Raw genomic sequence first — 70,283 nt, forward strand, 5'->3', positions numbered from 1 at the left:
AAAATCAACCTCAGCCAGAGCAGCCTTCCCTCAGTACTGCACACAGAAACAGGAATTGAGCTTCTAAACTGCTGACTTAGAAGCTAGAGGGCAACCAATGGAGTGAAGATTGCTGAGCTCAAGTGATCTTGTAACCCATGAAGAGATGATGATGAATGGAGTGGCTAAAGTAGCTCTGACAAGATTAGCTCAGGATAGAGCGAGAGACTGGCAAAATGAGCATAAACACAGTGAGAAGACAAATAGATATCAACTGTTCAAGGTGTCAAGTCCGATTATTGCTGGGGAGCCGTGGAAACAGATTAGAGCCCGAAGCTGAATGCTTGGATTAGGGACCAAATATCATTAATGAGCGATAAATCCAGGAACCCGCGAGCAAATAGACCCTTTACTCAGATCAAATTTGAACAATTTAACAAGAATGGATTAGCCAAGACATATGTCTCTCAGTCAGTGTTTAAACATAACTGGATGGAAGCTGACAGAAATGTAGCTGAAGAAGGAAGATTGGCAGAAGAATATGTGCTCTTGTTTTTTTTTAATTAACACTGGTCTATTGAGGTTGGCAGCTCTGAAAGGCATCACTGTGTCTGAAAAAATCATTAAGAAAGATCATTTGGTCAGTGTATAATACAATAATAAATGTCAATAATTTCACAGACATGTATTCAAATGGACTAAACCATATAGAACTGAGCTGTAAAGACTGGCCAAAGAAAGAATGTGGAGGATCCAATAATCCAGTTTTTTGTGAAAGTTTCACTTTTATAATTTTGGAATAAGATTTTGTTCATCGTATGTTCGCCTTCATCCTCACTCATGAAATCAAAGATCATCATAGCATCTCCTACTCTAACTTAATCTTTCCCCGGGCTTCAAAGCGGTGAATTTCTTCACCTCCTTCAGTCCTCCCTCTTTCTGCCACCTGGAGATCTCTAAAATCCAAGACTGGGAAGGCCTGTTCACCACTCCCTGAACTACCTCCTCTCCTCTCCACACTTTTTAACTTCAGTACCAGTCTTCAATCATTGCCTTTACCTCTGTTCCTTAATTTTAAAATAGAAACTGAAATTGCAGACCAGTGCTCTGAATTGGGATTGGGTTCTGGAATTATGAGACTCATGTCTCTGCTGCCTTTAGCAGTTATGATAAGGAGATGTAATAAAGACATACAAGGCATTCACTGATGCCCAATGGTTAATTTATTATCAAGCTGGCATTTCTCATCCCTGAAATTCCAAGCTTTGGTATGGAGCTGTGAATCATGGAAACTGAAAACTCATATGCCATTCTAGTATAAATAGTAGCACAGAAAGCCAATACCTTTAAAGCAACTTACAAATTTCAGGTCGGCAATAAATATTCTCTTATGTTACATGTCACGTGGAACTCCCATAAGCTGATCGTGCTTCTCTTATGGTCTGGAGTCCATCTTAATGCCCAATGTATAGACATGTATGACCTGGTCTTGTAACAATGGATTGCCCTGTTATGTGTGTTGGGTGTTGTAATCTTGCATGTGGTCCATGTGTACTTGTCTTCTCTTCCTCAAAAGTAACTGATAAGGATTCCAGCAAGGTAAGACCGCATATAGACAACAGCTTGCATTTATAAAGCACCTTTAACACCGCATAACATCCTGAGGTGCTTCACAGGAGCATTATCAAACTCAATTTGTCATTAAGCCCTGTAAGGAGATAATAGGGCAAGTGACCAATGGCTTGGTCAAAGAGGGAGGGTTGAAGGAGTGTCTTCAAAGAGGAGAAAAGTAGCGAGACAGAAAGATTTAGGGAGGGACTTCCGGAGCTTAAGTAGCTGAAGATACAGTGCCATTGATGGAGTGATGAAAATTGGAGATGTGCAAGAGGCCAGAATTGGAGGAGAGCAGAGACTTGGGAGGCCTGTAGGCTGAAGGTGGTAACAGAGCTAGGGAGTGGTCTATGATAGGTGTATGGAAGGTTAAAAACAAAAACAGAATTACCTGGAAAAACTCAGCAGGTCTGGCAGCATCGGTGGAGAAGAAAAGAGTTGACGTTTCGAGTCCTCATGACCCTTCCACAGAACTGAGCGAATATAAGGAGAGGGGTGAAACATCAGCTGGTTTAAGGTGGGGGGGTTGGGGGGGGGGAGGTGGTGGGAAGAGAAGTTGAGGAGGGTGTTGGTGTGGTTGTAGGGACAAGCAAACAGTGATAGGAGCAGATAATCAAAAGATGTCACAGACAAAAGAACAAAAGAACACAGGGGTGTTGAAGGTGGTGATATTATCTAAACGAATGTGCTAATTAAGAATGGATGGTAGGGCACTCAAGGTACAGCTCTAGTGGGGGTGTGGTGGAAAGACTAGCGGGGCATAAAAGATTTAAAAATAATGGAAATAGGTGGGAAAAGAAAAATCTATATACATTATTGGAAAAAACAAAAGGAAGGGGGAAGAAACAGAAAGGGGGTGGGGATGGAGGAGAGAGTTCATGATCTAAAATTGTTGAACTCAACATTCAGTCCGGAAGGCTGTAAAGTGCCTAGTCGGAAGATGAGGTGCTGTTCCTCCAGTTTGCGTTGGGCTTCATTATCTTTGAACACTTTCATTTATTAGTTATAAAAGTATTGGAGCTAGGAAATAAAGGCTGTTTCACTGACCATCAAAATTAATGCAGTTGGGTTTGCTCCTTTTCCTGTTGGCTGTTGGAAGACAGTGCACCTGGAAGATGGATAAATGGCAGAAGTGCAGTTAGACATCAGAAACCTTCAGAAATACAGCCAATCAGAGTTAGCAACCTTGGAGTGACTGCTCCAGAAAATAGTTGCATAAGGATGTTTGCACAGAGGATTTCTCTGGCTGTGCTAGCATTGGATGCTGCTGTCTGATGCAGGATTTTTTGTGTCTGATTAAACTGAGTTCTACTTCCAGCTAGTCCAGGTAACATTAAGACCATCTTCTCACTATCCAGGCTTCAATTGAACCAGACTAAGGTGAATATACCAAATTCTAGTGCAATATGAACACCTATCTTTCAAATCTGACCATCATTTTCCAACCTTCTCTAATTATAGGTGTGATTCCACAAGACTAGAGGACAGTTTAATTGTTTAAAAAGAAGGAAAGAGATAGAATAAGTACTTACAAGCCAGTCAATCTAACCTCAGTGAACCGAAAACTAATGGAAAAAATTCTGAGGGACAAGATAAATCTTCATTTAGAAAAACACAGATTAATCAAGGGCAATCAGCATGGATTAGTTGAGGGAAGGCTGTTTCTGACTACATTGATTTTTTTGAGGTGGTAACAAGAAAGGTGAATGAGGATGATGCATTTGATGTAGTCTGTATGCATTCTAGTAAGGCCTTGGATAAGGTCCCGCATGGCAGACTGGTTACAGAAGTAAAAGCCCATGGGATCCAAGACAAATTAGCAAGTAGGATCTAAAATTGGCTCAGAAGGAGGGAGTGAAGTGCAATGGTTGATGGGTGTTCTTGTGTCTGGAAGGCTGTTCCTGTGGGATTCCATAGGGCTCAGTATCAGGTCCTTTGCTTTTTGTGGTATGTATATCAATTATTTGGACGTGAATGCTTTTGGGGAAGGTTAACATGGTGAAGGAATACTAAATTAATGGAAGGATACTGAAAGGTGTTGAGGAATAGAGGAACCTTGGAGTACATGATCACAAATCTATGAAGGTGGCCAGGCAAAATGGCTCCATGTGGGCTGACATGGACATGATGGGCTGAGTGGTTTCCTTCCATGCTGTGAATTTCTATAATTCTATGACGCTGTTTGCCTTCCTAAATGCTTGCTGTTCCTGCATGTTAACTTTTTGTGATTTATATACAAGGACACCCAAATCCCCAACAACACCAGCAGTTACTAAACTCCCAGCTTGCAAAAGAACATGTTGCTTTCTAGTCTTCCTACCAAAGTGGATAATTTCACTCTTCCCCATATTATAGTCAATCTGCTACTTTGTTGCCCAATCACTTAAACAGCTTACATCCCCTTGCAGCCTCTTTGTGTCCTCAGTTTATTTACTCACGTAACTTTGTATCATCAGCGAACTTGGATGTATTACACTTGGTCCCTCATCTATGTCATTGATTTGGATTGTAAATAGCTGAGCCCCAAGCACTGGCCCTTGTGGCATTTCGCCAGTTACACCGTGCTATCCTTAAAATGGCCTGTTTATCCCTATATACTGATACGATGTTCAGGTATTCTACTGTTGTAATGATCCAAGCTGATTTTAATACTGGATAAATCAGATCCCAGAATGAAACCTGGCTTGACAGATCCTAACTTTGTTTTTTTTTAGAAACCATGATGGTCAGTTACTGAACATATTCACAAGAGTTTGCCAGTGCACTTTTAGAATAAAACGTTTATTAAAGAAGAAAAAATGAATTATATTACACTAGACAAAAAGGTTAGGAAGGTTTCAATATAAACACCAGAAAATGATTCAAATTTGCACTACTCCTTTTATCCCAGAAACACCATTACCAACTCGACACTCCACTATCTCAAACCACGGCTTCCTGCTTGGGCTAGCACAGTTGTAAACAGTTTTCCCCTGGCAGATTTCTGAGCATTCACTAGATGCTTTTCCCTCAGCTGGTATCTCTCCCTGAGACATCCAAAAAAATCTTGCAATCTCCCTATTACTTTAACTTCAGAACAAACACATGAGTTCCCTAAACTCCGTTCCCCAGCAGTCTTGCAGGATTCTTACTGGAAAGCTTAGAACGCCTGCCTTCACTCTTTGGTAGACACACGCTGACTGAACTGCCCTTCTGTCTTTCCCTGTGTCTCTGTGTGTTCCTGGGCCTCTGTCACTAGGCAACAGCACAGTTTTTTCTACTTTATGATATTCTTTTCTAAATTCACTAAGCTACTAACTTCTTTGTAACCTTTCCCTTCACTTCAAGGATTGTAAGGCCTCATTAAAAATGCATGTATACAAACAGGGCCCCCAGACCTCCCAGCACCCAGCTCACGAGAACAGCTAAGCCCTAAACCTTACATTTGTTGGACGGGCGTGACCAGCGGGCTCAGAAGCAGACGCAAAATGTGCTTCTGTCCACAACTGGCGTTGAGAGAAGGGAGGGTGCAGGCTTGCACTCCCCGAAGGCTGACAGCTGCTGTTGAGCTGCCTCAGGGAGCTGCAGTAAATTAGAAATAAAGTGAGCTCAATAAACTGCTGCAAACTGTGACAATACTGTAAATGCAAGCACCTGGCAGCAGATTACATAGCAGATCACCCCTCAAACATCTTCTTTTATTTCATTTAACCCCAGGCATTTCATCCCACCCTGGATGTTTTTTTTTCATTCACGGGATGTGGGCTTCGCTGGCTGGGCCAGCATTTATTGCCCATCCCTAGGTACCCTTGAGAAGGTGGTGGTGAGCTGCCTTCTTGAACTGCTGCAGTGTAGGTATACCCAGAGTGCTGTTAGGAAGGGAGTTCCAGGATTTTGACCCAGCGACAGTGAAGGAACAGAGATATATTTACAAGTCAGGATGGTGAGTGACTTGGAGGAGAATTTCCAGGTGGTGGTGTTCCCATCTATCTGCTGCCTTTGTCCTTCTAGGTGGTAGCAGTCATGGGTTTGGAAGGTGCTGTCTAAGGAGCCTTGGTCAATTCCTGCAGTGCATCTTGTAGATGGTACACACACTGCTGCTACTGTGCGTCAGTGGTGGAGGGAGTGAATGTTTGTGGATGTGGTGCCAATCAAGCGGCTGCTTTGTCCTAGATGGTGTCAAGCTTCTTGAGTGTTGTGGGAGCTGCACTCATCCAGGCAAGTGGGGAGTATTCCATCACGCTTCTGACTTGAGCCTTGCACATTGGCAGGTTTTGGGGAGTCAGGAGGTGAGTTACTCATCACAGGATTCCCAGCCTCAGTATTTTTATGGCTAGTCCAGTTCAGTTTCTGGTCAATGGTAACCCCCAGGATGTTTAAAGTGGGGGATTCAGCAATTGTAATGCCATTGAACGTCAAGGGGCGATGGTTGGATTCTCTGTTGTTGGAGATGGTCATCGCCTAGCACAAATGTTACTTGCCACTTGTCAGCCCAAGCCTGGATATTGTCCCTGTCTTGCTGCATTTGGACATGGACAGCTTCAGTATGTAGCTTGCAATAAAAACGTGAAGGCAGCCTGGCCGTTTTGCCTGTCCACCAACCGTAAAAGTGGATGAGCCGCATTATATTACTGACAAGAGTAGGTGATGGACAGTTATGGTGCAGTATTATCATTGGTCACAACACTTTCACTCCCTTTGCCTGCTATTAGTGGGGCAGTAGCAACCTCAAATTGGAAGGCTGAGAAACTCAAACTCCTATTAACTTCAGTGATGCAAGTGACTCAGCTTTGAAGGACAACCTGCCCACTGTCTTCAGGAGACAGGCCCCTGCCGACATTAAATTGGCATCTTGTGACATTCACCATTTGAGGCTGGAGGGGGTTAGGATCCATGGACAATAAGGGAGGAGAACCCCAGCTCATGGTCAGTGCTGAATTATTTTGGTAGGTGTCTGAGGGAACAGGAGTGAATCCTCAAAGAAACCTGGGCCTTTGCTGCCCTGCGACCCCCCAGTATCTACGATTGGAACCCTGGCCCACCATGGGACTTCCCACCATTTGGCAGCTTTGCTCAGTTTTTCCTTGTCAAATCTGGTGAGCCGTGCTGGGCACACCCATGTGGCACCAATAGTTCATCTGGTAAATGTCAAAATCAAGGGTTGGGGAAGCCTAAAGGTCAAAATTGAGCCCAGTGTGTGAAAACTTTTGAGGAATTGTTCCAGGGATGTGATAAGGTGCGATATAAACACAAGAGACATGTTGAAGCTTTTTGTCTTGTACTCATCAGGACACTTCACAAAAATACCAATATAAGGGGAAAACAACAATTTATACTGTATGTGAAGAGAGTGCTGGTTGGTTACCAAGTGGACTCTGATTGGTATTGCCATGGTGAATGCACCAGTGATGGTGACTGAGAGTTGACTGCCAAGCATTGTTGAAATTTAAATCAGGCATCATGACTCTGATTGGTCAAGCCATTGCCCTAAGGAATGAATCAGTGCATGGCTGTCACTTATTTTGTTTAGCTGAAACAGGCACAATGTGTGTACATGTTCCTTTTGTCTGCAAAGAACAGGGCCCTGTGTATTAATATATGTAGCTGCTGGTACACTGTGAGTCCAACCAGGCACAGACCGTCTCCAACTAGCCAAGGCTTGCAAACCTCTAAACACAGTGTCCAACATTAAGCTTGTCAGTTGGGCTCACAGTGTGGTGCATTTGCAGGTACTGGAAGCTACACACATTAATACACAGGGCCCTGTTCTTTGCAGACAGAATATGTACATACATTTTGCCTGTTTCAGCTAAATAAAATAAGTGACAGCCATTCACTGACTCATTCCTCAGGTCAATGCCTTGACCAATTATGGTCAAGCTGCCTGGTTTAAATTTCAACAATGCTTGGCTGTTAACTGTCAGTCACCATCAATGATGCATTCTCCATGCATCATGAACAAGGGCAATTAGGAATGGGCAATAAGTGCTAGTCTAACGAGTGACACTCATGTCCCATAAATGAATGAAAATGTCTCTTTTTTTCAGCAATACACAAGTTCTGTATTACCAAATGACTAAACACAAGTGGGTCATTATCTCTTCATTATAATAATTGGATTAAAATCAAACAGCATAATTTTGAGAGGAAAGACACTAAATCATTTATAATATGCAGCAGTTAACAGATGATTAGCTAAATGGAAACTTCTCGAAGTTAATTATTGTAGAATGAAATGTATATTTTGATGAGGAGTTCTGACCGAGACCTCATCCTGTTCACCCGTTTTACACATGGAACCCCTGGGGTGATAACAAACTGCGGCAAACACCCCTTCACATTCTGTTTTATTTCAAGCCTTTATCGATTGAGCTGGAGGTGACTGAACCACTGCAAGGACTGCCTTTCAGAAACTCTACAGTCGCGGGTAGAATTACTAGTGTTTTTCTATTTTAAGAAACTTTGGGGTTTAAATGTTGCATTTTAAATGAAGCAAGGGAGTTTGAGAGGGGTCAGGACGAGAATGTTTGCTAACTGGACAAAAAGTGTGTGACCAAATCATTGGTATGTAGCAGATTACCAGCATCTGAGAGAGGGAAAGAATACAGAGAAAAAGGGAGAAAAGAAAGGAGGTGTAGAGGAACAGAGAGAGGGAGAGAGAAGCAAGCAAAAGGAAATGAAACATTAAATTATTGATATGCTGATCGTATCAGTTGTACAATCCAGGTTGAAATGGAAAAGACTGATAGACAAAGATGGAGAGTACCAACATTGTCAGCTGTCCCTCAGTCTGAGGATGACATCTACTCAGGGTCACAAGGTCTGCAATGGGTCTTCACGTGAGTGAACAGGCCAATTCTCAACCCACAGATTTTTGGGCACATGGGGAAGGATGTCTCACGAATTAGTGAGTCCCGGTGTTCAAGATTCGCTTTGTTTTCTTTCCTTTTCTGCTGCTGCTCTGCCTCATCATTAAGGTGTTGGGATTCAAAGCATGATGCAGCTCGATGGGCTAGTGGTTGTCATTTTTAACAATTACTAGCAAGCTCCACCCATTCATTAATGTCAATCTTGCCACACTTCAAGGAGAGATTCAGAGTCTCTTTGATGTCTTCTTTGTCCTTCCCAGAACGTCGGTCGTTTGAGAGTTGAGAGAACAGGACCTGGTGGGACAGACAGTTTCCGACAATCTGGACACTGTCCCGTCAAGCAAAGTTATGTGACAGCCCCATAACTATTTACAATCCACCTGACAAGTGGCCATTCATCTCAAGATCAACTGCCCTCTGCTGTCAGTATTAAGTATTGCCGAGGTGGAAAACTCTTTAACCTCAGTTGCCTCAGTGTCAAAACTAAACTGACCTCCATAGATTGACATGATCTGTAGTCTGTGGATGACTGCAGTGCCATTGCCCACCCTGCACAAGGTTTGTAAGCCACTCACAATCTCTTAAATTCTGCACAGAAGGAACTTGGCCTGCCCTTGAATGTTGCCAAAACTAAACAATATGTAACAATGCAACACAGGCCAGTCAAGTGGAACCCTATGGAGAGTGTATGAGCATGATAAAGATGAGGTTGATAAAACAGGAGGCATGAAAAGCCAGGACAGGGAGAGCTCATTCTGAGCCCCACTCCCTAAACGAAGAGTTCATTGGCTGACCAGTCCTCACAGATTTATAAATTAGTACTTCTCAAACATTTTCATCCGTGCATCAGTTAGCTCCAATAAAAAACTCCATGGACCATTGACTGGGTCTAGCCCACTCACTCTCACTGAAAAATCCTGATCAGGATTAATGGAAAGAATGATGTTTCTTTTGATAAGACAATGAGGTGATGGTCTGGTTCCAAGCTGGAGAGCTTCAGCCTCACCTCTGGCTCCATGGTCAGCTGGTTTCTCTTTGTTTCCAGCTTCACAAGTGTTGAATGTCTCCCAGTTGTATGTTGTAACAGTAACTTAAATCTTGCTTCTCCGTGCAATCCGTTGTCATGGGCACTCATGTTGGACGAGCTGCTCTGGTTGTGTCACATTATCCACCAATGGTAATACTGCTAAGGATTCTGGCCTGTCCTCTCTCATGGTCTTGGCTGTGGCATTGCCGGTCAGTGACTTACCTTTCGGATCAGCCTGTGGACCAGCTGGAGGACCCTCCCGGACCACCAGTGGCTGGTGGACCACGCCTGGAGAATCACTGATCTATATAAAGCCTTCACTGTGAGCCCGCATCTCAGTGTGAGGAGTTCACTTTTACTCTGTTTATTGCCAGGTCAAACCTCTAAAATGTTATTTAATGTGGAGGATTACACGGTGAATAGGTCGTTCAGACACTTGTCCATTGTCTTTCCCTCAGCCCCACTTTCAGCCTGAGAGTGAGAACGGGGCAGGTTCAATCTAATTGGAAAAGAAGAATGTGCAGGGTTACCGGTCAAGGCGGGAATTGGCACGAGGTGAATTGCTCTTGGGGAGAGCCGGGGGGCAGACTTCATGGGCCGAATGGCACCTTTCTGTGCTGTAACAATTCTGTACCTTAGGAATCAGCACCCGATGGGTATTAAAGGTTACACTGTTCGGCCCGAGAGGAATTCAGTGACGACTGTTCCGCCTCACAGTTTATTGCCATGTTTAAGATCAGTGATGTTTTGTGCTTAAATCTACCTCCCCCAGGATGGCACCTGTATATCTGAAACAAAAACAGAATTACCTGGAAAAACTCAGCAGGTCTGGCAGCATCGGCGGAGAAGAAAAGAGTTGACGTTTCGAGTCCTCATGACCCTTCGACAGAATGTATATCTGATCTCTCTGGGGCTCTCTCTCTGCCCGGAGCTCTTTCCCTCTGTCAAAATCAATTTCTTTCTCAGCTCAGGCTTCCTCGTACATTCACAAGTACAAATAGAGAGTTTCCGTGAAAGTGTTTAATTGCTAACGATTTGCTATGTCTGATTTCATTTCATCCAACACTGACTTCACTTTCAAACCTTTGCGTTAATCCGAGTGTGGGTTCACAGGGAGAGAAACGGAGAGATTTGGATGCCGGAGGGGTGGTCTCTGGACCTCCTGCTGAAAGGCTGAAGTCCTTCCTCCCACTTTTCAGGATCCAGATAGGCTGCTCCGGGAAGATTACTCAATGAGATTGAGTCCAGCTACCTCCTTGGGAGGAGCAGAGACTGATGGTAAAGGGAGGCGGGACGGCCAAGAACTGGGAGAACTCAACTATATAAAGGAGAGCGAGTAAAGAGGACAGAGAGGCAGACAAGGAGAGAGTTAGAGAGAAAGAAAGAGAGAGAGAGCGAGGGGCACAGAGAGACAGAGAGGGGGAGGGTGGGGGGGGGGGTGGTTAGTCACAGTGATAGAGAGAGGGACAGAGAGAAAGAGAGAGAAAGGGGGGAAGAGAGAGGCAGGGTGGTACAGAGAGATAAAAGGGGGCCAGAGAGAGACAGAGAGAGAGAGAGACAGAGAGGAGCTGGCACATTCTCTAACTCTTCTAATTCAGGCCAAGTACGGGAGACCAGAGTGTGGGTTAACCCGGGATGAGGAGAGAATTCGAAGGGTTTATTCGATCAGGATAGCGGACAGATGACAGAGTGAGAGAAAGGGAGGAATATATTGAAAGAACCAGGAGGGAGAGAGAGAGGGGAAGCTGGAAGGGAGGAAGCGAGGGATCTGATGTGCCACTCTCCAGGATGGAGCCCCCGCTGTGGAGTAACTTTATCCTCCTGTTGCTGTTACTCATGGGGCTCTCCCCAGGTAAGATTTCTGACCTCCTCCTATTGCTGCCACTGTCTCACTCACTGGCACAGCCCAGAATTTAACCTAAAAGGTTATCATCCAGGAAAGAACTGACTCCCAGCAATCTCGATCTAACTACACCGCAGAACAGGAAATGTTGCCTCTCACACTCACTCACACTAATATTGTCACATTCACACGCTGACATTGTCACTCACTCTCTCACTAACATTCACTCACACACTCCCACTAATATTCTCGCACATACAATCTCACTAATATTCACTCACACACTCACACGGACAGGAAACGTTAACTCTGTTTCTCTCTCCACGGATGCTGCCAGACATGATGAATTTTTCCAGCATTTTCTGTTTTTATTTGTTTTATTGAAATAACTAATAACAACTAATATTGTTACTCAGTATCTCGCACTCTCGCTCACTCATTCTCCTACACTCACTCTCACACTCACGTCACACACTCTCACATTCAGCCTCTCTCACACTCTTTTGCACACACACATTCTCTCACCCTCTCACTCTCACACACTCTAATGCCCTTTCTTGATGTTTTTTTTTAAATCGCATTACTTCTTAATCCATTTATGTCTTTTTCACATAACGAACGATCCAGAAATCTGTGCTTCCATCTTACCTGATGCTGGTGAGTGTTGTAACAGCTGTAACTTCTGAAACTTCCCTAGTTGTGGTCAGATGGACTTGGCACTGAGAATTTCGGTGATCACTGGGAAACAGTTCATTCTGTCGAATCCTTAAAACTGAAGGAACTTTCTAAACGTAGGAGTTTGATTTTGGGACATGTATCATACATCGCATTTATTTCCTTTCCTTTGTATAATTGAGGTGAGATCAGCTTTTACAGATACTGATGACTTTTTTCATAGGAACGAGTTCTAAGTTTGACTTGAATCTTGTTAGGCGACGGGTTGATGTCGAAATATCTTCACATTCTTCTGAAGATGCAGCAGCCGATGCCGCATCAGAAGGCCCGGCGATCTGGAGGCTATTAGATGTTAAAGGTGTATTTAGACAAGGGTGGGGTTATTTCTGGATCAGGCTGTAAGGACTCGGCAAACTCACCCTCGGTCTGTCTGCAGCTAACCTGACAAGAGGCAGCCTGACAAATCAGTCACTGAGAGTTTCCAACTGCCACATTACAGAATATCCATTATATTTACGCTGACTGGTCCTACAGTGTGATTTACAGGGATATGGTCTATATAGCACTCTGGCTTTTTTTTGAAAAAAAGATCTCAATGACATTCATGAAATATAAACATTTTACACGTTTTTTATTTGCTGCAATCGATCTATTAATAATGTCCCTGTTCGGCCCCCTATCTCTTTTCTGAATAGAAATAGTTCTTGGAGTTTGAAGACTCGAACTCGCAGGCTGGACAGAAGGACCCAGCCTATAAAATGATCAAAGTCTGGTTCTGATGTGTCTCCTTATAGAATCAGCGACCAATCAAAATAGCAGGATGAGCAGCTGAAATAAAGAGAGGCTTAAAAAGATTGATTTGGAGCCTGTGTTATTTAGAACACGGTCCATTTGCAGATATTGTGTTGCTAAATACCATTAAGTATGTTATTTAAGGTTTGGGCTGAGTACTCCGCATCAATCTGGCCTCTGAGAGAAAAGGTTACGGGTTCAGGTCCCCCCACCCCTCTGAAAACTTAGGCACATCGTTCCGGTTGGCAATCTGGTACAGTACTCGCGGGAGGGCGGTACTGCCTGTCAGGGACACCGTCAGTCCTCCAAGGTAAAAGCACCATCTTGCAGAAGTGTCTAAGGCAGTGAATCTCTCTCAACTCTCAGATGTGAGATTGTGATTTGATCTTTTACTGATCTCATCCCTTCAGGCGTAAACCTCGTTGGGGGTGCCCGGGTTTCTTGGGCAGCGGCACAGCCTGGATGTTGGGTAGGACCCCACCCTGGGCTATGGCGACCCCTCCCAGCAGCTTGTTGAGCGCCTCCTCGTGGCGGATGGCGAGCTGCAGGTGGCCGGGGGTGGGGGTTGGGGGTGATGATGCGGGTCTTCTTCTTGGCCAAGTAGACGGAGGCTCCGGCCCCCACACGTTCGGCATAGTGACCCTTAGGCAGCAGCCAGTGGATAGACCGACAGGAAACTGGAGACCGGGTCTTGGGCTTGGCTCACCCCTTGTCTGCAATTTAACCGTGACCCGACATCCCTTGGTGCATATATAAACGAAAGTTTATCTTTGACATTATTTTGAATTGGGATTAGGATTTTTTTAAAAAAAATTCATGATGTTAAAATCATTCTCCAGGGCTCCCGGTGGTTGAATTGGTGAGTACACCTTGCGATGTGATACTGAATCACACAGGTAAACGCCACCCGCCCCCCCACCCCCCGAGGCCTGTGCTGAGTTTGTTGGTTTTTTTTAACCTTTATTATGGTTCAATAACCTGCTGCCACTCAATGCGATGGTAGGATGTCCATGGAACCACAACCCAGTGTAAATATTCCACAAAAAGAGCAACAACTCAAAAAATCCATGGCCCCACAGAGAGATATAGTGAGAAAATTGGACATTAAGACAGAGAAAGAAGTGTTAGGTGGTTGTAACCAATAATTTGTTCAAAGAGTTGGGTTCTAAGTAGTAACTGTCCTTGTGCATGAAACGCAAAATGTCAGCATGTAGGCCCAGCAAGTAATTAGGAAGGCAATTGGAATGTTGCCCTTTATTGCAAGGGGGATAGAATGAAAAAATAGGGAAGTGTTACTCCAGCTGTACAGGGCCTTTTAGTGAGACCACATTTGGAGTACTGTGAAGGGTATTGGTCTCCTTATTCAAGCAAGGACATAACTGCATTGGAAGCATCTCAGAGAGGGTTCACTCAGTTGGATGCTGGGATATGGGGTTTGTCTTATGAGGTAAGGTTGAGCAGGTTGTGTCTGTACTCAGTGGAGTTTAGAAGAATGAGAGGTGGTCTCATTGAAACATAAAGATCCTGAGAATGGATGCTGGGAGGATGTTTCCCCTTGTAGGGGAGTCTAGAGCCAGGGGGCACAGCTTAAAAATAGGGTGCCTCCTATTTAAGGTGGAGATGAGGAGGAATTTTTTTCTTTCAGAGGGTTGTTAGCCTTTGGAATTTTCTTCCCCGGAGAGCAATGGAGGCTGGGTCATTCGAAGCTGAGCTAGACAGATGTTTGATTAATAAGGGAGTCAAGGTTAGGGGGACAGGCCGCAAAGTGGAGATGAGGGCACAATCAGACCTGTCATGATCTTATCAAATGGTGGAGCAGCCTCGATGGACCAGATGGCCTGCTTATGTTCCTATTTTTATGATGTTGTGATCTTAAAGGACAAGAGGTGGAGGCTTTTAGTGAAAGAATTCTAGTGTTTGGAGTCCATGGTGAGATAATGCACAAGGAGCCAGATGTGGAGGGTGAGGAGCATTCTCAGGTAGCAGCATTGGACGAGGGGTTACAGGAATAGGAAGGAGAAAGGCCAGTAAGGGATTTAAGAATGCTGATTCATTGCGATCTTCTCCGAGGACAGGCCCTAACTCTAGTCTCACACATGAGATTTCTAAGCTACTTACTAGGGAAGAGTAGCTGAGGTGGTTTCCTTCATCGTAGGAACACAGGAACAGCAGGAGGCCATTTAGCTCCTCAAACCTGTTTCGCTATTCAATGAGATCATGGCTGATCTGTGACCTAACTCCACATATCTGACTTTGCCCCATATCCTTTAATACCGTTGATAACAAAAATCTATCAATGTCAAATTTAAAATTATCAACTGATCCAATCATAGTTTTCACCTTGAATGTACCTTCTCCCACGAGAGCTACAACCAAAGCTGAAGAGCTCCACTCACCCTTTACAATAGGGGGCAGGGAACACATATCCACTGGGCACAAGCCTTGCTGCTGGACCTTAGAGCAAAAGTACCAGCCCCAATAGCTGGGACTAGAATTGAGGTCTGAACCCAACCTTCTAACTCAGACTCAACGGGTACTCTATTCGGGCAACAAGCACCCTGCTGGGTGTTAGCCCAGCATTTAGATTCCAGATTATCATTTCCAATGAGCAGGACTGTCTGGAGTAGGGCTCAATTCCTTTACCAGGGATAGAAATGTCATCACTAAGCAAAGGGCCTGCTCCAAATGAAAATAAGAAGGGAAAAACATGGAGCAGGGGTACACCTTCACCTTCTCAACAGGCAAGTGCTTTAGCCTAAGAAAGCAGCCCTCATGTGGATCTGCATTGCTGGTGGTCAGTCATGGAATCATACAGCACAGAAGCAAGCCATTTGGGCATCAAGTTCATGTTGTCCATTAGTTGGACACTCTTTCCTTTTCTTGCTGTCATAACATGGTTACCTTACTGTCTGTGAAGTACATTGGGATGTTTCTGAGTAACATAAGACACCATTTCTCTCAATAGATATTTGCTCTGTTGGGGAGGGGGCGGGGGTGGGTTGGGGATGTTGCAAGAGACAGAGGAGGGGGGTGGAAAAGAAAGTTTTATTGTCCCTTCAAAGTACTTAGATTCTTAGCAAACACCTAGCCTATGACCTATGCCCTGTGAAAAGTTGAGGTCACGTTAGCGAATTCTGCTGTAATGATTGATCTTTCCTGTATCTTTTCAGTTTGTTGTAAGGTGGAATCTCGGGCCCAAGCTGAGGAGCGACTCCTGAAAACTCTCTTCACTAGTTACAACAAATTGTCCCGACCTGTCGTCAACTCTTCTGATGCAGTCCTTGTCCACTTTGGACTGTCGATTGCACAACTCGTAGATGTGGTGAGTGGCAGCAACTAGAGGCTGTGGCTAAGATCGTTTCACATTTTCAATTTTGTTAACCAAACTTTAATGCTTCGTCTAAGGCACTGCACACCCTAGAGTGATATTGTGTTAAGGTGTATGGAGGGAGTTACCACTTAAAAGTTATGTAAGGTGGGAACAATGCTGCTTCATTCCAAAGTGAGATATGTAACATCGGACGGAAATTTTTGCTCGATGGGCGGGAGCACGCCCGATCTGCTCAAGTTTGTAATGACGTGCATTGACGTCAGTTGAACATGCTGACGTCAACGTGCTGCTGTGCGATAGTTCAGTCTGTGGGTGCGCGCCAGAGCCGGCGGCCCACCCGCCGACAATTCAAAGTCCTGTTAAGACAATCGAGTTATCGCTTAAATTAAATTTTTCGCTGGCAAATGATTTGCCGAGAAGCCCAAGCGGCCTTTGCGTTTTTTTGGAAACCTCATCCACGGGCAGAATGAGGTTTCCAAAAGCAAATAAAAATAAAATAAAAACTTTAATTTTTCATTAATAACATGTCCCTGACAGAGTCACGTGAGGGGACATGTTTCATCATGTAATTTTTTCATATCTCTTCATCTCCCTGAAGCAGCTCTGTACCTCAGGGAGATTATGAAGTGCTCACCCGCGTGCATGCGTAACGTTTGTGCTCAGCCCACTTGCCCTCCTCTCCCCCGTCAACCACCCCCCCCCCCCACCCACCCCACAACCCTGCACAGGCAGCGCTCTGCACTCAGCGCTGCCACTCACATCTCACGCTTGGTGGGCCTTAATTGGCCCGCCAGTGTGAAATCGTAGTCTGGTGCTGAACGTGGATGGCAGTCATCTTCCCACCCACCCCCACTGAGCACCCCCACCAAGGGCAAAATTCTGCCCATAAAGTCAATGACAACAAAGACCATTCAAGACACTTCATCCTGAGCCAACATCAACTGTAAGCCAACATGTACATGTCAATTTAAAGCTTCCCATAATTTTCCATTATGTTTGATCTCAAACAGCTTCCCTTGTGGCTGTTTCAAAGGACAGACTCCTTGCCTGTGACTCACTGTCTCATACTGGATCCTGAGGGATCTTAACAGGGTGGATGCTGAGAGGATGTTTCCCCTTGTGGGAGAAACTAGAACGAGGGGACACCATTTAAAAATAAGAAGTCTCCCATTTAAGACAGGGATGAGGAGAAATATTTTCTCTCTTAGAAAATAGTCTGTGGAATTCTCTTCCCCAGAGAGCAGTAGAGGCTGGGCCATTGAATCAAGGGAGTCAAAGGATACGAGGGGGTAGACAGCAAAGTGGAGTTGAGGCCGTAATCAGATCAGCCATGATCTTATCAAATGGCAGAGCAGGCTCGAGGGGCCCAACGGCCGACTCCTGCTCCTTATTCGTATGTTCATATGTTCATATGTATGTACTCTGTGAGTACCCAGGGTTACCACCTATGTCTGTGTTTTACTGGGCTGAACTTTTAATTCAGTCTATTGCACTAAACGTAAATATTGGAGCTTCTCATCTCATTATATTTCTCATCATGGTTTATTGTTAATCTGCCTTAACGTTCATTTTGTTGGTGCTGGATGGTGCAGTGTGTTAGGCTCTGGCCTCTCAGCTCTAGGATTCTTGTTCCAATGCTGACTACAACCTTCTGACTCAGAGGCAAGAGTGTAAAAAAAGATAAAATGCCCCAACAGATTTCATATTTTGCTTAAGGAATGTTGAAGAAATTCCCTCAGTGACGGTATCGGAGAGCTTTTTGAAAAAGCTTCTGCAAACTCTTCTTTCTCGACCTGTCTGCAGCCTTTGACATGGTCGACTGCACTATCCTCCTCTGGCGCCTCTCCACTGTCGTCCAGCCGGGTGGGACTGCTCTCATGCGGTTCCATTCTTATCCATCTAAGCATAGCCAGAGAATCACTTTGCAATGGATTCTCTGCTCGTACCCGTACTGTTATCTCTTGTGTCCCCAAGGATCTGTCCTTGCCCCCCCTTCTATTTCTCATTTACATTCTGGCTTCAGCAACATCATTGATGCCACCCAGCTCTACCTCACCACCACCTCTCTCAACTCCTCCACTGTTGCTAAATTATCTGGCTGCTTATCCGACATCCAGTACTGGATGAGCAAAAATATTCCCCAGTGAAATATTGGGAAGACTGGAGTCATTGTTTTTGGTCCCTGCTCCAAACTCCGTTCTATCACTCTCCTTGGCAAGCATTCTGAAATTAAGTCAGTCTGTTTGCAACCGTGGTGTCATATTTGATCCCAAGATGAGCTTCTGAGTTCATATTCACATCATCACTAAAACTGCCTCCTTCCACCCCTGTACCATCGCTTGACTTTGCCCCATCTCAGCTCATCTGCTGCTGAAACCCACATCCTTGCATTTGTTGCCTCCAAACTCGACTGTTCCAGCACAATCCTGGCTGCTCTCCCACATTCTGCCCTCTGTAAACCTGAGGTCATCCAAGACTCTGCTGCCCAGGTCTGTATTTAGAGCAAGTCCTGTTCCCCATCAGCCCTGTGTTCACTGACTGACGGTTCAGTCAAGTAATGACTTTTTTGAAATTCTCATTCTTGTTTGCAAATCTCCTCCGAGGCCTTATCTTCCCTACCTCTACAATCTACTCCAGCCCCAGAACCCTCCAAGATATCTGCATTCCTCTCATTCTGACCTCTGGCACATTCCCAATTATAATTGCTCTACCGTTGGTGGCCGTGCCTTCAGTTGTCTAGACTCCAAAATCTGGAATTCCCTCCCTACGCCTCTCTGCCTTCTATACATCACTTTCCTCCTTAAAGTTGCCTTTTTAAGCAAGCTTTTGGTCACCTGACATTATATCTCTTTACTGTGACTCGGTGTCATGCTTTGTTTTATAGTGCTCCTGTGAACGCGCTTTGGGATGTTTCTTTATGTTAAATGTATTGTATAAATATAAGTTGCTTTTGTTGTACTTAGTTCTGATTTAATATTCACTGCTGTTTTTAAAATGTGACCTATCTTCCCTTCCACACAGGATGAAAAGAATCAAATGATGACGACTAATGTCTGGATTAAGCAGGTCTGTTCGAGTTTTGATCAAATACGATCTTCAATTATTTTTCTTTCACTAGTTTCTGTGAAATGCCTCTTCTTTTTTTCTCCTCTTGATTTTCAGGAATGGCATGATTTTAAGCTTCGCTGGAACCCTTTGGAATACGGGAATGTGACATCGATCAGAGTTCCATCGGAGCTCCTCTGGAGGCCTGATATTGTTCTATACAACAAGTGAATTTATTGGCCTTGTTTGCTGTCAATTATTGGGCTATGTAAATCCCTAAAAGTAGTGATGCAGGTTAATAAGGTCATAGCACAAAACATAGAGAACACTGGAGTTCATGGCTAAAAGAACAGAACTGAAAGACAAGGAGCTTTATTTAGCTTGTATCAAACCTTGGTTAGACCACACTTGGAGTTCTGTACACATTTCCAGTCTCATTATTATAAGAAAAGGCGTAGAGGCACTGGATAAGGTGCAAAGAAGATTTCCAAAGAAGATACTAGAACTGAGAGGACTTATTGCACAGTCTGAAGATCTTTTCTCGAGAAAAGAGAAGGTTAAGAGTGACCTGATCAAGACCTTTAAGAATATATGAAAGGGTTTGATTGGGTTGATGTAGAGAAGATGTTTCAATCTATGGGTGAGACCATAACTTAGGTCAATAAATATAAGATAATCACTAAAAAGCCTAATAGGGAATTAAGAAAAATGGTCTTTACCCAGAGAGTGTTTAGACTGTGAACTCACTGTACAGGATTAGTTGAGGTAGAAAGAATAGATACATTTAAGGGGAAATTAGGTAATATCATGGCAATTGTGCGGTTGAGGTGGGGGGGGGGGGGGGCGCGCAGTGGTGTAAGGAACAGGAGAAGATGCTGATAGGGTGAGATGAAGAGGGGGTGGGAGGAGGCCCGTGTGGAGCATAAACACCAGCAGAGACCAGTTGGGCAAAATGGCCTGTTTCTATTCTGTAGATTCTGTGTAATTCTATGTATCTGGGTACCTGGCTACAATTCTCATATCCAAATATTCATCTCAACATGGAACCTCTAACTGGCCTGGTGATTTCCTAAATGACCACCAAACCTTTAAACCTTTCCTAGCATCTGATCCAGAGAACTGCCATCTCCCTGGACTGGCTGACTTGCAGCACATCTATCCTGACCCGGAAACATTAACATTACAGAAATAAATCTGCTCACATGTGATTTAATACAAATCAGTTCTTTAACTCAGCAAGCTGTCGTGATCTACCTGAAAGGGTGGAGGAACCACTTCAATAGGGAATTGGAAAAAGAAAAAGGAAAAAAAAATAGAGTCAAGGGGAAGGAGCAAGGGGATTGGGACTAATTGTATAGCTTTCAGGAATGCAGCAGTCACAATGGGCTCAATAGTCTCTTTCTGGATGTGTAATTCTATGACTATAATTAGCTAAAAATACAATTTTGCTTAAGGACAAAAAACAATTCGACAATTTCCTGGAATGGTAGCAGGGCTTTGAGGGTCAAATTAAGAGGACAGGCTGCAATAACTTGGCTTGTGTTCCTTTGAGTAATTGAATGGTGGGACATGCTCAAGGAGCTGAATGGCCTCCACCTGGCCCTAATGTCACTACGTTCCTAAAATGTGGAATATGCGAACAGAGCAAGCATATGAACTGGGATGCTGCTTGTTTGGAGGATAAACACCAACTGGGACTGGTTGAGTCAAATGGCCAATATTTTATGTGATCTGTGTAGCTGTTTGACTGGGCTAATTTTCACCCTGCCCAAACATTTCCCTTATGTTCTGTTGCTTGCTTTGTGAAGCATCTGGGGGGATTGTTACAGGAAAGGTGCTGTATACATTCAGAATGCTGCAACCTTCTGAAATATCTGTACTTCTTCCTCTCCTTGTAGTGCTGATGGAGACTTTGCCATCACCCACTTGACGAAGGCTCACCTGTTCTACAGCGGCAGGATCAAATGGACTCCTCCAGCCATCTACAAGAGTTCCTGTAGTATCGATGTGACCTTCTTTCCCTTTGACCAGCAGAACTGTACCATGAAATTTGGATCATGGACCTTTGACAAGGCCAAGATAGACCTGATGAGAATGGATAAACATGTTGACCAACAGGATTACTGGGAAAGTGGAGAATGGGTCATTATCAGCGCAGTTGGGAATTACAACATTAAAAAGTATGAATGTTGTAAAGAAGTCTACTCAGACATTACCTATTCCTTCCTGATAAGACGACTCCCTCTGTTCTACACTATTAACCTCATAATTCCCTGTTTGCTTATATCATGTTTAACAGTGTTGGTCTTTTACCTCCCCTCAGACTGCGGTGAAAAGATTACACTTTGCATCTCTGTGTTGCTTTCACTGACTGTCTTCCTCCTTCTTATAACAGAGATCATTCCTTCCACATCTCTTGTCATCCCCCTGATTGGGGAATATCTTCTCTTCACTATGATATTTGTCACTCTGTCCATTGTTATCACAGTCTTTGTGTTGAATGTTCACCATCGTTCCCCCCACACACACATCATGCCAGCCTGGGTACGCAAGTTCTTCCTGGATGTCATTCCCCGTATTCTCTTCATGCAAAGACCTGCTGCTGTGAAAAAAAATGGTAATAAACTGATTGTATCAATGCATGAAGCATTGAGCTCTTCAACCTACCCTGCTGAAGCTGAGGACGAGCAAAACCATTTTGCCCAAGGATCAGACAAGCAATCAAATACTGACACATCATTGGTGACTCAATGTTATCTTCAGGAAGACCAGGGAAAGCCCAAAGCACTTTGCAGATCACTGTCTAGCCAATACAGCATTTTACAGGAGGACCAGACACAAGCTAGCTGTCCATACTCTTCACCCACCAACCTTCCTCACTGTCACACCAAGGAACAGCCCAGCTCTTGCTCCAAAGGGAGGTCGTTGAGTCTTCAATATTCTGATGGACAGGAGGACCCACACCAGACCAATGCCCAATGTGGGTCCTGCAGTATCCAATACAGCCACCTGCATGAGGATCCACCCCATTCCAATCGGCATTCCATGTCCACGGTCATTCAACAACGCCATAAGAATGGAGATCCCACCCAGCCGGCTTCATCTCCTTGCAAAAGCAAACATGGAAACAAAGTGAAGAGAGCAGCCTCAGGCACAAAGCGAGATTCTAAGGTAGTGAATCCCAGACAGCAGCAGAATGTAACACTAACCCCAGCCATGAAGTTGGCAATTGAAGGTGTCCAATACATTGCTAACCACTTACGTGCAGAGGATGCTGATTTCTTAGTAAGTAGTATCGCTATTGAATTTAGATGTTGACTTAGATTCAAACATGTTTCTTCTCATCTAGTTTCTATTCTAACTTTGTTGTAAACAAAGTAATGCAGCAAGGTAGAAATATATAGAATAACGTGTAAATGGCAAATTAATTTCATTAATAGTGTGAGATAACTCATTCAGTAGGGGGAATAAGGAGGTCATATACACTTCAGAACATAAGAGTCTAAATGTGCTCTGAATATGGTGGATTAGCATAGGGATTTTGGGGTACGCTTTCAAAAATTGTTAAAAGTAAAGGGCCATAAATATAAGATAATCACTGATAAAACCAATAGGGAATTCAAGAGAAACTTCTTTACACAGAGAGCAGTTAGAACGTGGAACTCACTACCACAGAGAATGGTTGAGGTGCATAGCATGAATGCACCTCAGGCTAGATAAACACATGATGAAGAAAGGAACACAAGGATATGTTGATGGGGTGGGAGGAAATTCATGTGGAGGATAAACTCATCTGTTGCGCCACTCCAGAGAACTGAACACATGATCCAGGCTGACACTCAGTGGAGTACTGATGGAGCGTTGCACTGTCTTACAGCTGGGGCTTAAAGCTAGACCCTGTCTGCCCTCTCAGGTGGGTGTAAATTATCCAATGGCCACTATTTGAAGAAGAGCAGAGAAGTTCTCTTTGTTGTCCTGGCCAATATTTATCGCTCAGCCTACATCAATAATAAACAAATCTATTGGTCTACACCTATCTCATGAGACAATGGGCTGTGCTCAGGGTGTGTGTCACTTCTGGATTGAACATTGCCTGTTGTGGCTGTAGAGGCTGATTTGTGAGTGGCTGTCCCTTCCACAGCTGACACAGATGAATAGCGTTGGCCCGAGGTCAACTGATGTTTTTTTCTTTCCAGTGTGCTCTCTTTCCCACCCTCTGGTCATTTCTCTTGTCCTCTGCCTTTTCCACACCCTTCCTGATCGCTTGGCACTTTGGTCAGCGCTCAGGACTTCACATGCATTGACTCCAGTCTCGGGAAGTCTCACTGGCAAACATCCTTCTTATGCTAAAAGGTAGCTTGCCATAGGGCATGTCCTTGGGAATGTGGTTGTCATCTATTTAGCTCACATGATTCAGTCAACAGAGCACCGCTGACTCAAAAAAGCAAACATGATGGGGAGCCCTGCATGCTGGTGTACTTCCACATTTAGCATTCTGTCTTATCCGGAGATGCCCAATATCCATCATGAATAAACAGATAATCTGGTCATTATCACATTTCTGTTTGTGGGATCTTGCTGCATTTCCTACATTACAACAGTGGTTATTTCATTGGCTTTAAAGCACTTTAGGATACCCTGACATCATGAAAGGTGTGATGTAAATGCAAGTTCTTTTCTTTTCTATCAATTAGACAGCTTTGTTGGGAAAGGGTTCATTCCTAATGTGACCCATTTTTGTCCCTATAATCCTGGCTGAGTTTCATAAGAACATAGGAGTTAGGAACAGGAGTAGGTCACTCGGCCCCTCTGCCATTCATTGGTGTTCCCTGAGTTCCCTCCTGATTTGTATCATAACACTCATAAATGGGGTTTCTGCTGCATTCCTGCTAGTTATGGCAGCAGAACAGGAGGAGGCATGAGGGAAATCACCTGTTTTATTTCAATATATTGCTCGATTGAATAAAAAGACACTGTATTCTTTGATTTAACTCAGATTAACAGGTGATTTCATGTCCCATAAATGAAAATGCTCTCAAAGCAAAGCTCATGTCAACTTGTCATCTCTCCTTTGTCAGTCCAAGCGTGTCAGGGAGAATGAACTTGGTTACAAAACGTTCCGTTACATGCAAGCTCATGAAGGTTGGCATTTTAGTTCTGAAGGACATCATTTACGCTAAGCCTATTCAAGTGGAACTAGAGCAAGTATGCTGTCTGATAAATTGACTCTTAATCTGTTCCTGAGGGATCTGCAAAGCAATTATGGAAAATGTCATTTTAAAAGGGACAGCATTTAAGCCAATTCCTCAGATGTTAATCCTGTTGGGAATTTTTAATTGTCTAGCTCGTGTTTTGTTCCCCTTGTTAGTGCCAATATATATGCGGGGATGTTTATCGAGGAGTTTGGAAAATGAGAGAATGGCTGATTTGATTAAGCTTAGACATAATCAGGCTTTAATGTCTTACTCTGGGGCCGAAGGAAGCTTGCACAATCAAAGATTACCATGTCCTTTGAGAAAGCCAAAGCTGAGCTGATAAACTTGGAGCTGGATCAAGTTTCAGACTTGCAAACTTGCCGTTTTCCATTACCCTGCTAAATCTCAGCAGTTTCAGTGATTGATCTTAAGTTTCCAGGTTGATCATTTGAGGTTACCTTGGACCAAACAAGCCTGAAAGTCCAAAGTGAGGTTATGTCCTGTGCATCCTATTCGTAACCCGCTTGCTCCAACAGTGAATGACATTAAAGAAAGGAAGACTTGCAATAGCATCTTTCACAGCCTCAAAGATTCCACAGCCAGTGGAGTGTAGGCACCATAGTAATGTAGGAAACATGGTAGCAAAGTGATGAATGAGCTAATAGTTTAGTGATAAAAATACAGATGTAAGGCTACAGACCTGAAACATTGTCTGGAACTCTCCAGCCTTTCACGCTGGTGGGATCTTTTGGTCCAGCTGATGTGAACGGAGATTTCAATGGCTCACCAGCCCCGCTGTGGGGGTGGAGGAGATGCTGGAAAATTCCAGCTATTAACTCTGCTCCTCTATCCACCAATGCTGCCTGACCTGCTGGGTATTTCCAGTGTTTCCTGTTTTATTTTGGATTTCCAGAAATGGCAGTGTTTGGCTTTTTACGTGACATTGATTGAGGGATAAATATTGGCCAGAATATCAAGGAGAACTCCCCTGCTCTTTTTCAAAATGGTGCTACTGGATCTTTTACCATCCACCTGAGAAACCAGGGCGCAGCTGCTCTACTATCCCATTGAAAAGACTCCCTCAGTATAACATTGAGACAGTCAGCCTGATTTTGTGTGCTCAAGTCTCTAGAGCAAGGCTTGCAACCACAACCCTTTGACTCAGAGGCGAGAGTACCAACTGAGAAGTTTAGGTTCGTAGTCTATCAAAGCCTACTAGTTGAAGAAGGAAGAGGAACTTGAAGGAGGTGAGGAGTTCCTCTTAAAGTCTGAGGGAAAGAATGGGTTTGAGTGGGAGTCACTGTAATGAGACCTGATGTTATGTCTGGATAACACTCCAATTCATATTTACGAGGGAAATTCTTGTTCCCTTTTTGCAACAAACAACATCAGTTAGTTAGTTGAGACTCGAAGTGGGACAGAAGAGGTGTGGGGTAGGTGGATATGGTTGAGGGAGATGGTATACTGAACAGATGAAAGATACATTGAATATCTTACAGCAGTTGGATTGTATATTTAGGGCACATTGAGCAAATAATAATGTATCAGAGAGAGACAATTGTCACTAGCAGGCAAAAATCAACTGACCTCACTATGTCCTCCAGTAAGGACTGAACCATTTCCTAAACCAAATATGGTGAGCTATCAGAATACCTGGTGCAGCAGAGAGCATATGCATTACCCAATCTCCAGAAATAGTAAGCTGACCCAAACAGTATCTTTGCACAGTTATATTTTATATCGGATCATATTTGTCACCTAGCCTCTACTTAAACAAATCCTTAGACAATGACCTTTTGATGTCAGTTTTTGGATGCTCGGTTCAGTACTGATTGGCTTTGTCAAAGAAGTTCAGATAGCTTGTTGCTTTGTTGTAACTGTAATGTGAGCAGGCTGATAACCAGAATACTGTGCTACTAGCCAGTTATCCCTGTGTTCGCTTCCTGCAGTTTGACTTAGACATGTGCAATGTCTGTACTTCTCAAAGTTAAAAGCAGAGTTTGAGAATCATATCATGAAGTACTACAAAGTTTTGCATAGTATTTCCAGCACAGAAACACGCTATTCAGCCCAAGGGGTCCATGATGGTGTTTGTACTGAACATGAGTCTCTTCCCATCCTTCTTCACCCCAACCATTCCTTGTGGTATTGAGTTTCATATTCTCATCATTCACGGGGTAAAAAAGTTCCTTCTAAGTTCCTTGTTGGATTTATTTGAGGGCAATGCATTCAATGTAATATCAAAGTTGTTTCAGTCAGAAAAGAGATTTGAAAGAGCTAAAATAACCACCAGACAACTGGAATTTACAACTGATGAGCAGTAATTGATGCTGAAAATATAATGCATGGTTATGAAATGAAGGATGTAACTCTGAGTAGAGAGAACGATCCTAGCTGCACCAACCCTGCATTAGTTTTAGCATTAGTTATTACACTGTCACAGTTGCCTTTGGCGTGATTGGTGAATTAATTGAATTGATTATCCCTGGTAGTGATAAATCACAGAATGGTTACAGCATGGAAGGAGGCTTTTCAGCCTGTCATGTCTGAGCTGGCTCTTACAAGGAGCAGTTCACCTAATACCCTCCCCCGCCTTCTCCACATAACCCTGCACATTCTTCCTTTTCAGATAATCATCTAATTCCCTCTTGTATGCCTCGACTGAACCTGTCTCCCCCACTCCCTCAGGCAGTGCATTCCAGATCCTAACCACTCACTGCACAAAACAATTTCTCCTCATGTCTCCATTGCTTCTTTTGCCAATTACCTTAAACCTGTGCCCTCTCATTCTCAATCCTTGCACTAGTGGGAACAGTTTCTCCTGATCTACTCTGTCCAGACCTCTCATGATTTTGAATACCTCGATCAAATCTCTTCTCAACCTTCTCTAAGGAAAGCAGCTCCAGTTTGTCCAGTCTATCTACATAACTGAAGTCCCTCATCCCTGGAACCATTCTCATGAATCTTTTCTGCACTCTCGCTAATGCCTTCACATCCTTCCTAAAGTGTGGCGCCCAGATCTAGACTCAACACTTAATTGAGGCTGAACCAGTATTTAATACATGTTTAACAGGAATTCCTTGTCCTTGTGCTCTATGCAACCTATTAATAAAGTCTAGGACACTGTATGTTTTATTAATTGCTCTCTCAACCTGTTCTGGCACCTTCAATGATTTATGCACATATTTGTGGTAGGGTGTTGGATACGGTTCGGTAGGTCTGAAGAACTTTTCATAGTCATACATGAGTTAACTGTAAGTCTTAATTGATTCTTGGAACTATTTTCAAATGTACAGTAAGTGGCACAAGCAAGGAGCTATCTCCATGCTTGCTGGTACACACAGCTTTGTCCAACATTTGACTGGCCCTGGGTGCGGGTCCTATGCTCTCTTACATCACTGTGTGGGCAGTACTGTACTCAGTCCCACACCAAGGTCTATATCATTAATATATATCAGGAAGAGTAGGTCTTCTACCGAGGGCCCCTGGGGAACTCACTATAAACCTTCCTCCAGCCTAAAGAACATCCATTAGCCACTACTCCCTGTTTACTGTCACTCAGCCAATTTTGTATCCATGTTGCTACTATCCCTTTTATTCCATGAGCTTTAATTTTGCTCATAAGTCTGTTGTATGGCACTTTATCAAATGCCTTTTGGAAATCTTATGCACAACAGATCAACAGCGTTAATTTTATCAGTTGTCTCAGTTGCCTCATCATAAAACTTATGCAAGTTAGTTAAACACAATTTTCCCTGAACAAATCCATGTTGGCTTTCCTTAATTAACCCACATTTGCCCAAGTAATAGTTAAGTTTGTACCAAATTATCATTTTTAGAAGCTTCCCTACACCTGAGGTGAAATTGACTGGCCTGTACTTGCTGGGCTTCTCCTTACACCCTTTTTTTGAACAAGGGTTTAACATCTGAAATCCTCCAGTCCTCTGCTGTGGAAAATTCTCCTGAACACACTCTCGGATTGAATTTTTCAAGGAGGTGACTAGTTGTGTAGCTGAGGATAGTGCAGTTGATGTAGTCTACATGGACTTCAGTAAGGCTTTTGACAAGGTCTCGCGTGGGAGACTGGTCAAGAAGGTAAGAGCCCATGGGATCCAGGGCAATTTGGCAAATTGGTTCCAAACTTGGCTTAGTGGCAGGAGACAGAGGGTGATGGTCAAAGGTTGTTTTTGTGACAGGAAGCCTGTGTCCAGTGGCGCACCTCAGGGCTCGGTGCTGGGTCCTTTGCTGTTTGTAGTGTACATTAATGATCTAGACATGAATGTAGGAGGTACGTTCAGTAAGTTTGCAGATGACGCTAAAATTGATGGTGTGGTAAATAGCGAGGAGGAAAGCCTTAGACTACAGGATGATAACGACGGGCTGGTCAGATGGGCAGAATAGTGGCAAATGGATTTTATTCCTGAAAAGTGTGTGGTGATGCATTTTGGGAGGACTAACAGGGCAAGATATTACATGTAGATAAGCTGCTTAAGAAGGCATATCGGATGCTTGCCTTTATTAACCGAGGTATTGAATACAAGAGCAGGAAGGTTATGATCGGGCTGTATAAAGTATTAGTTATGCCACATCTAGAGTACTGTGTGCAATTCTGGTCATTACACTATAGGAAGGATGTGATTGCACTGGAGAGGGTACAGAGGAGATTCACCAAGTTGTTGCCTGGGTTGGAGCATTTCAGCTTTGAAGAGAGACTAGATAGGCTGGGGTTGTTTTCCTTAGAGCAGAGAAGGCTGAGAGGGGACCTGATTGAGGTGTGTAAAATTATGAGGGGCATAGATAGGGTAGGTAGGAAGAAACTTTTCCCGTTAGTGAAGGGGTCAATAACCAGGGTATGCCCCCTTTAAGCTTTAGAGGGGATTTGAGGAAAAATGTTTTCACCCTGAGAGTAGGGGTATCTGGAACTCACTGCCTGAAAGGTTGGTAGAGGTGGGAACCCTCACAACATTTAAGAAGTATTTAGATGATCACTTGAAATGCCGTAGCATACAAGGCTATGGGCCAAGTGCTGGAAAATGGGATTAGAGTAGATAGGGGCTTGATGGCCGGCGTGGACAGGATAGGCTGAAGGGCCTCTTTCCATGCTGTAAAACTCTATGACTCTATGATTCTATGACTCTAACTCTTGCCTCTCTCTGCTCTTTACACTACCACTATCCCTGTCTATATTTGCATAATTAAAGTTCCTCATTACAACTATTCTATAATTCTTGCACCTGTCTGTAATTTCCTAGCAAATTTGTTCCTCTGCAACTTTCCTATTATTTGGTGCCCTATGGACTACACCGAGCAATGTAATTGCACCATTTTTGCTCCTTAGCTCTAGCCAAATAGATTCTGTCCTTGACCCCTCTGGGACATCCTCTCTCTCCAGCACTGCTATGCTCTCCTTACTTCTCAGTACTGCAACCCTTCCTCCTTTCCTTCCTATCCTTTCTTTCCTATATCCAGGAATATTTAACACCTGGTCCTGCACTTCTTTGAGCCAGGTCTCTTTCATAGCCACCACATCATTTACCATATGGCTCCCTGCACCCACAGCTCACCAATCTTGTTTACCACTTTCACTTACATACATAGTACGTTCCCCTTTATTTTGAACTCACCTAATACCTTATTATTTCCCATTCTAGTGTGATCTGTCTCTCCTAACATCTGTGAACCTTGTTATCCCCTATGATGTGACCTCCTGGTTCCCATATCCATACGAAGTTAGTTTAAACCTTCTCCAATAGCAATTAGTTGTGTAGATTATCCCCTGGTAGAGCGACTAATGAATTAGTTGAATAGATTGTTTCTTTATACAGTGATTGGTGGATCAGTTCGAACTTATTCACTTGTTCCCTCTGTCCCTTATCCAATTTTCATGTTATTTTCTTCACCAATGGTGTTCAGGCCAAATCTAATGGTCCCATAGCCACAACTGTGTTCAGAGAATTTGTGATTAAGGAGGGTCTTTCCTGGTTTAATGAGCCTCAGTTCCGAAGGAGGAGTTTCTGATTGATAATGTTCTCTGATTTGCAGGTAAAGGAAGACTGGAAGTATGTCGCCATGGTGATTGACCGCATCTTTTTGTGGATATTTATTATCATTTGCTTACTGGGAACTCTGGGACTCTTTCTGCCTCCTTGGATGGCAGGAATGCTGTGAGATCCAAGGACAACAACAAACCCAGCATAAGAAAGACTGGATCCATGAGACTGATGGGATGGTTACTTTGAATCTGCTTCTTGACCCCTAGATCATTCCCCAGTTATCAGAGACTATTTTAACCAGGTTAGAAACAATACAAATTGTCTGGGCAGGAGGAATATTATTTTACTCTTTTAAAAGAATAGGCTACGTAGCTGTGGTATAAGTTGATAATGCAACATTTAAAACGTGTACAAGGGTGAGAGCAGGACTGAGAGTATAACTATCAGGGGGAACTGAAATAGGCTGGGGGGGCTCTTTCCTTTAGAAAGGAGAAGGCTGAGGGGTGACTTGTTAGAGATCTTTAAAATTATGAAAGGATTCGATGGGGTAGACGAAGAGAAGATGTTCTCACATGTGGGCGAGGCCAGAACTAGGAGCCATGAATATAAAATAGTCTTCAATAAAACCAGTAGGGAATTAAAAAGAATTTCCTTCACTCAGAGAGTGGTTAGAATGTAGAGCTCACTACCACAGGTAGTGGTTGAGGTGAATGGTATAGATATATTTAAGGGGAAGCTGGATAAATACATGAGGGAAAAAGGAATAGAGGAATATGTTGACAGGGTGAGATGAAGAGGGGTGGAGGGAGGCTCCTGTGCACAATAAACACCAGCACAGACCAGTTGGGCTGAATGGCCTGTAAAGGTGCTATAAATTCTATGCCAAGCACCGACAACAATTAACAAATTTCCCCTTTTCAAACCAAATGATATAAATAATGTTCCACGATGTCAGATCATCTCCAAAAAAGCAGAATGTTTGCTTGCCTTTCAAACCCATGACCTCTACCCTCCCAGAACACTAAGGGCAGCAGGTGCATGGGAATATTACCATCTGCAAGTTTCCCCAGTCACATACTGTCCTGGCTTGGAACCATCCCACTGTTTCTTCAATGATACTGGAGCAAGGTCTCATCGACCTAGAACAGCACTGTGGGAATACCAGACTGCAGTGGTTCATGAAGAAAGCTCACCAGCATCTTCCCAAGGGCAACTAGTACAGGACAACAAATGTCAGCTTTGCCTGTATCTAGAGAATTAGTAGAATTTTAAAAATTCTGCCAAAATATTTGGGGATATGTTGGTTAAAGGGTGAAAACAGGCACTGATTGGCTGCTGTGCCAATAAGACATGCCTGTTTGAAAGTCTGGATTAAACACACAATTTTGGTCCTAATTCCTAATTAACATAATTTGAATCTGCCTGGGTCGGGGTGGGGGGGGGTGCGGGGCAAGGGCATCTCAACCTCTTGCCCCTTTCTCCTGCAGCAGCCGGTGCTGCTCTGGCAGTCCTCATCTCCTCCTCCCATTCTTCAGAGCGAGGGTTTGTAAAGGTTAATGTGAGGGACTTTGTAAATAGCACCTCCCATAATGATGATGTAGGAGAGCACAGGACGAGGAGTTGAGAGGGAGAGTGTTCATATCTTCAGCTGTATAACATCTAGTCATGGGTAGCTGTACATAGTTTAGTTATGTATAATAAACCAGTTATTCTTTGAATTTACCAATATCTCAGTAACCATTCCTTAGCTAGACCGACCAACATACGCAATGGAGGACCCCCAGTAAGATGCCAGTGATCTGGCCGGCACTTCCTTTCTCCTTGCAACTCTTGTACAGTAGAATAGCAACGCTCTCGCTGTCCAACGAGAATTTGCAAAGTCAAATGTTGCTCGAGTGTTGGTAAAATCTTGACAAAGTGGCCCAGAAAGGCCTCTGGTGTGTTTCAGAAGGTGGTCCTCACTGCTCCAGCCACAATGAACATAAAATAGTGAGTATCCCTTTAAGTAGTACTCAGAATCTCCCCAATACCATGTTTAATTGTAAATAGCTGGTCACTGTTAGGAGAGGGTGTCAGTTCAACTGCTGGCAACCAAAATGTGTGCAGCCTTGTTATGGGACACTGGTGGGTAATTAAAGTGGCGATCAGCTGGTTACGCTCCTCTAGGCTGCCATTCCCTGCATTGATTGAACGCCTTTACCAAGATGGTATCTTACTCTAATTTTTTAGTTTAAGACCCCAGAGCCTGAACATACTCCCGAATATCACCCACTTGGCTTTTGACACAAGCCGTGTGCAGCAAAGCCACTTTCTCCCCATGTGTTTTGCTCTGTTTTGTCATCATGTTCCAGTGATCAAATCATTAAACGTATGTTTCTCAACTTCAAACAAATGGTGATTAATTGAAAGCTGTTGTCTTGTGCAGTCAAGTTAGTATATAACAGAGGAAGTGCTGTAATTTCGGAGGGTCAGTACTGAGGGAGTGTGGCAGTGTCAGAGGGTCAGTACTGAGGGAGTGCTGCACTGTCAGAGGGTCAGTACTGAGGGAGTGCTGCACTGTCAGAGGGTCAGTACTGAGGGAGAGCTACATTGTTGGGGGATCAGTACTGAGAGAGTGCTGCACTGTCGGAGGGCCATTACTGAGGGAGTGCTGCACTGTCGGAGGGCCATTACTGAGGGAGTGTTGCACTGTCGGAGGGCCATTACTGAGGGAGTGTTGCACTGTCGGAGGGTCAGTACTGAGGGAATGCTGCACTATCTGAGAGTCAATACTGAGGGAGTGCTGCACTGTCGGAGGGTCAGTACTGAGGGAATGCTGCACTATCTGAGAGTCAATACTGAGGGAGTGCTGCACTATCGGAGGGTCAGTACTGAGGGAGTGCTGCACCGTTGGAGGGTCAGTACTGAGGGAGTGTTGCACTGTTGGAGGGTCAGTCCAGAGGGAATGCTGCACTGACAGAGTGTCGGTACTATGGGAGTGCTGCACTGTTGGAGGGTCAGTATTGAGGGCGCGCTTCACTGTCTCAGAGCGTCACTACCAAGGCAGTGCTGCACTGTCGGAGGGTCAGTCCTGAGGGAGTGCTGCATTGTCGGGGTGGGGGGGGAGGCTCAGCACTGAGGGAGCACTGCACTGTCAGAGGGTCAGTACTGAGGGACTGCTGCACTGTCAGAGGGTCAGTACTGAGAGATTGCTGCACTGTCTGGGGGTCAGCACTAAGGGAGCACTGCACTGTCGGAGGGTCAGTACTGAGCGAGTGCTGCACTGTCTCAGAGGCTCAGTACTGAGGGAGTGTTGCATTGTTGGCCACTACCCTTTATGTGCATGAAGTAGCTTCCTTACATCAACTGCTGAATGACCAAGTTCTAACTTCAAGGTTCTGCCCCTTTTTTCTGGACTTGTCCCATCAGGGGAAATAGTTTCTCCAGTCTACACTATCAAATCCTCAAGAGCATTTCAAAGAGATATCACTGTACTCAGCATCTGTCTGTCTGAGAGCTGTCCTCTAGATGCCTAATGATATTGTAAGCTACTCTCTGGCAGACTGGAGTGTAGACAATCTGTGTGGTACATCACTGTCCAGGTCTACAGTGCCATCTCCATTATTCTGCCTTGTGCAATGATCCAAATGAATAGATTAACTATTGTCATCTATTTAATATCTTGAATTGAGGAAAACATCCTCAAAACTTCCTTAACTTCAGCAAAGCTTTAATCAGTCAAAATATGACACCAAGCCACATTTGGAAAAGTTAGGACCATTTACTAAAAACCTGACCAAAGAAATAGGTTTTATGGAGCATTTTTAAGAGATAGAGAGAGGTGGAGAGGTTTAGGGAGGGAATTCCAGATCTTAGGGCCCAAGCAGCTGAAAGCATGCCCTCCTTCAGTAGAATAATTTGCCCAGTCCAGAAGACAGGAAGGAAAATACATATCGATGTCAACATAGCTACTTTATAAAATTGTTATTTTATTTTAGAATTGGACAAAGAAAGGCTTTACCCTGACATGCCTGACTAGCCATGACTCATACCAGAGGAATCTCTAGTCTTCGGAAACCAGCAGGGACCTCATTACCTTTAAAAATATGCTAATGACCCTTGTGACAGCAGACAGTCAAATTCTAAAGAAATTAACCAACATCCTTTACATTTCTAAGGCAGAGCTGTGGACAGCAGGGATGGTATGTTTGCAAGGACAAAAGGGACCCTGACTCCTCTTTTAAACCCCTCAAGATTCCAGACCTGGAAAAATACATCCTTTGTCCAATAACCAGGAGAAGTGGGAGGCATGTCAAATGACCTCCCCCAAGCAGCTAGATTTCTGTAACATTGCTATGTGGAACTGATCCCAGGCAGTCTACCCTTTTATCACCTAACAGGTAGCAGCAGAAAGAGCTCTGTCCAGGTAAATTGCCTGGCCCTCTTCTAGACTGAACTACTGGAACATTGGAACTCCTGTATCGGTGCCTATTAGACTAATTTATCTCTATGTGCCCTCTTCCATTGGGGAAGTCGTCACTTCTGGAAAGACGGATCACCCTGCAACAGTATCAGCCGGCTAACCTCTGAAGGAATACACCAATGCATTTTTAATTCTGGACTCTGGACTCACATGAAGCCAGAGCTCTTATTTTTATCATGGTCTTGCCCTGTACCCCTTTTCCCTTATCCCTCTTTTATTGTATGAGTGCAAAAGGGGCAGATGTTGCGAAATCCCTTCCCGCATTTTGTGTGTGTGTAAAATAAACCGACTCTCTTATTTTACCTTATCTCGAGTTGGCTGTGGAGTCATTAATAGAGGATTGGATCACTCCAAACCAAAGGGTTGGAGAAACTACACCACCACTTATAAAGGGGGAATCAGAAATCAAAAGCACCTTCCTCTTTACGGACGGGTAGTGAGAGGAGAAATCAGGACTGTTTAAATTAAACTCGCTCCTGCCTGTAACACATTAAAATAAGGCATGCTCAAAAGGTCAGAGCCAGAGGAGTGCCTAGTGGGGTTGGAGGAGGCTACAGAGATAAACAGGAAAGAGGATGAGAATTTTAACTTTGAGGTGTTGCCAGACCTGCAGCTGAAGTAGGTCAGTGAGCACAGGCATGTCGGTGATTGGAACTTGTGCGAGGAAGGGTAAGGGCAGCAGAGCTGTGTAAATTTATGGAGGGTGGAATGTACAAGTCTGACCAGGAGAACATTGGAATGATTAATTAAAGGTAGTAAAATGCTGGACAAGCCTTGGACTGAGGCGGGGTGAAGAAGGATAATGTTTATGAAATGAGATCAGAGATGAATCTCAGGACCAAATATGAGGTGAAAATCTGGCTCAAGCAGTTCACATTGTGGGGTACCTTTCACTTTACTCATGTTAGAATCACTAGATGAGGTTCTCTTCTGCCTTGTGCCTCTGACTGGCAACACCCAACTCTCTTTCAGTGGTCATCACTGATCCTTCATTATCCCCACTGCTTCTAAAAACTCACTAACACCCTCTAACCAAAGTGGTGAATCTGTGCTACACTCCCTACAGGGCCAATGTAGCCTCCCTCCCGTGTGGTACTCAGAACTGAGCAAAGTTCTTTCAGATGGGGTTCGACCAGAGCTCTGCACAACTATAACATTACTTCCCACACTTTGTATTCCAGATCCCTTGACGTAAAGACCAACACTTCATTAGTCTTTTGAATTATTTTTTTTCTGCCCGTCCACTGGGGTCTTTTGATTTCTGAACTTAAACCCCTCGATCTCTCTATTCATCCACAGTCCCTTGCTGCTCATCATTTATAAAATGCCCTGATCTATTTTTCTTAGGATCCAAAGTGGATCCCACATTTTCTCACACTGAGTTCCATCTTTCATAGTTTTGTCCACCCACTTAATCCATCAATGCCTTTTGTAACTTTCTGCTCCCACATTAGTAACTGTGCCATCTAATTTAATGTCACCAGGAAACTTAGATATATGACTTTTTAATCTTTCATGGAACCATTTAAATCTGACAGGGCAGAGAAGGCCATTTGGCCCATTGTGCCTATGCTGGCCCTTTGAAAGAGCTATCTAATTAATCTCACCCTGCTACTCATTCCCATTAACTCTGTCATTTTTTTCCCTTCTAATATTTCAGGCAAGTGCATTCCAGATTAGAACACCTCACTGTGTAAAAAAACTGTTCCCTTTTGTTATTTCTGGTTCTTTTTACCAATTATCTTAAATCTGTGTCCTTTCGTTAATGACCCTCCTGCTACTGGAAACAATTTCTCCCTATTTACCTTATTGATATCCTTCTGAATTTTAAAACCCCCAATCTTTGATCTAAGAACAATCCCAGCTTCTCCAGTCTATCGGCATGACTGACTGATTATCCCTCGTACCGTTCTAAAATAATCTCTAACTCATTGAGACGTTATTGTATGTTTTTTGGCAAGCCTATGTTCAATTTAAACCCGAATGTTTAAAGGAGCGGAGGAACTGGATTCCAAACACCGAATTGCAAAAGGAATTTACTTGCCCTAGAACATTAATGTTAATCATTAAAGTGGTGGGAGACTGCCCCCTGGAGGATCTGCAATTATTGATATTTAAGGTGGCCGCAAAAGATGTTTCCCTTGTTTGGGACCTTTGAGGAAGGAAAATGAAAGAATGGTATTTATATTGCATTTTTCACAACCTCAGGATGTCCCAAAGAGTTCCACACCCATTGAAGTGCTTTTTGAAGTGTAGCCACTGTTGTAATGTAAGAAACGTGGCAGTGAATTTGTGCACAGCAAGCTCCCACAAACAGCAGCACAATAATGGCTAAATAACGTGCTTTAGTTGATGCTGGTTGAGGTATAAATATTGGATAAGGCACTAGTAAGCACTCCCTGCTCTCCTTCGAAATAGTTTTATGAGATCTTTTCATCCACATGAGAAGGCAGATAGGACCTCCATTCAACATCTCATCCAAAAGGCAATATCCCTGACAGTGCAGCACTCCCTCAGTATTGCACTGAGAGGGTCAGCCGAGGTGATGAGGTCAAGACTCTGGAGTGGGACTAGAACCCACAACCTCCTGACTCAGAGGTGAGAACCTGAGGGAGAGCATATTGTTTCGAATGGAAACTCCTCAGTGAGCAATAATGTAGGAGTTGACCATAATTTTCCTCTCTGGTAATGTGGCCTAGTAAAGTAAACACCTACCCATGAGGGCCAATCCCAGTACCCTAGTTAAAAATTGTGGGTTCAAATCGTCGTTCTGGCATTTGAGCACGTAATCTGGGCCAACATTCCCAGGGCAGTACTGGGGGAGTGCTGCACTGTCAGAGGTGCCATCTTTCAGATGATACATTGAACCGAGGCCCGATCTGCTTTCTCAGTCGGGCACGCAAGGTCCCATTTCAAATCATAATTTCAAAGAGGAGCCGGGGTAGGGGGGTGGTGGTGGTGGTGGTGGTGGTGGTTGGGGGGGGGTTATCCTTGGTGTCCTGGCGAATTTTGGGCACTGTATTTTAGGAGGAACATGAGGACTTTGGCGAAAGTACAGAAGAGATGGACTAGAATGATCTTGGGATAAGAAATCACATTATGTGGATAGCCTCAGGAAGCTGGAGTTGTTCTCCTTAGAATGGAAAAAGTGGAGAAGGGATTTGATTGAGATGTTTAAAAGCATGACAGGTTTAGTTGGAGCAGGGAATGAGAAACTGTTTCCAGTAATTACCAGAGGGATCAGGCGATTAATAAAGGAACAAGAGGCGACATGTGCAATAATATTTTACACAATGTGTAGTTAGGATTAGGAATGCGCAGCCTGAAAGGGTGGTGGAGGCAGTTTGAGATTCTATAGACTCAGGAACAGTTCCTACAGATTGGAGGGTAGCTAATGTAACCCCATCATTTAAAAAGGGAGGTAGAGAGAAAACAGGGAATTATAGACCAGTCAGCCTGACGTCGGTAGTGGGGAAAAGTCTATAGTCCATTATAAAAGATTTAACAGCTGAGCACATGGAAAACAGTGGCAGAAGTGGATAGAGTCAGCATGGATTAATGAAAGGGGAATCATGCTTGACAAATCTACTGGAATTTTTTGAGGATGTAACTAGTAGAGTTGATGAGGGGGAGCCAGTGGTTGTGGTTTATTTGGACTTTCAGAACGCTTTCAACAAAGTGCCATGTAAGAGATTAGCGTGTAAAATTAAAGTGCAGGGATTGGGGGTAGTATATTGAGATAGATAGAAAACTGGTTGGCAGACAAGAAACAAAGAGTAGGAATAAACGGGTCTTTTTCCGAATGGCAGGCAGTGACCATTGGGGTACCGCAGGGATCGGTGCTGGGACCCCAACTATTCACAATATATATTAATGATTTAGATGAGGAAACTAAATGTAATATCTCCAAATTTGCAGATGACACAAAGCTGGGTGGGAGGGTGAGCTGTGAGGAGGATGCAGAGATGTTTCAGTGTGATTTGGACCAGCTGAGTGAGTGGGCAAATGCATGGCAGATGCAGTATAATGTGGATAAATGTGAGGTTATCCACTTTGGTAGCAAAAACAGGAAGGCAGATTATATCTGAATGGCTATAAATTGAGAGACGGGAATGTGCAATGAGACCTGGGTGTCCTTGTACCCTAGTCATTGAAGCTAAGCTTGTAGGTGCAGCAGGCAGTAAAGAAGGCAAATGGTATATTGGCCTTCATAGTGAGAGGACTCGAGTACAGGAACAGGGATGTCTTGCTGCAATTGTACAGGGTCTTGGTGAGACTGCACCTGGAATATTGTGTGCAGTTTTGGTCTCCTTATCTGAGGAAGGATATTCTAGCTACAGAGGGAGTGCAGTGAAGGTTTACCCGACTGATTCCTGGGATGGCGGGATTGACATATGACGAGAGGTTAGGATTATATTCGCTGGAGTTCAGAAGAATGAGGGGAGATCTCATAGAAACCTATAAAATTCTAATAGGACTAGACAGGGTAAATGCAGGAAAGATGTTCCCAATGGTTGGGGAGTCCAGAACTAGGGGTCACAGTCTGAGGATATGGGGTAGACCATTTAGGACTGAGATGAGGAGAATTTCCTTCACCCAGAGAGTGGTGAGTCTGTGGAATTCGCTACCACAGAAAGTAGTTGAGGCCAGAACATTGTGTATTTTCAAAAAGGAGTTAGATAAAGCTCTTGGGGCGAAAGGAATCAAAGGATACGGGGAGAAAGCGGGAGCAGACTATTGAGTTGGATGATCGGCCATGATCATAATGAATGGCAGAGCAGGCTCGAAGGGCCGAATGGCCTACTCCTGCTCCTGTTTTCTATGTTTCTATGTTTCCATGAATGGTATCTTTCCAGGAGGAATTGCATAAAAACATGAGAAAGAGAGAAAATGCAGGGTCGGGAGGAACGTGGGGGAATGGGACCAACTAGATTGTTCCTCGAAAGAGCAAGTCAAGACTTGATGAGCTGAATGACCTCTTTCTGTGCCACATTAACATATGGTCATTAACACATCATTGTTTGTGGGATCTTGCTATGAACAAATTGGCTGTTGTGTTTCCTGCATCCCAACAGTGACTAAATTTCAAAAATGTACTGCAATGGTTGTAAATTGCTTTAGGATGTCCTGAGGAAGTGAAAGGTGCTATAGAAATGCAAGGGTTTCTTCTTTCTTTCTTAAACTTATCGGCACTCGGTGCTCATGGAGAAAAAATGGTTTTTGTATTTTCCAGTTCTTTCTACGTTTTGTTCCTCTTGGTTTTCTTCATTTCACATATCTTAAAGCATCTTCATCAGGGAGTCCCAACTGGAAACATGATGGAACATCTTCAGTAAATGAACACACAGATCAACAAGCACAAAATTAAGCCCTTATTTTTCCACTTGTTGCATTAATTCTCTAAGGTTGCCCTCAAGAAGCAATAGGCCATTGTATAAGACTTCACTGTAGGAATATAAGTACAGGTGGAGGCCATATAGCCCCTGAAGCTGTCTGAGGCTGAACCAGTCTATTTGCAAACTTGGTGTGATATCTGAACCCGAGATGAATTTCCAATCACGTATCCATGTTGTCACTAAGATTGTCTATTTCCCCCATGTGGCATTTCCCAACTTTGCCCCTACAAATGTTCATCTACCATTGGAAGCATCATCCATGTATTCCTTACCTCTAGGCTTGACATTTTGAATGCACTCCTGGCCGCTCTCCAACATTTTATCTTCTGTAAACTTGAGGTCATCCAAAACTTGGCTGTCTATGCAGCCCAACCCATGTTACTGGTCTAGTACAAAGAACAAAGAACAAAGAAGAACAGCACAGGAACAGGTCCTTCGGTTCTCCAAGTCTGCACCGATCATATTGCACGTCAACTAAAACATTTTGCACTTCCGGGGTCCGTATCCCTCTATTCCCATCCTATTCATGTATTTGTCAAGCTGTCTCTTAAACACCACTATTGTACCTGCTTCTACCACCTCCTCTGGCAGCAAATTCCAGACCCTCACTACCCTCTGCGTAAAAAACTTGCCCTGCACATCTCCTGTATAGTTTTCTCCTCTCACCTTAAATCTATGTCCCCTAGTAATTGACTCTTTCACGCTGGGAAAAAGCTTCTGACTATCTACTCTGTCCATGCCACTCATAATTTTGTAAACTTCCATCAAGTCGCCCCTCAATCTCCTTCACTCTAGTGAGAACAATCTGAGTTTCTCCAACCTCTGCTCATATCTAATAACCTCCAGACCAGGCAGCATCCTAGTAAACCTCCTCTGCACCCTCTCTAATGCCTCCATATCCTTCTGGTAATGTGGTGACCAGAATTGCACGCAATATTCCAAGTGTGGCCTAACCAAGGTTCTATACAGCTGCAGCATGACTTCCCAGCTTTTATACTCAATACCCCTGCCGATGAAGGCAAGCATGCCATATGCCTTCCTGACTACCTTATCCAACTGCGTTGCCACTTTCAGTGACCTGTGGACCAGTAATCTGGAGGTCCAGTCTAATGCTCTGGGGACATGGGTTCAAATCCCATCACTACAGCTGGTGGAATTTAAATTCAATTAATAAACCTGGAATTGAAAGCTAGTCTCAGTGATTGTGACCGTGAAAACTATCACCAATTGTTATGGAAACCCATCTGGTTCACTAATGTCCTTTAGGGAAGGAAATCTGCTGTCCTTACCTGGTCTGGTCTACATGTGACTCCAGACCCAGAGTAATGTGGTTGACTCTTAACTGCCCTCAGTTCAAGACCAATTAGGGATGGGCAACAAATGTTGGCCTTGCCTTCGATGCCACGTCCCATGAAAGAATGACTCAAACCAATCCCTATTCCCCTGTTGCTCCTCTGCTCACTGACCTACACCGGCTCCCAGCTAAGCAACCCCTCAATTTTAAGTTTCTAATCCTTGTTTTCAAATCCTTCCATGGCCTCCCCCCTCCCTAGCTCTGTAATCTCCTCCAGCCCCACAACTCTCTGAGATATTTTTGCTCCTCCAATTCTAGCCTCTTGAGTATCCCTGGGTTTACTTACTCCACAATTGATGTCTGTGCCTTCAGTTGCCTAGGACTTAAGCTCTGGAATTCCCTCCGTACACCTGCCCATCTCTCTACCTCTCTTTCTCTATATTTAAGATGTTCCTTAGATCCTACACCTTTGACCAAGCTTATGGTCATCTCTGAAACCAGTGGTGATTGGAAACCCTTGTGAGAAAGACAGAGAGCATGATTTTCTGGCCCCGCCCACCATCAGGTTTATCCAGTCCCACCGAAAGCCAAAGGGCCTTTAGCTGGGCTGGGCTGCCACTAGGTTTCAGGTGTTACCATTCCAGCTGATGTTGATACTAGACCACGGCCGGTCCTGCCACGATGAGGCCAGAAAGTCCTGGCCAGAGTTTCAGTGGCTCACGGTCTGGGTGGGTTGTTGAGAAATCCATGGAATCTGCTTTGGTAGCATCTGTCATTTATTTTTGAGTGTAGAATGCCTGACTGCAGTTTGCCAGTTGGTTGACATGTATCACATGCTTACCCTGAATATTAGAGTATAAGGTAGATATGGTAAATTATTTTACCTTTCCAAATTTCTATGTGTCTGTAAAAATGTAGCTGGGATGAGGGAATTGTGAATATTTGAATCTTTTTTTGTGTTTCTATTGAGATTTTTCCAACCCCTTTGTCTGGTATAATATCGTTCATTTTTCTTGCTTAATTAAATGTTTCATTCTTTGTGTTAAATGCTCATCAGCAGACTCTTGTGAATTTGTTCAGTAACTTTCCGCCGTGGTTTCTAAAAGAAAATATAAAAGTTGGGATCTATCAAGCCAGGTTTCACTCTGGAATCTGAATTGTCCCAGTATTAACACCAGCTGGGACTGTAACACCTGAAACCCAGCTCCTGAGGAGGGGGGAGACATTCTTAAAGGATTTAAGGTTTCAGTTTGAATACCTTTCAATCGCTTTTATTTGAGGGGTAAAATCAGAAGGTGCTGGGAACACTCAACGGGTAAGGTAGCGGTGAGGGGAGAGGAACAGGGTTAACGGGTAGGATTTTACATTCCCTGGGGCAGTGGGTTGCAGCTGGGGGGGGGTGGGGGTGTTGGGTGGGGCCCATAAAATTCCTTGGATGGCTTCCCACCCACCCGAGTTCTCTACAATCTTAGAGAGGGGTGGGTGGGGCCTAGGCTGGCCTGCCCGATCTTGCCCCACTTCAGGCCCTTAAGGTGCTAATGAATCTAAGGGTCTTTAAGGGTCGTTTCCTGTCTGACCTCAATTTTCAGGCTGGTGGTGGGAGTTCAGGGGCTGGGGAGGGTGTCTGGAAAGTGCCCCTGCGCAGGCCCAGGATGGGAAAGGGGGGGTGGTGGGTGCGGTAACACCTCCGTCAGCAGCCCCTTTTTTAACATTGGATGCTCCCCCAATCCTCAACCAACCCCCCGCAACTCATTTAAAAGGTACCTGGATCTGCATCTGAAGTGCTGTAACCTGCAAGGCTACAGACCAGGTGCTGGAAATTGGGGTTAACATGTGCGGCTAGTTTCTTTTTACGGTTTTTGGCCAGCACAGGCACGATGGGCTGAATGGCCCCTTTCTGCACCGTAACTCTTCTGTGACTCCAGACACTCTTAACAAGGTCTGAACACTGTGGGTGCTCCCTCCCCACTGGCCTCTCCACCAACGCACTCGCTCCCCCTCTGCACCCCCCCCCACCACCACCACCCCTCCAGACCTCACGTCCCCTTCCCGTCCTGAGACCACCGACGCTTACCTGGTCCTTGACTCCCAGAACTGAGGCGCTGGGGGCTGCTTGCAGTTCCAGTTCTGTCCACTGCAGCTTGTGGTGCTGCTGGGGCTAGAGAGCTGCTGGCCAACCTGATTGGTCGGCAGCTCTCTGAGGCGGGACTTCTTGCAGAGAAAGGGGCGCAAGTCCCACCTCCGGTCAATTAATGCTCGTTGAAGCGTTAAATGGCTACAGGGCAGCTAGTATCAGCTAGGACATGATCTCGAATGGCAGGAAGGCAAATCTCGCCATCCTCAAAACCCTGGTCAATGTTTCAGGTCACAGGCCTTTCCTCAGAATTTTCTGTTTTAATGGATAAGGGATAAATATTGGCCAGGATACTAGAGAGATCTCCTCTGAAATAGTGTTGTGGGATCTTTTACACACACAGCTGAGAGCACAACAGGCCTTAGTTTAATGTCCAATTTGAAACACAGCACTTCTGTCAGTGCAGCAATCCCTCAGTACTGCTGGAGAAGTGCCAAAATAGGTTTTGTACTTGGAGTGGGACTCAAATCTACAGCCTCGACGCTCAAGACACCTAAAGGCATTGACTGTTGTAGCGCGTTGGATACCGTTCGGTAGGTCTTATTGAAGTCTTTGTAGTCTTAAGTAGGTTAATTGCACGCGTTTATTATCTACAAGAATTGTGTACATATATACAGTAAAGGGTACAAGCTAAGGGGCTGCCTCCATGCTTGCTTCTACACACGGCTCTGTCCAACACTAGGCTGGCTCCATGGGAGGGCAATGTGTTCTTTAACATCACTGTGTGTGCGGTACTCTACTCAGATCCACTTCAACCCTAAATGTGCCACACCCTTATACTATTGACTTCAGGTGGGAAGGGGCTGTATGTCCTTAGGTAATATATGCGTGTGAATTCAAATAGCAAACACTGGCATCTAGTTCACCTAATGTGAGTGTTCAGGCAGCTCTGCATCAATATTATTAAATATTGCTGCAGATGGTTACTGAATGGCAATCAAAAGCGCAACCCTGGGTGATTTACACTCCTGCCCTCCTTATTCCCAGGACATTGTAACATTCTTTTGCCAAGCAGACTGAGAACATCTAAACTATTCCTCGTTATTTTCGGATCATTTACTGGAAGAGCTGCAGTCCTGCTGATGTCCTGCTGGTGACACTGTTGGTCCACTGGAAGTCAATGATCTCATCATTGCCACCTAGAGTGCTGCCTTGTCACTGCAACCCTGATCTGACCTAACGAAACAGGATCAATCTAATTAAAAGAATCCTTTCATAAACTTAAGAGACAAATAAATTTTTTAAAAACTGGGGGATGGTTTAAACAAATCGGTGAGTATCCACAATTTGGGGAAAAACAAAACAGATATCCTGGAAACAAGCCATTTATTTATTCATAAAATATTGAAAATCTTACCTTTGAATGCACAGTCTATCTCCATGACATCTGGCATTTTGTGCCTACTTACTTTTATATTCTTCCATCAATACAAATAAACTACTAGATAAGAATGGACTGCTTCATTAAATAGAATTACAAAGAATTTGCAGCTCAGGAACAGGCCATTCGGCCTATCTGGTTTATGCTGGTGTTTATGCTCCACATGGGCCTCGTTCCAGTCAATTTCATTTAACCCTATCAACATATTCTTCAATTCCTTTCTCCCTTATGTCTATATCCAGCTTTCCATTAAATATATCTGTACGATTCACCGCAACCCCCACCTGAGAAGTGAGTTCCACATCCTAACCACACTCTGGGTAAAGGGGTTTCTCCTGAGTTCCCAATTGGATTTATTAGTGACTGTATTAACTTCATATCCCCGAGGTTTCTTCTCCCATATAATCAGAAAGTCCTTCTCTGCGTCCACCCTATCAAATCCCTTTATCATTTTAAAGACCTCTTTTAGGTCACTTTTTTATATTCATTTACAGGATATGGGCATTGCTGGCTGGGCCAGCATTTATTGCCCATCCCTAATTGTCCCTTCAGAAGGTGCTGGTGAGTTGCCTTCTAGACCTCTGCAGTCCATGTGGTGTAGGTTAACCTACAGTGCTGTTAGGGAGGAAGTTCCTGGAAGGTCCTGCCTGGGGAGCCTTGGGTGAGTTGCTGCAGTGCATCTTGAAGATGGTACACCCTTTTGCCATTGTACATCGGTGGTGGAGGGAATGAATGTTTGTGGATGGAGTGCCAATCAAGCGGGCATCTTTTTTGTTGATGGTGCCAATCTTCTTGAGAGTTGTTGGAGCATCACTCATCCAGGATGTTGATAATGGGGGGTTCAGTGATGGAAATGCCATTGAATGTCAAGGAGCAATGGTTAGATTCTCTCTTGTTGGTGATGGTCATTGCCTGGCACTTGTGTGGCATGAATGTTACTTGCCACTTGTCAGCCCAAGCCTGGATATTGTCCAGGTCTTGCTGCATTTGGACATGGACTGCTTCATTGTCTGAGGAGGCGTGAATGGTGCTGGACATTGTGCAATCATCAGTGAACATCCACACTTCTGACCTTATGATGGAAGGAAGGTCATTGATGAAGCAGCTGAAGATGGTTGGGCCAAGGACACTACCCTGAGGAACTCCTGCAGTGATGTCCTGGAGCTAAGATGACTGACCCCCAAAAACCACAACCAAATCCCTTTGCGCTAGGTATGACCCCAATCAGTGGAGAGCTTTCCCACTGAACAATATCCAGGCTTGGACTGACAAGTGGCAAGTAACATTCGTGCCACACAAGCGCCAGGCAATGATCATCCCCAACAAGAGAAATTCTAATCATCATCCTTTAACATTCAATGATAGTACCATCTCTGAATTCTAAACCCCGCTATCAACATTCTCAGGGTAATATTGACCAGAAACTGGTCTGGACTAGCCATATAAATACTGTGGCCTCACCTCCTGACTCCCCAAAGCCTGTCCACCAACTATAAGACACAAGTCAGGAGTGTGATGGAATACTCCCCACTTGCCTGGATGAGTGCAGCTCCCACAACACTCAGGAAGCTTGACACTGTCCAGGACAAAGCAGCCCACTTGATTGGCACCACATCCACAAATATTCACTCCCTCCACCACTGATGCACAGCAGCAGCAGTGTGTGTACCATCTACAAGGTGCGCTGTAGGAATTCACCAAGGCTCCTTCGACAGCACCTTCCAAACTCATGACCACTACCATCTAGAAGGACAAGGGCAGCAGATAGATGAGAATACCACCACCTGGAAGTTCCCCTCCAAGTCACTCACCATCCTGACTTGGAAACATATCGCCGTTCCTTCACTGTCGCTGGGTCAAAATCCTGGAACTCCCTCCCTAACAGCACTGTGGGTGTACCTACACCACATGGACTGCAGCGGTTCAAGAAGGCATCTCACCACCACCTTCTCAAGGGCAACTAGGGATGGGCAATAAATGTTGGCCCAGCTAGTGAAACCCACATCTCGTGAATGAATTAAAACAATGGTTGGGTTAATTGTTGCATTCGGATTCAAATGTTTAACAGGAGTATTTTTCAAAAATTCATTCTGGGATTGTGAGTGTTGCTGGTAAAGCTGCATTTATTGTCCATTGTCGAGACGCCGGGGATGGGACTTTCTGAAGTGCTGCATATTTGATACAAACTGAACGTTCACATCACATGGTAGTTAAAGGCCACTTGTGTACGTAATATATTGGAAGCACCTTATAAAGACAGACAGGCAGCATGGTAGCCAGATCACGTTTAATACCGTCATTGCACACTTGGGGTGCTCATAACATGTTTAAAAGGGGAAAACAATGACGGTATTAAACGTGATTAAAAAAAGGGTTTATTAAACAAATGATTTACATTTTTGCTGACTTCAAAAACAGATAAACTGTAATCATTGAGAAAATGGCAAAATAACAAATCTTTTCATTTAAGCATTATCTATAAACCCAGATTAATAACAGGTGTATGAAGAACGCCCGGTCATCGTATCAGCTTTGGTGCAGAGTCGAGTTTGGGTGCAGTGTCTGGTTTGGGTGTAGTGTCTAGTTTCAGTGCAGTGTCTGGTTTTGGTGCAGTGCCTTGTTTCAGTGCAGTGCTGGGTTTCGGTGAAGACTCTGGTTCTGGTGCAGTGTTGGGTTTGGGTGCAGTACCTGGTTTTGGTGCAGTGTTGGATTTTGGGGCAGCGCCGGGTTTTGGTGCAATATTGGGTTTCCTTGCAATGTCAGGTTTTGGAGCAGTGTCAGCTTTTGGTGCAATGTCTGGTTTTGATGCAGTGCCTGGTTTGGGTGTAGTGTCCAGTTTCAGTGCAGTATCTGGTTTCGGTGCAGTGCCTTGTTTCAGTGCAGTGTTGGGTTTTGGTGCAGTTCTGTTGCAGTATCTGGTTTTGGTGCAGTGTTCGGATTGAGTGCAGTGTCTGCTTTCAGTGCAGTGTCTGGTTTTGGTTCAGTGTCTGGTTTTGGTGCAGTGTCGGTGCAGTGTCCAGTTTTCATGCAGTGTCGGGTTTGGTACAACGTCTGGTTTCAGTGCAATGTCTGGTTTTGGTGCAGTGTCTGATTTTGCAACAGAGTCTGGTTTTGGTGCAGTGTCTGGATTTGGTTCAGTGTCTGGTTTTGGTGCAGTGTCTGGTTTTGGTGCAGTTCCTGGTTTGGGTGTAGTGTCCAGATTCAGTGCAGTATCTGGTTTCGGTGCAGTGCCTTGCTTTGGTGCAATGTCAGGTTTTGTTGCAGTATCTGGTTTTGGTGCAGTGTCTGGTTTTGGTGCAGTTTTGGTGTAGTTTCCAGTTTTCATGCAGTGACGGATTTGTGTGCAGTGACTGGCTTTGGTACAATGTCTGGTTTTGGTGCAGTGTCGGGTTTGGGTGCAGTGTTTGGTTTGGTGCAGTGTCTGGTTTCAGTGCAGTGTCTGATTTTGGTGCGGAGTTTGGTTTTGGTGCAGTGTCTGGTTTCGGTTCCGTTTCGGGTTTTGGTGCAGAGTCTGGTTTTGGTGCAGTTTCTGGTTCCAGTGCTGTGTCTGGTTTTGGTGCAATGGCAAATTTTGGTGCAGTGTCAGATTTTTGTGCAGTGTCTGGTTTTGGTTCAGTGTCTGGTTTTGGTGCAGTTCCGTTGTAGTGTCTGGTTTTGGTGCAGTGTTGGGTTTGGGTGTAGTGTCTGCTTTTAGTGCAGTGTCTAGTTTCAGTGCAGTGTCGGGTTTGGGTGCAGTGTCTGGTTTTGGTGCAGTGTCGGGTTTCTTTGCTGCATGTGGTTTCGGTGCAGTGTCTAGTTTTGGTGTAGTGTCTGGTTTCAGTGCAGTGCTGGGTTTCGTTGCAGTTTGTGTTTTGGAGCAGTGTCTGGTTTAGGTGCAGTTTCTGGTTATGGTGCAGTGTCGGGTTTTGGTCCTGTGTTGGGTTTGGGTGCAGTGCCCGGCTTTTTTGCAAAGTCGGGTTTTGGTGCAGTGTCGGGTTTTGTTGCTGTGTTGGTTTACGATCAGTGTCTGGCTTTGTTGCAATGTTTGGTTTTGGTACAGTGTCGGGTTTGTGTGCAGTGTCGTGCTTGGGTGCAGTGTCAGGTTTGGGTGCAATGTGTGGTTTTAGTGCACTGTCTGGTTTTGGCACAGTGCTGGGTTTCTGTGCAGTGTTGTGTTTTGGAGCAGTGTCTGGTTTTGGTGCAGTTTCTGGCTATGGTGCAGTGTCGTGTTTTGGTGCAGTGTCGGGTTTGTGTGCAGTGTTATGTTTGGGTGCAGTGTCAGGTTTGGGTGCAATGTCTGGTTTTAGTGCACTGTCTGGTTTCGGTGCAGTGTCTGGTTTTGGTGCAGTGTCTGGTTTTGGTCTGTTGTCTTGTTTTGGTGCAATGAAAAATTTTGGTGCAGTGTTGGATTTCGGTGCAGTGCCTGGTTTCGGTGCAGGTCCGTTGTAGTATCTGGTTTTGGTGCACTGTTGGTTTTGGGTGTAGTGTCTGCTTTCAGTGGTTTATCTAGTTTCAGTGCAGTGTCGGGTTTGGTGCAGTGTTGGTGCGGTGTCTGGTTTCAGTGCAGTGTCGGGTTTGGGTGCAGTGTCTGGTTTTGGTGCAGTGTCGGGTTTTGGTACAGTGTTGGGTTTTGCAGCAGTGTCTGGTTTTGCTGCAGTGTCTGGTTTCTTTGCAGCATGTGGTTTCGTTGCAGCATCTAGTTTTGGTGTAGTGTCTGGTTTGGTGCAGTGCTGGGTTTGGGTGCAGTGTTGTGTTTTGGAGCAGTGTCTGGTTTTGGTGCAGTTTCTGGTTATGGTGCAGTGTCGGGTTTTGGTCCTGTGTTGGGTTTGGGTGCAGTGCCAGGCTTTTTTGCAAAGTCGGGATTTGGTGCAGTGTCGGGTTTTGTTGCTGTGTTGGTTTCCGATCAGTGTCTGGCTTTGTTGCAATGTTTGGTTTTGGTGCAGTGTCAGGTTTGGGTGCAGTGTCTGGTTTTAGTGCATTGTCTGGTTTCGGTGCAGTGCTGGGTTTCGTTGCAGTGTTGTGTTTTGGAGCAGTGTCTGGTTTTGGTGCAGTTTCTGGTTATGGTGCAGTGTCGGGTTTTGGTCCTGTGTTGGGTTTGTGTGCAGTGTCTGGCTTTTCTGCAAAGTCGGGTTTTGGTGCAGTGTCGGGTTTTGTTGCTGTGTTGGTTTCCATTCAGTGTCTGGCTTTGTTGCAATGTTTGGTTTTGGTGCAGTGTCAGGTTTTGGTCTGTTGTCTTGTTTTGGTGCAATGAAAAATTTTGGTGCAGTGTCGGATTTTGGTGTAGTGCCTGGTTTCGGTTCAGTGTCTGGTTTTGATGCAGTTCCATTGTAGTATCTGGTTTTGGTGCACTGTTGGTTTTGGGTGTAGTGTCTGCTTTCAGTGCAGTGTCTGGTTTCAGTGCAGTGTCGGGTTTGGTGCAGTGTTGGTGCGGTATCTGGTTTCAGTGACGTGTCTGGTTTTGGTGTTTTGTCTGGTTTTGGTGCAATGACAAATTTTGTTGCTGTGTCTGATTTTGATGCAGTGCCTGGTTTCAGATCAGTGTCTGGTTTTGGTGCAGTTCCGTAGCAGTATCTGGTTTTGGTGCAGTGTTGGGTTTGGGTGCAGTGTCTGCTTTCAGTGCAGTGTCTAGTTTGGGTGCAGTGTCGGCTTTCTATGCAGCATGTAGTTTTGTTGCAGCATCTGGTTTGGGTGCAGTGTATGGTTTCGGTGTAGTGTCTGGTTTTGGTGCAGTGTCGGGTTGCGGTGCAATGTCTGTTTTTTGCTGCAGAGTCCTGTTTTGGTGCAGTGTTGGGTTTGGTGCAGTGACTGGTTTTGGTGCAGCGTATGAGTTTGGTGCAGTGTCTGGTTTTGCTGAAGTGTCGAGTTTCGGTGCTGCGCCTGGTTTTGGTGCAGTATCTGGTTTCCTTGCAATGTCTGGTTTTGGAGCAGTGTCGTGTTTGGGTGCAATGTCTGGTTTTGGTGCAGTTCCTGGTTTGGGCGTAGTGTCCAAATTCAGTGCAGTATCTGGTTTCGGTGCAGTGCCTTGCTTTGGTGCAATGTCAGGTTTTGTTGCAGTATCTGGTTTTGGTGCAGTGTCTGGTTTTGGTGCAGTTTCGGTGTAGTTTCCAGTTTTCATGCAGTGACGGATTTGTGTGCAGTGACTGGCTTTGGTACAATGTCTGGTTTTGGTGCAGTGTCGGGTTTGGGTGCAGTGTCTGGTTTGTGGGCAATACCTGGTTTTGGTGCAATGTCTGATTTTGGTGCAGAGTCTGCTTTTGCTGCAGTGTCTGGTTTGGTGCAGTGTCTGGTTTCAGTGCAGTGTCTGATTTTGGTGCGGAGTCTGGTTTTGGTGCAGTGTCTGGTTTCGGTTCCGTTTCGGGTTTTGGTGCAATGGCAAATTTTGGTGCAGTGTCTGATTTTGGTGCAGTGCCTGGTTTTGGTTCAGTGTCTGGTTTTGGTGCAGTTCCGTTGTAGTGTCTGGTTTTGGTGCAGTTTTGGGTTTGGGTGTAGTCTCTGCTTTTAGTGCAGTGTCTAGTTTCAGTGCAATGTCGGGTTTGGGTGCAGTGTCTGGTTTTGGTGCAGTGTCGGGTTTTGGTACAATGTTGGGTTTTGCAGCAGTGTCTGGTTTTGCTGCAGTGTCTGGTTTCTTTGAAGCATGTTGTTTCGGTGCAGCATCTAGTTTTGATGTAGTGTCTGGTTTTGGTGCAGTGCTGGGTTTGGGTGCAGTGTTGTGTTTTGGAGCAGTGTCAGGCTTTGGTGCAGTTTCTGGTTATGGTGCAGTGTCTTGTTTTGGTGTAGTGTCGGATTTGTGTGCAGTGTCGTGTTTGGGTGCATTGTCAGGTTTGGGTGCAATGTCTGGTTTTAGTGCACTGTCTGGTTTCGGTGCAGTGTCTGGTTTTGGTGCTGTGTCTGGTTTTGGTCTGTGGTCTTGTTTTGGTGCAATGAAAAATTTTGGTGCAGTGTTGGGTTTCGGTGCAGTGCCTGGTTTCGGTGCAGGTCCGTTGTAGTATCTGGTTTTGGTGCACTGTTGGTTTTGGGTGTAGTGTCTGCTTTCAGTTGTTTATCTAGTTTCAGTGCAGTGTCGGGTTTGGTGCAGTGTTGGTGCGGTGTCTGGTTTCAGTGCAGTGTCGGGTTTGGGTGCAGTGTCTGGTTTTGGTGCAGTGTCGGGTTTTGGTACAGTGTTGGGTTTTGCAGCAGTGTCTGGTTTTGCTGCAGTGTCTGGTTTCTTTGCAGCATGTGGTTTCAGAGCAGCACCTAGTTTTGATGTAGTGTCTGGTTTCGGTGCAGTGCTGGGTTTGGGTGCAGTGTTGTGTTTTGGAGCAGTGTCTGGTTTTGGTGCAGTTTCTGGTTATGGTGCAGTGTCGGGTTTTGGTCCTGTGTTGGGTTTGTGTGCAGTGTCTGGCTTTTCTGCAAAGTCGGGTTTTGGTGCAGTGTCGGGTTTTGTTGCTGTGTTGGTTTCCGTTCAGTGTCTGGCTTTGTTGCAATATTTGGTTTTGGTGTAGTGTCAGGTATGGGTGCAGTGTCATGTTTGGGTGCAGTGTCAGCTTTGGGCGCAGTGTCTGGTTTTGGTGCTGTTTCTGGTTTTGGTCTGTTGTCTTGTTTTGGTGCAATGAAAAATTTTGGTGCAGTGTCGGATTTTGGTGCAGTGCCTGGCTTTGATGCAGTTACATTGTAGTATCTGGTTTTGGTGCACTGTTGGTTTTGGGTGTAGTGTCTGCTTTCAGTGCAGTGTCTGGCTTCAGTGCAGTGTTGGTTTTGGTGCAGTGTTGGTGCGGTATCTGGTTTCAGTGACGTGTCTGGTTTTGGTGTTTTGTCTGGTTTTGGTGCAATGACAAATTTTGGCGCTGTGTCTGATTTTGTTGCAGTGCCTGGTTTCAGATCAGTGTCTGGCTTTGGTGCAGTTCCGTAGCAGTATCTGGTTTTGGTGCAGTGTTGGGTTTGGGTGCAGTTTCTGCTTTCAGTGCAGTGTCTAGGTTTGGTGCAGTGTCGGGTTTCTATGCAGCATGTAGTTTTGTTGCAGTTTCTGGTTTGGGTGCAGTGTATGGTTTCGGTGTAGTGTCTGGTTTTGTTGCAGTGTCGGGTTGCGGTGCAATGTCTGGTTTTTGGTGCAGAGTCCTGTTTTGATGCAGTGTTGGGTTTGGTGCAGTGACTGGTTTTGGTGCAGCGTAGGAGTTTGGTGCAGTGTCTGGTTTTGCTGCAGTGTCTGGTTTGGTGCAGTATCTGGTTTCAGTACAGTGTCTGATTTTGGTGCGGAGTCTGGTTTCGGTGCAGTGTCTGGTTTCTGTTCCGTTTCGGGTTTTGGTGCAGAGTCTGGTTTTGGTGCAGTGTCTGGTTCCAGTGCTGTGTCTGGTTTTGGTGCAATGGCAAATTTTGGTGCAGTGTCTGATCTTGGTGCAGTGCCTGGTTTTGGTTCAGTTCTGGTTTTGGTGCAGTTCCGTTGTAGTGTCTGGTTTTGGTGCAGTGTTGGGTTTGGGTGTAGTGTCTGCTTTTAGTGCAGTGTTTAGTTTCAGTGCAGTGTCGGGTTTGGGTGCAGTGTCTGGTTTTGCTGCAGTGTCTGGGTTTTTTGAAGCATGTGGTTTCGGTGCAGCATCTAGTTTTGATGTAGTGTCTGGTTTCAGTGCAGTGCTGGGTTTGGGTGCAGTGTTGTGTTTTGGAGCAGTGTCTGGTTTTAGTGCACTGTCTGGTTTTGGTGCAGTGTCCGGTTTTGGTGCTGTGTCTGGTTTTGGTCTGTTGTCTTGTTTTGGTGCAATGAAAAATTTTGGTACAGTGTCGGATTTTGGTGTAGTGCCTGGTTTCGGTTCAGTGTCTGGTTTCGGTGCAGTTCCGTTGTAGTATCTGGTTTTGGTGCACTGTTGGTTTTGGGTGTAGTGTCTGCTTTCAGTGCAGTATCTGGTTTCAGTGGAGGGTCGGGTTTGGTGCAGTGTTGGGTTTGGTGCAGTGACTGGTTTTGGTGCAGCGTAGGAGTTTGGTGCAGTGTCTGGTTTTGCTGAAGTGTCGAGTTTCGGTGCTGCGCCTGGTTTTGGTGCAGTATCTGGTTTCCTTGCAATGTCTGGTTTTGGAGCAGTGTCGGGTTTGGGTGCAATGTTGGGTTTTGGTGCAGTTCCTGGTTTGGGCGTAGTGTCCAGATTCAGTGCAGTATCTGGTTTCGGTGCAGTGCCTTGCTTTGGTGCAATGTCAGGTTTTGTTGCAGTATCTGGTTTTGGTGCAGTGTCTGGTTTTGGTGTAGTTTCGGTGTAGTTTCCAGTATTCATGCAGTGACGGATTTGTGTGCAGTGACTGGCTTTGGTACAATGTCTGGTTTTGGTGCAGTGTCGGGTTTGGATGCAGTGTCTGGTTTGTGGGCAATACCTGTTTTGGTGCAATGTCTGATTTTGGTGCAGAGTCTGCATTTGCTGCAGTGTCTGGTTTGGTGCAGTGTCTGGTTTCAGTGCAGTGTCTGATTTTGGTGCGGAGTCTGGTTTTGGTGCAGTGTCTGGTTTCGGTTCTGTTTCGGGTTTTGGTGCAATGGCAAATTTTGGTGCAGTGTCTGATTTTGGTGCAGTGCCTGGTTTTGGTTCAGTGTCTGGTTTTGGTGCAGTTCCGTTGTAGTGTCTGGTTTTGGTGCAGTGTTGGGTTTGGGTGTAGTCTCTGCTTTTAGTGCAGTGTCTAGTTTCAGTGCAGTGTCGGGTTTGGGTGCAGTGTCTGTTTTTGGTGCAGTGTCGGGTTTTGGTACAGTGTTGGGTTTTGCAGCAGTGTCTGTTTTTGCTGCAGTGTCTGGTTTCTTTGCAGCATGTGGTTTTGGTGCAGCATCTAGTTTTGATGTAGTGTCTGGTTTTGGTGCAGTGCTGGGTTTGGGTGCAGTGTTGTGTTTTGGAGCAGTGTCTGGTTTTGGTGCAGTTTCTGGTTATGGTGCAGTGTCGGGTTTTGGTGTAGTGTCGGGTTTTGGTGCAATGTCTGGTTTTAGTGCACTGTCTTGTTTCGGTGCAGTGTCTGGTTTTGGTGCTGTGTCTGGTTTTGGTCTGTTGTCTTGTTTTGGTGCAATGAAAAATTTTGGTGCAATGTTTGATTTCGGTGCAGTGCCTGGTTTCGGTGCAGTTCCGTTGTAGTATCTGGTTTTGGTGCACTGTTGGTTTTGGGTGTAGTGTCTGCTTTCAGTGCAGTATCTAGTTTCAGTGCAGTGTCGGGTTTGGTGCAGTGTTGTTGTGGTGTCTGGTTTCAGTGCAGTGTCGGGTTTGGGTGCAGTGTCTGGTTTTGGTGCAGTGTCGGGTTTTGGTACAGTGTTGGGTTTTGCAGCAGTGTCTGGTTTTGCTGCAGTGTCTGGTTTCTTTGCAGCATGTGGTTTCGTTGCAGCATCTAGTTTTGGTGTAGTGTCTGGTTTCGGTGCAGTGCTGGGTTTGGGTGCAGTGTTGTGTTTTGGAGCAGTGTCTGGTTTTGGTGCAGTTTCTGGTTATGGTGCAGTGTCGTGTTTTGGTCCTGTGTTGGGTTTGTGTGCAGTGTCTGGCTTTTCTGCAAAGTCGGGTTTTGGTGCAGTGTCGGGTTTTGTTGCTGTGTTGGTTTCCGTTCAGTGTCTGGCTTTGTTGCAATATTTGGTTTTGGTGTAGTGTCAGGTATGGGTGCAGTGTCATGTTTGGGTGCAGTGTCAGCTTTGGGTGCAGTGTCTGGTTTTGGTGCTGTTTCTGGTTTTGGTCTGTTGTCTTGTTTTGGTGCAATGGAAAATTTTGGTGCAGTGTCGGATTTTGGTGCAGTGCCTGGCTTTGATGCATTTACGTTGTAGTATCTGGTTTTGGTGCACTGTTGGTTTTGGGTGTAGTGTCTGCTTTCAGTGCAGTGTCTGGCTTCAGTGCAGTGTTGGTTTTGGTGCAGTGTTGGTGCGGTATCTGGTTTCAGTGACGTGTCTGGTTTTGGTGTTTTGTCTGGTTTTGGTGCAACGACAAATTTTGGCGCTGTGTCTGATTTTGTTGCAGTGCCTGGTTTCAGATCAGTGTCTGGTTTTGGTGCATTTCCATAGCAGTATCAGGTTTTGGTGCAGTGTTGGGTTTGGGTGCAGTGTCTGCTTAGAGTGCAGTGTCTAGTTTGGGTGCAGTTTCGGCTTTCTATGCAGCATATAGTTTTGCTGCAGCATCTTGTTTGGGTGCAGTGTATGGTTTCGGTGTAGTGCCTGGTTTTGGTGCAGTATCGGGTTGCGGTGCAATGTCTGGTTTTTGGTGCAGAGTCCTGTTTTGATGCAGTGTTGGGTTTGGTGCAGTGACTGGTTTTGGTGCAGCGTAGGAGTTTGGTGCAGTGTCTGGTTTTGCTGAAGTGTCTGGTTTGGTGCAGTGTCTGGTTTCAGTACAGTGTCTGATTTTGGTGCGGAGTCTGGTTTCGGTGCAGTGTCTGTTTTCTGTTCCGTTTTGGGTTTTGGTGCAGAGTCTGGTTTTGGTGCAGTGTCTGGTTCCAGTGCTGTGTCTGGTTTTGGCGCAATGGCAAATTTTGGTGCAGTGTCTGATCTTGGTGCAGTGCCTGGTTTTGGTTCAGTTCTGGTTTTGGTGCAGTTCCGTTGTAGTGTCTGGTTTTGGTGCAGTGTTGGGTTTGGGTGTAGTGTCTGCTTTTAGTGCAGTGTTTAGTTTCAGTGCAGTGTCGGGTTTGGGTGCAGTGTCTGGTTTTGGTGCAGTGTCGGGTTTTGGTACAGTGTTGGGTTTTGCAGCAGTGTCTGGTTTTGCTGCAGTGACTGGGTTTTTTGAAGCATGTGGTTTCGGTGCAGCATCTAGTTTTGATGTAGTGTCTGGTTTGGTGCAGTGTTGAGTTTTGCAGCAGTGTCTGGTTTTGCTGCAGTGTCTGGTTTCTTTGCAGCATGTGGTTTCGGTGCAGCATCTAGTTTTGATGTAGTGTCTGGTTTGGTGCAGTGCTGGGTTTGGGTGCAGTGTTGTGTTTTGGAGCAGTGTCTGGTTTTGGTGCAGTTTCTGGTTATGGTGCAGTGTCGGGTTTTGGTCCTGTGTTGGGTTTGGGTGCAGTGCCTGGCTTTTCTGCAAAGTCGGGTTTTTGTGCAGTGTCGGGTTTTGTTGCTGTGTTGGTTTCCGATCAATGTCTGGCTTTGTTGCAATGTTTGGTTTTGGTGTAGTATCGGGTTTGTGTGCAGTGTCGTGTTTGGGTGCAGTGTCAGGTTTGGGTGCAATGTCTGGTTTTAGTGCACTGTCTGGTTTTGGTGCAGTGCAGGGTTTCTGTGCAGTGTTGTGCTTTGGAGCAGTGTCTGGTTTTGGTGCAGTTTCTGGTTATGGTGCAGTGTCGTGTTTTGGTGTAGTGTCGGGTTTGTGTGCAGTGTTGTGTTTGGGTGCACTGTCAGGTTTCGGTGCAATGTCTGGTTTTAGTGCACTGTCTGGTTTTGGTGCAGTGTCCGGTTTTGGTGCTGTGTCTGGTTTTGGTCTGTTGTCTTGTTTTGGTGCAATGAAAAATTTTGGTGCAGTGTCGGATTTTGGTGTAGTGCCTGGTTTCGGTTCAGTGTCTGGTTTTGATGCAGTTCCATTGTAGTATCTGGTTTTGGTGCACTGTTGGTTTTGGGTGTAGTGTCTGCTTTCAGTGCAGTGTCTGGTTTCAGTGCAGTGTCGGGTTTGGTGCAGTGTTGGTGCGGTATCTGGTTTCAGTGACGTGTCTGGTTTTGGTGTTTTGTCTGGTTTTGGTGCAATGTCAAATTTTGGCGCTGTGTCTGATTTTGATGCAGTGCCTGGTTTCAGATCAGTGTCTGGTTTTGGTGCAGTTCCGTAGCAGTATCTGGTTTTGGTGCAGTGTTGGGTTTGGCTGCAGTGTCTGCTTAGAGTGCAGTGTCTAGTTTGGGTGCAGTGTCGGCTTTCTATGCAGCATGTAGTTTTGTTGCAGCATCTGGTTTGGGTGCAGTGTATGGTTTGGGTGTAGTGTCTGGTTTTGGTGCAGTGTCGGGTTGCGGTGCAATGTCTGGTTTTTGGTGCAGAGTCCTGTTTTGGTGCTGTGTTGGGTTTGGTGCAGTAACTGGTTTTGGTGCAGCGTAGGAGTTTGGTGCAGTGTCTGGTTTTGCTGAAGTGTTGAGTTTCGGTGCTGCACCTGGTTTGGTGCAGTATCTGGTTTCCTTGCAATGTCTGGTTTTGGAGCAGTGTCGGGTTTGGGTGCAATGTCTGGTTTTAGTGCAGTTCCTGGTTTGGGTGTAGTGTCCAGATTCAGTGCAGTATCTGGTTTCGGTGCAGTGCCTTGCTTTGGTGCAATGTCAGGTTTTGTTGCAGTATCTGGTTTTGGTGCAGTGTCTGGTTTTGGTGCAGTTTCGGTGTAGTTTCCAGTTTTCATGCAGTGACGGATTTGTGTGCAGTGACTGGCTTTGGTAAAATGTCTGGTTTTGGTGCAGTGTCGGGTTTGGGTGCAGTGTCTGGTTTGTGGGCAATACCTGGTTTTGGTGCAATGTCTGATTTTGGTGCAGAGTCTGCATTTGCTGCAGTGTCTGGTTTGGTGCAGTGTCTGGTTTCAGTGCAGTGTCTGATTTTGGTGCGGAGTCTGGTTTTGGTGCAGTGTCTGGTTTCGGTTCTGTTTCGGGTTTTGGTGCAATGGCAAATTTTGGTGCAGTGTCTGATTTTGGTGCAGTGCCTGGTTTTGGTTCAGTGTCTGGTTTTGGTGCAGTTCCGTTGTAGTGTCTGGTTTTGGTGCAGTGTTGGGTTTGGGTGTAGTCTCTGCTTTTAGTGCAGTGTCTAGTTTCAGTGCAGTGTCTGCTTTCAGTGCAGTGTCTAGTTTGGGTGCAGTGTCGGCTTTCTATGCAGCATGCAGTTTTGGTGCAGCATCTGGTTTGGGTGCAGTGTATGGTTTCGGTGTAGTGTCTGGTTGCAGTGCAGTGTCGGGTTTGGGTGCAGTGTCTGGTTCTGGTGCAGCGTCGGGTTTCGGTACAGTGTTGGGTTTTGCAGCAGTGTCTGGTTTTGCTGCAGTGTCTGGTTTCTTTGCAGCATGTCGTTTCAGTGCAGCATCTTGTTTTGGTGTAGTGTCTGGTTTCAGTGCAGTGTTGTGTTTTGGAGCAGTGTCTGGTTTTGGTGCAGTTTCTGGCTATGGCGCAGTGTCGGGTTTCTATGCAGCATGTAGTTTTGTTGCAGCCTCTGGTTTGGGTGCAGTGTATGGTTTCGGTGTAGTGTCTGGTTTTGGTGCAGTGTCGGGTTGCAGTGCAATGTCTGGGTTTTGGTGCAGAGTCATGTTTTGGTGCAGTGTTGGGTTTGGTGCAGTGACTGGTTTTGCTGAAACGTTGAGTTTCAGTGCTGTGCCTGGTTTTGGTGCAGTATCTGGTTTCCTTGCAATGTCTGGTTTTGGATCAGTGTCGGGTTTGGGTGCAATGTCTGGTTTTGGTGCAGTTCCTGGTTTGGGTGTCGTGTCCAGATCCAGTGCAGTATCTGGTTTCGGTGCAGTGCCTTGCTTTGGTGCAATGTCAGGTTTTGTTGCAGTATCTGGTTTTGGTGCAGTGTCGTGTTTTGGTGTAGTGTCGGGTTTGTGTGCAATGTCGTGTTTGGGTGCAGTGTCAGGTTTGGGTGCAATGTCTGGTTTTAGTGCACTGTCTGGTTTCGGTGCAGTGTCTGGTTTTGGTGCTGTGTCTGGTTTTGGTCTGTTGTCTTGTTTTGGTGCAATGAAAAATCTTGGTGCAGTGTTGGATTTCGGTGCAGTGCCTGGTTTCGGTGCAGTTGCGTTGTAGTATCTGGTTTTGGTGCACTGTTGGTTTTGGGTGTAGTGTCTGCTTTCAGTGCAGTATCTAGATTCAGTGCAGTGTCGGGTTTGGTGCTGTGTTGGTGCGGTGTCTGGTTTCAGTGCAGTGTCGGGTTTGGGTGCAGTGTCTGGTTCTGGTGCAGTGTCGGGTTTTGGTACAGTGTTGGGTTTTGCAGCAGTGTCTGGTTTTGCTGCAGTGTCTGGTTTCTTTGCAGCATCTGGTTTCGGTGCAGTGTCTGTTTTCTGTTCCGTTTTGGGTTTTGGTGCAGAGTCTGGTTTTGGTGCAGTGTCTGGTTCCAGTGCTGTGTCTGGTTTTGGCGCAATGGCAAATTTTGGTGCAGTGTCTGATCTTGGTGCAGTGCCTGGTTTTGGTTCAGTTCTGGTTTTGGTGCAGTTCCGTTGTAGTGTCTGGTTTTGGTGCAGTGTTGGGTTTGGGTGTAGTGTCTGCTTTTAGTGCAGTGTTTAGTTTCAGTGCAGTGTCGGGTTTGGGTGCAGTGTCTGGTTTTGGTGCAGTGTCGGGTTTTGGTACAGTGTTGGGTTTTGCAGCAGTGTCTGGTTTTGCTGCAGTGACTGGGTTTTTTGAAGCATGTGGTTTCGGTGCAGCATCTAGTTTTGATGTAGTGTCTGGTTTGGTGCAGTGTTGAGTTTTGCAGCAGTGTCTGGTTTTGCTGCAGTGTCTGGTTTCTTTGCAGCATGTGGTTTCGGTGCAGCATCTAGTTTTGATGTAGTGTCTGGTTTGGTGCAGTGCTGGGTTTGGGGTGCAGTGTTGTGTTTTGGAGCAGTGTCTGGTTTTGGTGCAGTTTCTGGTTATGGTGCAGTGTCGGGTTTTGGTCCTGTGTTGGGTTTGGGTGCAGTGCCTGGCTTTTCTGCAAAGTCGGGTTTTTGTGCAGTGTCGGGTTTTGTTGCTGTGTTGGTTTCCGATCAATGTCTGGCTTTGTTGCAATGTTTGGTTTTGGTGTAGTATCGGGTTTGTGTGCAGTGTCGTGTTTGGGTGCAGTGTCAGGTTTGGGTGCAATGTCTGGTTTTAGTGCACTGTCTGGTTTTGGTGCAGTGCAGGGTTTCTGTGCAGTGTTGTGCTTTGGAGCAGTGTCTGGTTTTGGTGCAGTTTCTGGTTATGGTGCAGTGTCGTGTTTTGGTGTAGTGTCGGGTTTGTGTGCAGTGTTGTGTTTGGGTGCACTGTCAGGTTTCGGTGCAATGTCTGGTTTTAGTGCACTGTCTGGTTTTGGTGCAGTGTCCGGTTTTGGTGCTGTGTCTGGTTTTGGTCTGTTGTCTTGTTTTGGTGCAATGAAAAATTTTGGTGCAGTGTCGGATTTTGGTGTAGTGCCTGGTTTCGGTTCAGTGTCTGGTTTTGATGCAGTTCCATTGTAGTATCTGGTTTTGGTGCACTGTTGGTTTTGGGTGTAGTGTCTGCTTTCAGTGCAGTGTCTGGTTTCAGTGCAGTGTCGGGTTTGGTGCAGTGTTGGTGCGGTATCTGGTTTCAGTGACGTGTCTGGTTTTGGTGTTTTGTCTGGTTTTGGTGCAATGTCAAATTTTGGCGCTGTGTCTGATTTTGATGCAGTGCCTGGTTTCAGATCAGTGTCTGGTTTTGGTGCAGTTCCGTAGCAGTATCTGGTTTTGGTGCAGTGTTGGGTTTGGCTGCAGTGTCTGCTTAGAGTGCAGTGTCTAGTTTGGGTGCAGTGTCGGCTTTCTATGCAGCATGTAGTTTTGTTGCAGCATCTGGTTTGGGTGCAGTGTATGGTTTGGGTGTAGTGTCTGGTTTTGGTGCAGTGTCGGGTTGCGGTGCAATGTCTGGTTTTTGGTGCAGAGTCCTGTTTTGGTGCTGTGTTGGGTTTGGTGCAGTAACTGGTTTTGGTGCAGCGTAGGAGTTTGGTGCAGTGTCTGGTTTTGCTGAAGTGTTGAGTTTCGGTGCTGCACCTGGTTTGGTGCAGTATCTGGTTTCCTTGCAATGTCTGGTTTTGGAGCAGTGTCGGGTTTGGGTGCAATGTCTGGTTTTAGTGCAGTTCCTGGTTTGGGTGTAGTGTCCAGATTCAGTGCAGTATCTGGTTTCGGTGCAGTGCCTTGCTTTGGTGCAATGTCAGGTTTTGTTGCAGTATCTGGTTTTGGTGCAGTGTCTGGTTTTGGTGCAGTTTCGGTGTAGTTTCCAGTTTTCATGCAGTGACGGATTTGTGTGCAGTGACTGGCTTTGGTAAAATGTCTGGTTTTGGTGCAGTGTCGGGTTTGGGTGCAGTGTCTGGTTTGTGGGCAATACCTGGTTTTGGTGCAATGTCTGATTTTGGTGCAGAGTCTGCATTTGCTGCAGTGTCTGGTTTGGTGCAGTGTCTGGTTTCAGTGCAGTGTCTGATTTTGGTGCGGAGTCTGGTTTTGGTGCAGTGTCTGGTTTCGGTTCTGTTTCGGGTTTTGGTGCAATGGCAAATTTTGGTGCAGTGTCTGATTTTGGTGCAGTGCCTGGTTTTGGTTCAGTGTCTGGTTTTGGTGCAGTTCCGTTGTAGTGTCTGGTTTTGGTGCAGTGTTGGGTTTGGGTGTAGTCTCTGCTTTTAGTGCAGTGTCTAGTTTCAGTGCAGTGTCTGCTTTCAGTGCAGTGTCTAGTTTGGGTGCAGTGTCGGCTTTCTATGCAGCATGCAGTTTTGGTGCAGCATCTGGTTTGGGTGCAGTGTATGGTTTCGGTGTAGTGTCTGGTTTCAGTGCAGTGTCGGGTTTGGGTGCAGTGTCTGGTTCTGGTGCAGCGTCGGGTTTCGGTACAGTGTTGGGTTTTGCAGCAGTGTCTGGTTTTGCTGCAGTGTCTGGTTTCTTTGCAGCATGTCGTTTCAGTGCAGCATCTTGTTTTGGTGTAGTGTCTGGTTTCAGTGCAGTGTTGTGTTTTGGAGCAGTGTCTGGTTTTGGTGCAGTTTCTGGCTATGGCGCAGTGTCGGGTTTCTATGCAGCATGTAGTTTTGTTGCAGCCTCTGGTTTGGGTGCAGTGTATGGTTTCGGTGTAGTGTCTGGTTTTGGTGCAGTGTCGGGTTGCAGTGCAATGTCTGGGTTTTGGTGCAGAGTCATGTTTTGGTGCAGTGTTGGGTTTGGTGCAGTGACTGGTTTTGCTGAAACGTTGAGTTTCAGTGCTGCGCCTGGTTTTGGTGCAGTATCTGGTTTCCTTGCAATGTCTGGTTTTGGATCAGTGTCGTGTTTGGGTGCAATGTCTGGTTTTGGTGCAGTTCCTGGTTTGGGTGTCGTGTCCAGATCCAGTGCAGTATCTGGTTTCGGTGCAGTGCCTTGCTTTGGTGCAATGTCAGGTTTTGTTGCAGTATCTGGTTTTGGTGCAGTGTCGTGTTTTGGTGTAGTGTCGGGTTTGTGTGCAATGTCGTGTTTGGGTGCAGTGTCAGGTTTGGGTGCAATGTCTGGTTTTAGTGCACTGTCTGGTTTCGGTGCAGTGTCTGGTTTTGGTGCTGTGTCTGGTTTTGGTCTGTTGTCTTGTTTTGGTGCAATGAAAAATCTTGGTGCAGTGTTGGATTTCGGTGCAGTGCCTGGTTTCGGTGCAGTTGCGTTGTAGTATCTGGTTTTGGTGCACTGTTGGTTTTGGGTGTAGTGTCTGCTTTCAGTGCAGTATCTAGATTCAGTGCAGTGTCGGGTTTGGTGCTGTGTTGGTGCGGTGTCTGGTTTCAGTGCAGTGTCGGGTTTGGGTGCAGTGTCTGGTTCTGGTGCAGTGTCGGGTTTTGGTACAGTGTTGGGTTTTGCAGCAGTGTCTGGTTTTGCTGCAGTGTCTGGTTTCTTTGCAGCATGTGGTTTCGGTGCAGCATCTAGTTTTGGTGTAGTGTCTGGTTTCGGTGAAGTGCTGGGTTTGGGTGCAGTGTTGTGTTTTGGAGCAGTGTCTGGTTTTGGTGCAGTTTCTGGTTATGGTGCAGTGTCGGGTTTTGGTCCTGTGTTGGGTTTGGGTGCAGTGCCTGGCTTTTCTGCAAAGTTGGGTTTTTGTGCAGTGTCGGGTTTTGTTGCTGTGTTGGTTTCCGTTCAGTGTCTGGCTTTGTTGCAATGTTTGGTTTTGGTGTAGTGTCAGGTATGGGTGCAGTGTCATGTTTGGGTGCAGTGTCAGGTTTGGGTGCAATGTCTGGTTTTAGTGCACTGTCTGGTTTCGTTGCAGTGTCTGGTTTTGGTGCTGTGCCTGGTTTTGGTCTGTTGTCTTGTTTTGGAGCCATGAAAAATTTTGGTGCAGTGTCGGATTTTGGTGCAGTGCCTGGCTTTGATGCAGTTCCGTTGTAGTATCTGGTTTTGGTGCACTGTTGGTTTTGGGTGTAGTGTCTGCTTTCAGTGTAGTGTCTAGTTTCAGTGCAGTGTCGGGTTTTGTGCAGTGTTGGTCCGGTATCTGGTTTCAGTGCCGTGTCTAGTTTTGGTGTTTTGTCTGATTTTGGTGCAATGACAAATTTTGGCGCTGTGTCTGATTTTGTTGCAGTGCCTGGTTTCAGATCAGTGTCTGGTTTTGGTGCAGTTCCGTAGCAGTATCTGGTTTTGGTGCAGTGTTGGGTTTGGCTGCAGTGTCTGCTTAGAGTGCAGTGTCTAGTTTGGGTGCAGTGTCGGCTTTCTATGCAGCATGTAGTTTTGTTGCAGCATCTGGTTTGGGTGCAGTGTATGGTTTGGGTGTAGTGTCTGGTTTTGGAGCAGTGTCGGGTTGCGGTGCAATGTCTGTTTTTTGCTGCAGAGTCCTGTTTTGGTGCTGTGTTGGGTTTGGTGCAGTGACTGGTTTGGGTGCAGTGTATGGTTTCGGTGTTTTGTCTGGTTTTGGTGCAGTGTCGGGTTGCGGTGCAATGTCTGGTGTTTGGTGCAGAGTCCTGTTTTGGTGCAGTGTTGGGTTTGGTGCAGTGACTGGTTTTGGTGCAGCGTATGACTTTGGTGCAGTGTCTGGTTTTGCTGAAGTGTCGAGTTTCGGTGCTGCGCCTGGTTTTGGTGCAGTATCTGGTTTCCTTGCAATGTCTGGTTTTGGAGCAGTGTCGGGTTTGGGTGCAATGTCTGGTTTTGGTGCAGTTCCTGGTTTGGGCGTAGTGTCCAGATTCAGTGCAGTATCTGGTTTCGGTGCAGTGCCTTGCTTTGGTGCAATGTCAGGTTTTGTTGCAGTATCTGGTTTTGGTGCAGTGTCTGGTTTTGGTGCAGTTTCGGTGTAGTTTCCAGTTTTCATGCAGTGACGGATTTGTGTGCAGTGACTGGCTTTGGTAAAATGTCTGGTTTTGGTGCAGTGTCGGGTTTGGGTGCAGTGTCTGGTTTGTGGGCAATACCTGGTTTTGGTGCAATGTCTGATTTTGGTGCAGAGTCTGCATTTGCTGCAGTGTCTGGTTTGGTGCAGTGTCTGGTTTCAGTGCAGTGTCTGATTTTGGTGCGGAGTCTGGTTTTGGTGCAGTGTCTGGTTTCGGTTCTGTTTCGGGATTTGGTGCAATGGCAAATTTTGGTGCAGTGTCTGATTTTGGTGCTGTGCCTGGTTTTGGTTCAGTGTCTGGTTTTGGTGCAGTTCCGTTGTAGTGTCTGGTTTTGGTGCAGTGTTGGGTTTGGGTGTAGTCTCTGCTTTTAGTGCAGTGTCTAGTTTCAGTGCAGTGTCGGGTTTGGGTGCAGTGTCTGGTTTTGGTGCAGTGTCGGGTTTTGGTACAGTGTTGGGTTTTGCAGCAGTGTCTGGTTTTGCTGCAGTGTCTGGTTTCTTTGCAGCATGTGGTTTTGGTGCAGCATCTAGTTTTGATGTAGTGTCTGGTTTTGGTGCAGTGCTGGGTTTGGGTGCAGTGTTGTGTTTTGGAGCAGTGTCTGGTTTTGGTGCAGTTTCTGGTTATGGTGCTGTGTCTGGTTTTGGTCTGTTGTCTTGTTTTGGTGCAATGAAAAATTTTGGTGCAGTGTCGGATTTTGGTGCAGTGCCTGGCTTTGATGCAGTTCCGTTGTAGTATCTGGTTTTGGTGCATTGTTGGTTTTGGGTTTAGTGTCTGCTTTCAGTGCAGTGTCTAGTTTCAGTGCAGTGTCAGGTTTGGTGCAGTGTTGGTGCGGTATCTGCTTTCAGTGACGTGTCTAGTTTTGGTGTTTTGTCTGGTTTTGGTGCAATGTCAAATTTTGGCACTGTGTCTTATTTTGATGCAGTGCCTGGTTTCAGATCAGTGTCTGGTTTTGGTGCAGTTCCGTAGCAGTATCTGGTTTTGGTGCAGTGTTGGGTTTGGGTGCAGTGTCTGCTTTCAGTGCAGTGTCTAGTTTGGGTGCAGTGTCGGCTTTCTATGCAGCATGCAGTTTGGGGGCAGCATCTGGTTTGGGTGCAGTGTATGGTTTCGGTGTAGTGTCTGGTTTCAGTGCAGTGTCGGGTTTGGGTGCAGTGTCTGGTTCTGGTGCAGCGTCGGGTTTCGGTACAGTGTTGGGTTTTGCAGCAGTGTCTGGTTTTGCTGCAGTGTCTGGTTTCTTTGCAGCATGTCGTTTCAGTGCAGCATCTTGTTTTGGTGTAGTGTCTGGTTTCAGTGCAGTGTTGTGTTTTGGAGCAGTGTCTGGTTTTGGTGCAGTTTCTGGTTATGGCGCAGTGTCGGGTTTCTATGCAGCATGTAGTTTTGTTGCAGCCTCTGGTTTGGGTGCAGTGTATGGTTTCGGTGTAGTGTCTGGTTTTGGTGCAGTGTCGGGTTGCAGTGCAATGTCTGGGTTTTGGTGCAGAGTCATGTTTTGGTGCAGTGTTGGGTTTGGTGCAGTGACTGGTTTTGCTGAAACGTTGAGTTTCAGTGCTGCGCCTGGTTTTGGTGCAGTATCTGGTTTCCTTGCAATGTCTGGTTTTGGATCAGTGTCGGGTTTGGGTGCAATGTCTGGTTTTGGTGCAGTTCCTGGTTTGGGTGTCGTGTCCAGATCCAGTGCAGTATCTGGTTTCGGTGCAGTGCCTTGCTTTGGTGCAATGTCAGGTTTTGTTGCAGTATCTGGTTTTGGTGCAGTGTCGTGTTTTGGTGTAGTGTCGGGTTTGTGTGCAATGTCGTGTTTGGGTGCAGTGTCAGGTCTGGGTGCAATGTCTGGTTTTAGTGCACTGTCTGGTTTCGGTGCAGTGTCTGGTTTTGGTGCTGTGTCTGGTTTTGGTCTGTTGTCTTGTTTTGGTGCAATGAAAAATCTTGGTGCAGTGTTGGATTTCGGTGCAGTGCCTGGTTTCGGTGCAGTTGCGTTGTAGTATCTGGTTTTGGTGCACTGTTGGTTTTGGGTGTAGTGTCTGCTTTCAGTGCAGTATCTAGATTCAGTGCAGTGTCGGGTTTGGTGCTGTGTTGGTGCGGTGTCTGGTTTCAGTGCAGTGTCGGGTTTGGGTGCAGTGTCTGGTTCTGGTGCAGTGTCGGGTTTTGGTACAGTGTTGGGTTTTGCAGCAGTGTCTGGTTTTGCTGCAGTGTCTGGTTTCTTTGCAGCATGTGGTTTCGGTGCAGCATCTAGTTTTGGTGTAGTGTCTGGTTTCGGTGAAGTGCTGGGTTTGGGTGCAGTGTTGTGTTTTGGAGCAGTGTCTGGTTTTGGTGCAGTTTCTGGTTATGGTGCAGTGTCGGGTTTTGGTCCTGTGTTGGGTTTGGGTGCAGTGCCTGGCTTTTCTGCAAAGTCGGGTTTTTGTGCAGTGTCGGGTTTTGTTGCTGTGTTGGTTTCCGTTCAGTGTCTGGCTTTGTTGCAATGTTTGGTTTTGGTGTAGTGTCAGGTATGGGTGCAGTGTCATGTTTGGGTGCAGTGTCAGGTTTGGGTGCAATGTCTGGTTTTAGTGCACTGTCTGGTTTCGTTGCAGTGTCTGGTTTTGGTGCTGTGCCTGGTTTTGGTCTGTTGTCTTGTTTTGGAGCCATGAAAAATTTTGGTGCAGTGTCGGATTTTGGTGCAGTGCCTGGCTTTGATGCAGTTCCGTTGTAGTATCTGGTTTTGGTGCACTGTTGGTTTTGGGTGTAGTGTCTGCTTTCAGTGTAGTGTCTAGTTTCAGTGCAGTGTCGGGTTTTGTGCAGTGTTGGTCCGGTATCTGGTTTCAGTGCCGTGTCTAGCTTTGGTGTTTTGTCTGATTTTGGTGCAATGACAAATTTTGGCGCTGTGTCTGATTTTGTTGCAGTGCCTGGTTTCAGATCAGTGTCTGGTTTTGGTGCAGTTCCGTAGCAGTATTTGGTTTTGGTGCAGTGTTGGGTTTGGGTGCAGTGTCTGCTTTCAGTGCAGTGTCCAGTTTGGGTGCAGTGTCTGGTTTCAATGCAGCATGTAGTTTTGTTGCAGCATCTGGTTTGGGTGCAGTGTATGGTTTCAGTGTAGTGTCTGGTTTCAGTGCAGTGTCGGGTTTGGGTGCTGTGTCTCGTTTCGGTACAGTGTTGTGTTTTGCAGCAGTGTCTGGTTTTGCTGCAGTGACTGGTTTCTTTGCAGCATGTGGTTCCAGTGCAGCATCTAGTTTTGGTGTAGTGTCTGGTTTCGGTGCAGTGCAGGGTTTGGGTGCAGTTTTGTGTTTTGGAGCAGTGTCTGGTTTTGGTGCCGTTTCTGGTTATGGTGCTGTGTCGGGTTTTGGTCCTGTGTTGGGTTTGGGTGCTTTGCCTGGCTTTTCTGCAAAGTCGGGTTTTGGTGCAGTGTCGGGTTTTGTTGCTGTGTTGGTTTCCGATCAGTGTCTGTCTTTGTTGCAATGTTTGGTTTTGGTGTAGGGGTTTGTGTGCAGTGTCGTGTTTGGGTGCAGTGTCAGGTTTGGATGCATTGTGTGGTTTTAGAACACTGTCTGGTTTCGTTGCAGTGCTGGGTTTCGGTGCAGTGTTGTGTTTTGGAGCAGTGTCTGGTTTTGGTGCAGTTTCTGGTTATGGTGCAGTGTCGGGTTTTGGTCCTGTGTTGGGTTTGTGTGCAGTGTCTGGCTTTTCTGCAAAGTCGGGTTTTGGCGCAGTGTCGGGTTTTGTTGCTGTGTTGGTTTCCATTCAGTGTCTGGCTTTGTTGCAATTATTCTTTTTCGTGTAGTGTCAGGTATGGGTGCAGTGTCAGGTTTGGGTGCAGTGTCAGGTTTGGGTGCAATGTCTGGTTTTTGTGCACTGTCTGGTTTCGGTGCAGTGTCTGGTTTTGGTGCTGTGTCTGGTTTTGGTCTGTTGTCTTGTTTTGGTGCAATGAAAAATTTTGGTGCAGTGTCGGAATTTGGTGCAGTGCCTGGCTTTGATGCAGTTCCGTTGTAGTATCTGGTTTTGTTGGCTGTTGGTTTTGGGTGTAGTGTCTGCTTTCAGTGCAGTGTCTGGATTCAGTGCAGTGTCGGGTTTGGTGCAGTGTTGGTGCGGTATCTGGTTTCAGTGCCGTGTCTAGTTTTGGTGTTTTGTCTGGTTTTGGTGCAATGACAAATTTTGGCACTGTGTCTGATTTTGATGCAGTGCCTGGTTTCAGATCAGTGTCTGGTTTTGGTGCAGTTCCGTAGAAGTATCTGATTTTGGTGCAGTGTCTAGTTTGGGTGCAGTGTCTGGTTTCTATGCAGCATGTAGTTTTGCTGCAGCATCTGGTTTGGGTGCAGTGTATGGTTTCGGTGTAGTGTCTGGTTTCAGTGCAGTGTCGGGTTTGGGTGCAGTGTCTGCTTTTGGTGCAGTGTCGGGTTTTGGTACAGTGTTGAGTTTTGCAGCAGTGTCTGGTTTTACTGCAGTGTCTGGTTTCTTTGCAGCATGTGCTTTCGGTGCAGCATCTAGTTTTGTTGAAGTGTCTGGTTTCGGTGCAGTGCTGGGTTTGTTTGCAGTGTCGTGTTTATGTGCAATGTCGTGTTTGGCTGCAATGTCTGGTTTTAGTGCACTGTCTGGTTCTGGTGCAGTGTCTGGTTTTGGTCTTTTGTCTTGCTTTGGTGCAATAAAAAATTTTGGTGCAGTGCTGGATTTCGGTGCAGTGCCTGGTTTCGGTGCAGTTCCGTTGTAGTATCTGGTTTAGGTGCACTGTTGGTTTTGGGTGTAGTGTCTGCTTTCAGTGCTTTTTCTAGTTTCAGTGCAGTGTCGGGTTTGGTGCATTGTTGGTGCGGTGTCTGGTTTCAGTGCAGTGTCGGGTTTGGGTGCCGTGTCTGGTTTTGGTGCAGTGTCGGGTTTCGGTACAGTGTTGGGTTTTGCAGCAGTGTCTGGTTTTGGTTCAGTGTCCGGTTTTGGTGCAGTTCCGTTATAGTGTCTGGTTTTGGTGCAGTGTTGGGTTTGGGTGTAGTGTCTGCTTTTAGTGCAGTGTCTAGTTTCAGTGCAGTGTCGGGTTTGGGTGCATTGTCTGCTTTTGGTGCAGTGTCGGGTTTTGGTACAGTGTTGGGTTTTGCAGCAGTGTCTGGTTTTACTGCAGTGTCTGGTTTCTTTGCAGCATGTGGTTTCGGTGCAGCATCTAGTTTTGTTGTAGTGTCTGGTTTCGGTGCAGTGCTGGGTTTGGGTGCAGTGTTGTGTTTTGGAGCAGTGTCTGGTTTTGGTGCAGTTTCTGGTTATGGTGCTGTGTCGGGTTTTGTTCCTGTGTTGGGTTTGGGTGCAGTGCCTGGCTTTTTAGCAAAGTCGGGTTTTGGTGCAGTGTCGGGTTTTGTTGCTGTGTTGGTTTCCGATCAGTGTCTGGCTTTGTTGCAAAGTTTGGTTTTGCTGTAGTGTCGGGTTTGTGTGCAGTGTCGTGTTTGGGTGCAGTGTCAGGTTTGGGTGCAATGTCTGGTTTTAATGCACTGTCTGGTTTTGGCGCAGTGCTGGGTTTCGGTGCAGTGTTGTGTTTTGGAGCAGTGTCTGGTTTTGGTGCAATTTCTGGTTATGGAGCAGTGTCGGATT

The 70,283-nt window shown here is 45.6% G+C and overlaps 1 protein-coding gene across 1 annotated transcript; it reads left to right on the forward strand.

Annotated features, from left to right (window-relative positions):
- The first annotated feature begins 13,975 nt into the window (after positions 1–13,975).
- LOC121287004 (neuronal acetylcholine receptor subunit alpha-4-like) lies at positions 13,976–30,514 on the forward strand. Its single transcript, XM_041204421.1, has 6 exons — positions 13,976–13,985; positions 15,946–16,097; positions 19,128–19,172; positions 19,269–19,378; positions 21,050–22,436; positions 30,389–30,514. The coding sequence occupies exons 1-6, from the start codon at positions 13,976–13,978 to the stop codon at positions 30,512–30,514; spliced, it is 1,830 nt and encodes a 609-aa protein (XP_041060355.1).
- The last annotated feature ends 39,769 nt before the right edge of the window (positions 30,515–70,283 follow it).

The sequence above is a fragment of the Carcharodon carcharias genome, chromosome 14 (assembly GCF_017639515.1).
Source record: "Carcharodon carcharias isolate sCarCar2 chromosome 14, sCarCar2.pri, whole genome shotgun sequence".
NCBI lineage: Eukaryota > Metazoa > Chordata > Chondrichthyes > Lamniformes > Lamnidae > Carcharodon > Carcharodon carcharias.

Bases quoted from the DNA above. Each gene is read 5' to 3' on its own strand.
- LOC121287004 (XM_041204421.1), top strand. The intron at 16,098-19,127 runs GTGAGTGGCAGC...CCTTCCACACAG, and splicing joins TTGCACAACTCGTAGATGTG to GATGAAAAGAATCAAATGAT. The intron at 22,437-30,388 runs GTAAGTAGTATC...TCTGATTTGCAG, and splicing joins CAGAGGATGCTGATTTCTTA to GTAAAGGAAGACTGGAAGTA.